This window comes from Neofelis nebulosa, chromosome 4 (genome assembly GCF_028018385.1).
Source record: "Neofelis nebulosa isolate mNeoNeb1 chromosome 4, mNeoNeb1.pri, whole genome shotgun sequence".
Lineage (NCBI taxonomy): Eukaryota > Metazoa > Chordata > Mammalia > Carnivora > Felidae > Neofelis > Neofelis nebulosa.
Window position 1 is genome coordinate 79,547,232 of NC_080785.1, and position 72,089 is coordinate 79,619,320.

General features: G+C 37.1%; 1 long non-coding RNA gene across 1 annotated transcript; it reads left to right on the forward strand.

Annotated features, from left to right (window-relative positions):
- The first annotated feature begins 10,440 nt into the window (after positions 1-10,440).
- LOC131509463 (uncharacterized) lies at positions 10,441-30,138 on the forward strand. Its single transcript, XR_009260514.1, has 3 exons — positions 10,441-10,604; positions 13,562-13,613; positions 29,929-30,138. It is a non-coding gene; the product is annotated as an uncharacterized LOC131509463 (long non-coding RNA).
- Positions 30,139-72,089: the final 41,951 nt, after the last annotated feature.

Here is a 72,089-nt window from a genome sequence, read left to right on the forward strand (position 1 = left end):
GTATTCTATTTCTAGGTGTATTTCTGTGATAAATGAAAACCTATGTCCACACAAATACATGTATATGAATGCATAACAGCAGTACTTTCAATAGCCTAATTGGAAGCAACCCAAATATTCATCACATATTAAAAAGAAAAATTAAATGCCATATCTATACAATATAATACCATTTGGCAACAAAAATAAATGAAGTAATGACACATGCCACAACATAGACGATCCTGAAAACCATTTTGCTAAGTGGAAGAAAATCCTCACAAAAGACCACATATTGTGTAATTCCATTTACAGAAATATCCAGAAGAGGCCAATCCATAGAAATATACAATAGATTGCTTAGAAATAGGACATGGGCAATAGGAGGGAGATTATCTACTAATGGGTCTAAAATTTATTTTAGGGAGGAAAAAAGCATCCCAAATTAGATTATGGTAATTGTTGCACAACTCTCTGAACATACCGAAAATACTGTATAATTTAAATGAGCAAATGAAAATGAAAACATGACAGTCCAAAACTTTTGGGATGCACAAAAGCAGTCATAAGAGGGAAGTATATTGCAATTCAGGCCAATCTCAAGAAGCAAAAAAGGTCCCACATACACAAGCTAACCTTATACCTAAAGGATCTAGAAAAGGAACAGCAAATGAAGCCTAAAGACAGCAGAAAAAGGGAAATAATAGATTAGAACAGAAATAAATGATATAGAAGCAAACAAACAAAAACAGTATAGCAGATCAATAAAACTAAGACCTTGTTCTTTGAAAGCATTGTCAAAATTGGTAAACCCCTAGCCAGACTTATCAAAAAGAAAAGAGCAAAGACCCAAAAGGATAAATTTACAAATGAAAGAGGAGAAATCACAACCAACACCACAGAAATACAAACAGTTATAAAACAATACTATGAAAAAGTTGAAGCCAACAAACAGGGCAATCTGGAAGAAGAGGACAAATTCCTAGAAACTCACAAACTACCAAAATTTAAGCAGGAAGAAGATTTGAACAAACCCATAACCAGTAAAGAAACTGATTCAGGGGCGCCTGGGTGGCGCAGTCGGTTAAGCGTCCGACTTCAGCCAGGTCACGATCTCGCGGTCCGTGAGTTCGAGCCCCGCGTCAGGCTCTGGGCTGATGGCTCGGAGCCTGGAGCCTGTTTCCGATTCTGTGTCTCCCTCTCTCTCTGCCCCTCCCCCGTTCATGCTCTGTCTCTCTCTGTCCCAAAAATAAATAAAAAATGTTGAAAAAAAAAAAAAAAAACAAAACTGATTCAGTAATCAAAAATCTCCCAGGAAAAAAGAGTCTAGGCCAGATGGCTTCCAAGGGGAATTCTACCAGACATTTAAAGAATTCATACCTATTCTTCACAAACTGTTCCAAAAAATAGAAACAGAAGGCAAACTTCCAAAGTCTTTCTATGAAGCTAGCCTTATCGTGATTCCAAAACCAGAAAAAGACCCAACTAAAAAGGAGAATTATGGGCCAATATCCCAGATGAACTTGGATGCAAAAATTCTCAAAAAGATGTTAGCAAGTAGAATTCAACAATTCACTGAAAGAATTATTCACCATAATCAAGTGGGATTTATTCCTGGGCTGCAGGTCTGGTTTAATATTTGCAAATCAATCAGCGTGGTACACATTAGTAAAAGAAAGGATAAGAACCATATGATCCTGTCAAGAGATGCAGAAAAAGCACTTGACAAAATACAGCATCCATTCTTCATTAAAAACAAAAACAAAAACAAAAAAACCTCAACAAGGTTGGGATAGATGGAACATACCTCACTGTCATAAAGGCCATATATGAAAGACCCACTGCTAAAATCACCCTCAATGGGGAAAAACTGAGTCTTTCCCCTATGGTCAGGAACAAGACAAAGATGTCTGCTTTCACCGTTACTATTTAACCTAGCACTGGAGGTCTTAAACTCAGCAATCAGACAACAAAAAGAAATAAAAGGCATCCAAACTGGCAAGGGAGTCAAACTTTCACTATTGGCAGATGACATGATATTCTATGTAGAAAACCAGAAAGACTCCACCAAAAAAATTGCTACACATAATATATGAATGCAGCAATGTTGAAGAATATAAAATCAATGTGCAGAAAGTTGTTGAATTTTGGTGTACTAATAACAAAGCAGCACAAAAAGAAATCAAAGAATCAATCCCATTTGCGACTGCACCAAAAACAGTAAGATACCTAGGAATAAACCTAACTAAAGAGGTAAAAGATCTACACTCTGAAAAATATAGAATACGTATGGAAAAAAACTTTAGAGGACACAAAGAAATGGACAGCATTACATCCTCATGGATTAGAAAAACAAACATTGTTAAAATGTGCATACTACCTCAAGTGATCTACACATTTAATGCAATCCCTATCAAAATACCACCAGAATTCTTCACAGAGCTAGAACAAACAATCCTAAAATGTGTATGGAACCACAAAAGACCCTGGATAGCAAAAGCAATCGTGAAAAAGAAAAACAAAACTGGAAGCGTCACAATTCCAGATTTCAAGCTATATTACAAAGCTGTAGTCATCAAAACGGTATGGTACTAGCACAAAAACAGACACGTAGATTAATGGAACAGAATAAAAAACCCAGAAATGGACCCCCAGTTATATGGTCAACTCATCTTTGACAAAGCAAAAAGAACATCCAATGGAAGAATCTATTCAACAAATGGTGCTGGGAAAACTGGACCACCTTCTTACACAATACACAAAAATAAATTCAAAACAAATGGAAGACCTAACTATGAGAAAGGAAACCATCAAAACCCTAGAGAAGAATACAGGAAGTAACCTCTTTGACCTTGGTTGGAGGAATTACTTATTAGACACATTGCCAAAGGCAAGGGAAACAAAAACAAACTTGAATTATTGGGACTTCATCGAGATAAAAATATTATGCACAGTGAACAAAACTAAAAGGCAAATGATGGAATGGGAGAAGATATTTGCAAATGACATATGGGATAAAGAGTTTGTATCCAGAATCTATAAAGAACTTATCAAACTCAAAACCCAAAAAAACAAATAATCCAGTGAAGAAATGGGCAGAAGACATTAATAGATACTTTTTCAAAGAATACATCCAGATGCAGGTACATCAAGAATCAGAGATAGGAGAATCCTCTTGCACTGCTGCTGGGAATGCAAACCGGTGCAATACGGAGGTTCCTCAAAAAAACTGAAAATGGAACTATCCAACGATCCAGCCATTGCAGTATTAGGCATTTACTCAAAGGACACAAAAATACTGATTTGAAGGGGTACATGTACCCCAATGTGTATAGCATTGTCAACAATAGCCAAACTATAGAGAGAGCCCAAATGTCCACCGACTGATGAATGAATAAAGAATAGGTAGTGTCTATACACAGTGGAATATTACTTAGCCATCAAATATAATGAAATCTTGCCATTTGCAATGATGCGGATGGAGGTAGCATGTCTTACGCTAAGCGAAATGTGTCAGTCAGAGAGAGACAAATACCACATTATTTCACTTATATGTGGGATTGAAGAATCAAAACACTCATATGTGGAATTTAAGAACATAGGAGAGGGGGAGAGAAGAGAGGGAAACAAACCATAAGAAGCTCTTAAGTATAGAGAACAAGCTATGGGTTTACAAGGGAAGTGGGTGGGAGCTGGGCTAGATGGGCGATGGACACTAAGGAGGGCACTTGTTGTGATGAACACTGGGTGTTGCCTGTAAGTGACGAATCACTGAATTCTACTCCTGAAACCAATATTGCACTGGATGTTAACTAAAATTTAAAATATTAAAAATGTGTAAAAACATTCAAATGCTGAAGCTGTACGGTATGGGAATTACATCTCAATCAAGCTAATGAATAAATCTAGCTTCTTTTGTTGGGACAATAAATACAGTTTAAAAAAATTCTAAGGTGGCTCAGTGGGTTGAGCGTCCGACTTTTGATTTCATCTGAGGTCATGATCCTGGGGTCATGTGATCCAGCCCTGCATTGGGCTCTGTGCTGAGCGAGGAGCCTGCTTGAGATCCTCTTTCTCTCTCTTTCTGTTTTTCTCTCCACCCCTCTCCCCTGCTCATGTGCTCACTCTCTCTCAAATACAAAAAAAAAAATAATAATAAAAAAATATTAAAGAAGAAAGGCTAAATTCAAAAGAGAGGCTGGGAGGATGGCAGAGTAAGGGGACCCTAAGCTCACCTCACCCTATGGATACATCTAGGTAACAGTCACAACTAGATAGCACACGTAGATATAGCTAGGTAAGTATCAACAACCCAGAGAAGAATTGGCAGACTCACAGCACAAACCCTACAAATGAAGGCAGAACCCAGGCCATATGGAAGACGGTAGGAAGGGCAGAGACATGGTGGGCAGCTAATGGAGCAGGGACTTATGCAGGGGTTGGAGATGGGGTGGGGAAGCAGCCATAGACAAGGAGAAGGGAGAGAAATAGAGTATCTTATCTCAAAGCCCACAGGGGGAAGCAAATCCCCAAAATATTTGGCTTTGAAAGCAAGAGGGGGAGAATTTCAGGGGTTCTTACAACCAGAGGGACTTGAAGTCTGGAATTTTAAATATCAGCAGGCTCCATTCTGGGGAATCTGGATGGCATAGGGAGCTGAGCCCCCACAACAAACAGCCCACAGAGATACAGTGTAGAAGCAGCAGTTTGAAAAAGCTCTGGGGCACACGGAAGGGAGTTATTTCTGCCTCCCGGAGCTCCTCCCAGAGGGGCAGCATTCACGGAAGAACTTCTCTAGGAACAAAGGAGTTGGCAGGCACCATCTCCCTTGTCTACCCCACAGCATAAATGCTCGCCCACCTACTGGAACCTGTGCAGCACAAGCACCCACAACCTAACTTGCTTACACCAAGCCTCTCCCCCCCACCCCACCCTGGCCCCGACCCAACACTGCACATCAGTGGATCTGGTCTTCCTTGTTGCATGTGCCTCAGTCCCAGAGCTACAGGTCCCCCTCCCCCGAAGCCCAGTGCAAACCTTGCCAACACTGCATCTTCCCACCTGTGCCCTTTCCGGAGTCTTGGTCCCGGCAGTGGCAGCAGGCCCTGTGGAAACTGGGTGCCCTGACCATTCATGCTCTGTGGATCCGACAATGCCGGCCCTGGTCCCAGCAGTGGTGGCAGCTCTCATTTCATCAACAGACTGGTGTACATCCTGTTAAAACTGCATGCTCCACCCAGGCTGGGGACCACCAAACACTACCTACAATAGGCAGAGAGAGTCTCTGCAGATGATTGAACTGAAGGAAAAAGTGCCCAGGGCACTACAGCAGGGTACATGGAACACACAGAGGAGACATCTCTGAAACTCCAGATTCTGATGAACAGGGGACATTGCACTGCAGGGCATTATAGGGACCTCTTCTTCATAAGGACATTACTTATAAGGTCAGGAGACATAGGTGACTTCCCTAACACAGAGAAACAGACGGAGAGAAAGAACAGGAAAAAATCACAGCAAGAGACCTAAGCAAAACAGACTGAAGTAATATGTCTGATAGAAAATTAAAGTAATGATCATAAAGATATTCACTGGATTTGAAGAAAGAATTGAAGACATGAGTGAGACCCTTAACAAAGGGATAAAAAAGAACCAATCAGAGATGAAGAGCACAATAAATGACATTAAAAATATACCTGACGGAATAAACAGCAGGCTAGAGGAAGCAGAACAAATTGGCAACCTGGAAGACAGACTAATGGACTAAACAAGCAGAGCAGGTGAGAAAAAAAAATTATGCAAAATGAGAACAGACTTAGAGAACTCAGTGACTACATCCAGCATGATAATATTCACATTATAGGGATTCCCAGAAGAAAAGGAGAAAAAGGAGCATACAATTCATTTGAAGAAATAATAGCTGGAAACTTCCCTCATCTGGGAAGGAAACAGATAGCCAGATCAAGGAGGCACAGAAATCCCCAAGGGGGATTAGTGATAAAAGAAAAAAAATAAAGCAGCAAAAGACGACAATGACACACAAAGAAACCCCATAATGCTATCACGATTTTTCAACCCAAACTTTGCAGGCCAGAAGAGAGCGGCATGATAGAATCAAAGTGCTAAAAGGGAAAAATCTGCAGCCAAGATTACTCTATCCAGCAAGTCTGTCATTCAGAGTAGAAGGAAAGATCCAGAGTTTCTCAAACAGAAGCTAAAGGGGTTCATGACCACTAAACCAGCCCTATAAGAAATGTTAAAGGGGACTCTCTGAGCACAAAGGAAAGGCCCTACATAAGAGTATGAAAAGTAGAAAACACAAAAGCATAAAACTAAGTATATCTGTAAAACTCAAGGGATTCACAAAATAAAAGAATGTAAAGTATGATACCATATACCCAAAACATGGGCAGCGGGGGTGTGTGTGGGAGGAGTAAAGAATGGGTTCAAACTTAGTCAACCATCAACTTCATACAGACTGCTATATGCAGAAGATATTATACACAAACCGAATGGTAGCCACAAGTCAAAAACCAGTAATATGCCAAGAATTTAGAGAAAGGAATCCAAGTGGATCAGTAAATGCCTGCAAACAAAGAAAAGAGATCAACAGGAGGAGTCAGAGAAGAACCACAAAAACAACTACCAAAAAAGTACCAAAATGGCAATAAATACATATCTATCAATAGTTACTTTATGGGGCACCTGGGTGGCTTAGTGTGTTAAGCATCCGACTCTTGATTTTGGCTCAGGTCATGATTCATGAGACTGAATCCTGTATCGGGCTCTGTGCTGACAGCTTAGAGTCTGCTTGGGACTTCTCTCTCCATCTCTCTCTCTGCTCCTCCCTGCTCACTCATACTCTCTCTCTCCAAATAAACATTTTTTTAAAAATAGTTACTTTGAATACAAATGGACTAAACGCTCCAATCAAAAGACAGTGAGAGAATGGATAAACAAAACAAAACTCCAAGACCCATCTATATGCCACCTATAAGGGACTCATTTCAGACCTCAAGCCACCTACAGATTGAAAGCAAAAAAATGGAGAAACATTTATCATGCAATGGATGTCGAAAGACAGCCAGAGTAGCAATACTTATATCAGACACACTAGACTTTAAACCAAAGACTGTAGTAAGAGACAAAAAAAGGACACTATATAATAAAGGGGACAATCCAACAAAAATGTGTAACAATCGTAAATATTTATGCACCCAATATGGAAGCACCTAAGGACATAAAACCGTTAATAACAAATATAAAAGAAACTAATGGATGGTAATACAATAAAACAACCAAGCAAAGGGTAAAAAAAAAAAAAAAAAAGAGAGAGAGAGAGCGCGGCAAACCAAGAAAAGACTCTCAACTAGAAAGAACAAACCGAAGGTTACCAGAGGGGAGGTGGATGAGGAGATGGGTGAAGTAAGTGATGGGGATGACAGAGAGCACTTGTGATCAGCACGAAGTGTTGTATAGAAGTGTTGAATCATTATACAGTACACCTGAAATTAATATAACATTGTATGTTATCGACACTGGAATTAAAAAAAAAAAGTTGCAAAAAATTCAAGGAGGAATAAAGGAATTTTTATACAAAGAAAATGTGAGGAAATGCATTGCAAGCAGTCCCTTCTGTGAAAGATTTTTTTTTCAGGCTAACAGAAAATTATATAGGTCAGAAACTTGGATCTCTCTAAAAAAGGATAGAAATACCATGCTAACACTAATCAAAAGAAAACTGGAGTAGCTTTATTAGCTTGACAGGAGGCTGACTTCAGGGCAAAGAAAATTAGCAAGAATAAGGTAGGTCACTATATCATGTACACATCTCTCAGAATTGTGGATTTTTTTCTTCTTTAGTAAAATTCCGTGATGAGATTTAGAATGTAGCAATTCCTTTATATTTAATTCCATTTCATATTGATAGTTTATCATTTGTTCCAAAATGTCTGCTTGTAGGTAGTTTGTTCAAATTATATACATTGCTATGTGTCTGAGGTCTCTGTTAATCTAGAAAGATTTCTTCTATCCAAATCTTCCTTCTTCTCGTTCCACACTACTGTCACGTTACAAAAAATATGTGTCAATTGTCCACTGGTATGAACCGCATTCTTGATTGGTCTATCTCCTTTCTTTGGTGTCATTTATATTTTTGGAAGAATTATTTTTCCTTAAAAATTGGAAGCATTGTTTACAAATTTGTATAAATTCAGGTTCAACTTGGGAATAATGCTTCTAAGAGGTATAAAATATCTGGCTGTCTCCCTGTTAATAATCGTAAGATTGATCATGGGTTCTAGTGGTAACAGCCTAATTCCTCCTTTATAAAGTTCCCCATTATTCTTTCATTTAATTGTTTACTTCTATGCCAGAAACAATGATTTCATTACAAATTGAAAAATGGCAATGTTCTAATTCTGATATTTCTTCCTCATTTATTATCTAAATTCTTCTCTAAAAAAACTTTTCATCATTCGCTAAGAGTATTTGATTATACTAAAATATAGTTAATATGAGATCGGCAGGGAAGATATTAAATTTTCCTTTAATTGCCAATTCCAGAGTAAGGAACTGGTGCTCTAGATACCACGGTGGTAATCAGTAGTTTTTTGTTTGTGTTATTTCTTGATATTATTGTTGGTTGACTATCTTCTCTGTATATATCCTTATTAACTCACTACTTTAAAATATATATTCCATTTACAGTAATGAATAGAATCTGATTTTACTTTTGTTGCAGAATTTTCCCATCTTTGTTCAGTGAAAATTCCTTTAAGTCCCAAATTCCTTTGGCTATAACACTACCAGATTTTTATTGCTTCTTTGCTTTCTCATACAAATATCAGACTCACCCCAAGCATTTCTTACACTATTCCTGGAATCAGTCAATAGTTTCAAATTACCACTTGTGACAGCATTTCAGAGTCCACAGTTTTAGGAACAGAGGTGCCTATCCCTATGGGGCTGACCTTATTTTTAGGGTTTTTTTTCCCTAGTCAACAGAACTAGGATGGATGGATGATGGATGGATGGATGGACAGATATATTACAGATTAACAGATAAATGTATAGCATGTTTTCAGACATATAGTCTTTAGGCTTAATGAATTAACATAACTAAGAAGTAACTTTGTTAGTTATAAAAAGTATACTTGGCAATCTCCAAAGGAAAAAAAAAAAAACAGGGAAGAGAAACACCAATGGAGAGGAGAACTTCAGAGGTGATCTTAAGTTTGTTGTTCCCAGGAAAGGAAGTCTTAGCTAATGGATTTCAAATTTGCCAGTGTTGATGACAAATCTAAATCCCAAGTGGAGATGGCTGTAGGCAATTTTAGGCAAGAGTCTGGAAGGATGCCAGAATTTGCAGCAAGTACCCTAACCTATCACCATTAACAGTTGGTTTATAGAAGTCTTTTTGTTGTGAGTCATTCTCCTTTTTAGTGACCTTTGGATTCCTATGTATTCAGATTATAGCACACCCTTGCTTCTGGCACTTATTTTATTTTTGTGAATATAATTTCTCACTTTAAATAAAAAAAAATGTTTCCTTTTAATGCATCTGGCTTCTTTATAGTTGACTAAGAGGAAGGATAAGCTGATCGTGCCAGTACAGTATTCACAATCCCTTTGACATTTATTTTTTTCTGTTTAAAGTCAATGATTTAGCATTCTAGTACCTTAATTTGAAGTATATTTTAGTATGCACTAGTCATTTTCTCAGCCATGGTCAGTCCCCGGCCTTTACAATACCAAGTCTTCAAAGAAAGGACTAGATAATAGCAAACACTAATAATAGCAAGTCTTCAAAGAAAGGGCTAGTTAATCGCAATGCCTTAAAGAAAAAAAAATAGCAAAAGGCATTCTTTACTCAGATCAGAGCTTGCTAAACCTTTCAAGGAAGTGTGAATACAGACAGACTGAAGCACAGTCAGAAAGGACCAGCTTCCAATGAAACATTTCTTGAACATCTCTTGTAACAGAAATTCAAGCTTATTTGATGTGCTATTTCACAAGAATGCTTTTATTTATTGAGTGCATGGTATGTGCCAGATGCTGTGTAAGTGCCTTACACTTTTCTCCCCATCTAATTGTCTTAATCCAGCAAGCTGAGGCTCCAAGAGATTGAATTAACAGACACCTCTAAAAGACAGGGTCAGGATCTGAACCCAGCCCATTGGATGGCCTATGCTCTTAAACATGACCCTTCAGAATCATTTGCCAAGTTTAATCCACAGTTTTCCATACTCTTTCCATATTCTTTCCATACCTCATTTTTAGAAGTTTGCCATAAATATTCTGCCCCATCCAGAGGAATCTCGAATAGTTGATCCAGTGTGGTCCCAAAGAATAAATACGTTTTGCAAAGAATCTGGAGGATTATCATACTGAGGGTTAAGGGTTCACTTTAAGAAACCATATGCCTTTACGTTTTTTCTTCCATCGACGCAGCTCCCTATGTTGACTTTTTTCTTGTGAAGAAAATATGAAGCTGCTACATCCTGAGACAAGTCCTACTTGACCCAGGAGGTGGCTGAAGTGGTAAGAAAGGAAGAGAATGATTGACACTGAGGCACAGCACCACATGTCTTCCTTGTTCCCCTGGCAAGACCAAGTGGATGATGGTAAATTTACTTTTTTTTATTTATTTATTTATTTATTTATTTATTTATTTATTTATGGTAAATTTACTTTAAAACATTGCCTGTCTTGGCATGCACAGATGCGTTCTGCTTACCATCAGGTTTGTTGAACAAAAAAGGCATTTACTCTCTGTGTTGGAAAGGTAGTACTGGAGGTTAGAGGAGAGCAGGGAAAGAGAAGATATGTGATGTACTGCACTAAATGAATTTTTCTCCAATTTTTTTTTTTTTTTTGCTAAGTAGTACTCATAAATTTTTTGTGAATGGATTTAAAAGGTATCTTTGTTTTTGGATATATGTGTAGGGATTTGGCATCAAAATTGACCCTAAAAGACCACCTAGTTTGCATGTTTTAATGAGACCTTTTTTATTTCTAAGTTTCTTTATTTGAGACAGAGAAGAAAGTGCACGTGAACAGGGAGAGAGGCAGAAAAAGAAGAGAGAGAATCCCATGCAGGCTCCTTGCTGTCAATGCAGAGGCGGCCGACAGGTGGCTCAATCCCATGGCCCCGGTATCATGACCTGAGCCAAAATCAAGAGTCATATAGATACTCAACCGACTACTGAGCCACTGAGACACCTCTTAACCAAACACTTTTAACCATAATATACTTAGGTTAAAACGAGTTTCCTTTGAGTAGACATGTTGGCAGTCAGCCAGGAATTTATGCATATTTTGGCAGTGTTTAAGATGTCAAAAAAAAAAAAAAAAAAGTCAGCCCCTATTCGGGAAATTTAAAAATATCTTCATAAGTTTAAAACCTCTAAGTGTGTTGACCAGTAAGCTGGAACAGCTTTTGTAGAGAAATAGGTGCCTCTGAGAGCTGAGAATTGGAATCAAGTGGTTATAATGAAATTTACTTTAAAAGTTTCTCACCAGCGACATTTATAGAATATTTAGATTTTGAAGAGTGCCAGGAAGGAAGTCTAATGTATGTATTAGGATGACCAACCAAAAAGGGTTGCCAGATTTCATGTTTGCTTCTCTGGCTTCCTGAGTGAATGAAAGGGATTATGGGAATTGGGGTCCATAAGGTGGAAGGTTGCTCTGGGGACAATTGTTCCCCAGGCTGTAGAAGAGTATTTGGATTGAGATATTGAGGCTTGAGGTCCCAAGCATGGAGAACCCCTGGCTCATCTGCTTGCTCTTGTACTAACAGTGCCTTCTGTATAAGAATGCAAAGCCACAGGACGTGGGTACAAAACAGTGTAAAACATCATCTGCCCCAGTGTTATGGACTGCTCTTCTGCAGTGACACAGGGTGATATCAAAAAGCAAATGTTGTGGAGTTTAGTAAGACAAGTTCTCTAGGGGTGAAGCTCGATTTCTTTCAGTAGATCATTTGGAAATGGGAGACATGGGGCATGTCTAGTAGGGCAAATGTGTTTCTTAATTTATCAAGTAATAACAGCACATTTATAATTCAACTAGAGTAAAACCTTGGTTTCTGAGCATAATTTGTTCCAGAAAATTGCTTGTAATCCAAAGTACTTGTATATCAAAGCAAATTTCCCCTTAAGAAATCATGAAAATTCAGACGATTTGTTCCACAACCCCAAAATATTCATATAAAAATGATTACAATAGTGTAATATAATACAAAACAATAAAGAAAATACAAAATATAAAGAAAAATAAACAAATTCACTTGCACTTACCTTTGAGATCCTTTTTGGCTGGTGTGAGGGAGATGAGAAAGAGGAGGGTTGTTGTGTAGGATGATTTTCACTGTCACAAATGAAATCACTGCTATCTGTTGACTCAATGGAATCTTTTTCTGCATGGGGGCCATTGTATACACTCACACAGGAGTTGACTACAATACAGTATTAATAAACTCTTGTCATATACAATAAAGACTTGGCAGTCTTTAATGTGACTGCCAATAAGGCAGCAGGAGAAAGGGTCTATATCTGCAGGCAGCCTGACCTAGAATGAAGCAAAGCATTCCTAAGCTTACGCTTATATGGCAAAGGACTGTCCATAGGTGCTTTGAAGTAACAAAACAATATACTAGGTGCCAGTTGTGGGCACCTTGCAATTTATGACAAGTCACTGATTTTTGACAAACACCGCAGCTTGAGACCAAGCATTCAAGCATAGGAAACAATCAGCCACCACCCGCAGTGAGAGAAGAACCACTGGCTTAGTTATGATCACGTGACATTCAGCGTCATGTACTACTCATATTTCAAGACATCACTCGTTTATCAAGTTAAAATGTATTAGAAATGTTTGCTTGTCTTATGGAACACTCGCAGAACAAGTTACTCACAATCTAAGGTTTTAGTGTATATGGAAGAGTTCATATTCTTTGCAGTTGTAGCCCTAGAAAGCTGGCTATGAAGATGTCAGTAGAAAAATAAAAGTCTGGTTCTCACTGGAGTAGCTTGTTAATCCTGCGCTGGAATACGCTAGAAGTGATACTATTAAAAAGATTACCTATAAGACATCTCTGGAGCCACACACTTTGGTCCAACACTGGCTGTATCCTTGATGGATATTTCACATTCAAGTTATTTAACATCTCTGTGCCCCAATTTTCTGATCTGTAAAATAGGAATAATAAAATTATTTGCTTCATAGGGTTTTTACAAGATTACATGAGTTACTGGATGAAAGAGTTTTGAATAATTCCTAATACTTAGAAAAATGTCATTCTTGATATGTACTGTTTATTAGTTTATTATCATTTCGATTATGAGTGTGCCTTTAGGACATGCCTATTACCATATTCGGAAAGATTAGTTGATTATATAGGTTAATAAGCTCTTGAGTAAAGTTGCCAGATTTATCAAATAAAATTACACAATACACAATTAAATTTTAATTTCAGATATTTTTTAGTATGAGTACATCCTAAGTATTTATGAATACTTATACAATATTCTAACAGCTTTTTACCCCTTTTGTAACTACTGATTTTATTCTCCTATAGTTGCAATCAAGGTCTCAAGATGGAGTCATGGTGTGGTCAGCCGTACCTGCAAGTAAGTCCTAGAGTAAGGTAGAAGGTTTTCTCCGAAATGAGGTCAGAAAGAAACAAGCACAGACCTTTACTGCAACTACTAATAACAGAAGGCATCTTTCCTCTGGTGGCTGAAAACTGTTAAAATATAACCCAGCAGCCTCTATGTAATAAAGGATAAACAAAACAATACAGAAGACAGCAGAGCAAAGAGAGGAGAAAGACGAGATGATCACAAACGCTCTCAGTCCCTGGAGTTAGCTGACCAGATTTGATATACCACTGGCCTTTTCATTTATAGGAACCATTACATTTTCCATTTAGCTGATATCAATTTGTATTAGATTCCTCACACTTATAGCTGAAAATCTTCTAGCTAATAAAACAAGTAAAGGTCATCTACAAGGCCAGATGGGAACAAGAGAACAGTCCAAACCAGGGGTTTGAGAATCTTACAATTAGTCCTAATACGCATCCTACCACATTATTAGTATTCAATAAATAATTGTCATTGTTAATAGCATATTCATTACTTACTAAGTGTCTAAAGAGTGAAATGTAACTAATTTGAGATGTGACATTGAGTTGCACCTATACAGATTTTCTGTAAAAAGGATGAAATGTAACTAATTTGAGATGTGACATCGAATTGCACATATACAGATTTTCTGTAAAAGGGCATTTAAACCAAATTGTGTCATTCTCGTTCTTCCTATAGTCAACACGCTTTTATTTTCCCAAAGAATCTTCATAAATATTCTACAATAGCACAGCGCCGTTAGAAACGTTTTGACAAGATGAATTAGACAAGTGGAGATTTTAGTTCCCTAGAAATACACATACTTGAAAGAATAAATGGATAAAAATTGCTGGGGCAACTTATGTTTGTGTTTTGTCAAATTTTCCATGTTTGCAAAATTGTTAAAGGCATCAGATGACCCAGAACGCAGATTTCCCCCCCTGTTGCTTGCTTGATGCCACGAGATTATTAGAATATGGTTGTAGCTCCATTCTGTAATCCTCTCTTAGACCTAATTTCTTTTAATAATGCAAAAATTTTGGCAGTTGCTATCATTTTGGTCAAAATCACAATGGCAAGGACCTTTTACAGTAAGAAAATAACAGATCTTCGTGATTTATATATTAATTTCTGCAATTCTGAAGCCAGATGAACATAGATCTGAACGTCAACTTTGCTACTTAATGTTTGAATGGCCTTAGTCATTTCCTCTTTCTACAACTCAGTTTTCTTCTCTGAAAACTGGACCTCGTAACAGCACCGGCCTCATACGGTTGTTGCAAAAATTAAATAAATTAACATGTATAGTGTACTCACAACAGTCTGTGGCACATGGGAAGCAGTATGTGAAGTGTTAGCTATTATTATTATGACTATTGATCCATTGGTCCTAACCTGGATCCTCTCAAGAAGTTAGCACATTCTATTACTTATTAATATGCCTTACTCCCATAACTGGGAAACTCATGTTCACAGGAGTCAAGGAAGCAGCCAAGAAGACACAACAAGAGTGGCAAATATGTGTCTCAGCCTCAGGTATAAATGGTGTGAAGAAACAGGAAATGTCTTTTGTGGAGATGCCAATTATTATTTTTTGGCATTCTCAGAATCCACGGGCAACATTTCCAAGAATTGATAAGATATGAAATCGTTGGTTTTATTTTTATTTATTTTCTAAACGTTTATTTTGAGAGAGAGAGAGAGCGAGCGAGACAGACAGACAGGCAGAGAGGGGAGAGACAGAATCTCCATCAGGCTCCCTGCTATCAGTGCAGAGCCTGACGTGGGGCTTGAATTCATGAACCGTGAGATCATGATCTGATCCAAACAAGAATTGGAAGCTTAACCAACTGAGCCACCCAGGCGCCCCGTGAAGTTCTTGGTTTTAAACTCAGGAAATCTATCTGCACAAATCATTTTTCTTTCATTCAATGTAGAATTAGTCAAACCAGTTGTTTTTTTTTTCAACGTTTTATTTTTTTTTATTTTTTTTTATTTATTTATTTTTGGGACAGAGAGAGACAGAGCATGAACGGGGGAGGGGCAGAGAGAGAGGGAGACACAGAATCGGAAACAGGCTCCAGGCTCCGAGCCATCAGCCCAGAGCCCGACGCGGGGCTCGAACTCACGGACCGCGAGATCGTGACCTGGCTGAAGTCGGACGCTTAACCGACTGCGCCACCCAGGCGCCCCAAACCAGTTGTTTTTAATAATGGACCATTTCTTGCTGTTTGCGAGTTAGGGAGGTTTTCTAAGGAAAAAAAAATATTTAAGCTTGAATTTTAAGATGTGAGCTATTTTTGCTATTTCTACTTTTTACTTTTTGATTTCTTTTTGGTTTTTATTTTGTGTTGCTGGTTTTGCATTACAGTTTTATCTTGTACTACTAATAACTCACAGTGACCTAGATAAAAGTTTTCTCTGTAGGTAGGCAGACTGTCAGTAATTAGAGACCTGACTGTATTAAGAGCTACTTATATCAAAATATGATTCACGGTGCTTTTCAGATAAGGATTTCTCTTTGGTCTCTGGCGAGGTAGCAAATACCACATAATCTCAAAACTTCAACAGTTTATATATGGAATTTGCAAGCATGTGGATATGGCAAGCACAAATTTGATGCCTATGTTTAGAATCCTTACGACCAGGTTGCAGACTGTAAGGCAGCATTTATGCAGTAGAAGGTGAAAATACAACACAATGACAATGCACAAAGAAACTGCAGAAGTGATTTTTACCCTAATGTTTTTTGATCAATAAGGAAAACAAGTATCTTTGGCATTACAAAACCAACTCTAATTAAAAAGAGCAATGTTAATGTACCTCATCTGATTATTTTCTACAATACCAGGGATTGATAATGTATCAAGTGTGTGCCATTGAAAGCATAAACTGCACCAAAAATCATCCATGCTCATGTAAGAAAGCAGTCCAGTTTTGGGGCACCTGGGTGGCTTGTCGGTTAAGCGTCCGACTTCAGCTCAGGTCATGATCTCACAGTCTGTGGGTTCGAGCCCCGCATCGGGCTCGGTGCTGACAGCTCAGAGCCTGGAGCCTGCTTCCGATTCTGTGTCTCCATCTCGCTCTGGCCCTCCACTGCCCATGTTCTGTCTCTCTCTGTCGCAAAAATAAATAAAAACATTTAAAAAAAATTAAAAAAAAAAAAAGAAAGCAGTCCAGTTTTGGTGAAGAGACTGTCTTTTTTCCATCGAATACTCTTTACTGCTTTGTGAAAGATGAGTTGGCCACACGTTTGTGGGTCCACTTCTGGGTTCTCTATTCTGTTCCAATGAACTATGTTTATGTTTTTGTGCCAGGGCTATACTGTATGGATGATTACAGCTTTGCAACACAGTTTCAAGTCCGAAATGGTGATGCCTCCAGCTTTGGTTTTCTTTTTCAACACTACTTTGGCTATTCACGGTCTTTTCTGGTTCCATCCAAATTTTAGGGTTGTTTGTTCTAGATTTGTGAAGAATGCTGGTGTTATTTTGATTGGGATTGCATTTAATATGTAGATTTCTTTGGGTAGCAGAGATATTTTAAGAATACTCGTTTTTCTGATCCATGAGCATTGGAATGTTTCTCCATTTCTCTGTGTCTTCTATTTCTTTCCTAAGTCTTCCATAGTTTTCGGCATACAGATCTTTTACCTCGTTAGATAGGCTTATTCCTCGGTATCTTAAGGTTTTTGGTACATTTGTAAGTGGGAATGATTCCTTGATTTCTCTTTCTGCTCCTTCATTATTGGGATATACAAATGCAAGTCATTTCTTTTGCATTTTATATCCTGTGACTTCGCTGAATCCATGCATCAATTCTAGCAGTTTTTTGATGGAGTCTTTTGGGTTTTCCACATACAGTATCATGACATCTGTAAGAATGAAAGTTTGACTTCTTCTCTGCTGATTTGGATGACTTTTATTTCTTTTGTCGTTTGATTGATGAGGCTAGGGCTACAAATACTATACTGAACAGCAGTGGTGAGAGTGGACATCCCTGTCATGTTCCTGACCTTAGGGGGAAAGCTCTCAGTTTTTCCCCAGTGAGGATGATACAGCTCTGGGCCTTTTCTATATGACTTTTATGATGTTGAAGTATTTTCCTTCTCTCCCTACTTTCTTGAGGGTTTTTATCAGGAAAAGATGCTGTATTTTGTCAAATGCTTTTTCTGCATCTATTGACAGGATCATAAGGTTCCTATCCTTTCTTCTATTAATGTGGTGTATCACACTAACTGATTTGTGAATATTAAACCAACCCTGCAGCCCAGGAACAAATCCTATTTGACCATGATGAATAATTCTTTAAAAGTACTGTTGAATTTGATTTACTAACATCTTAGTGAGAATTTTTACATCCAAGTGCATCAGAGATATCGTCCTATAATTCTCCTTTTTAGTGAGGTCTTCGCCTGGTTTGGGAATTAAGGTAATGCTGGCTTCACAGAAAGAGTTTGTAAGGTTTCCATCCATTTCTGTTTTTTGGAATGGTTTGAGAAGAATGGGTATTAACTCTTCTTTAAATTTCCCTTGGAGGCCATCTGGCCCAGGACTCTTGTTTGTTGGAAGATTTTTGATTACCGATTACTGATTCAATTTCTTTGCTCGTTATGGGCCTATTCAAATTTTGTTTCTTCTTGTTTCATTTTTGGTAGTGTGTATGTATTCGAGGGATTTCTCTGTTTCTTCCAGGTTGCCCCGTTTGTTGGCATATCATTTCTCATAGTATTCTCTTCTAATTGTTTTGTATTTCTCTGGTGTTAATTGTGATCTCTCCTCTTTCATTCGTGATTTTATGTTTTGGGGTCCTTTCTCTTTTCTTTTTGTTAAGTCTGGCTAGGGGTTGATCAATTTTGTTTATTCTTTCAAAACACCAGCTTTTAGTTTCAATGATTTGTTCAGCTGTGTTTTTGTTTCTATATAATTTATTTCTGCTCTGATCATTATTATTTCCCTACTTCTGCTGGTTTTGGGCTTTATTTTCTGCTCCTTTTCTAGCTCCTTTAGGTATATAGTTAGGTTATATATTTGGGACCTTTCTTACTTCTTGAGATAGGCCTGAATTGCAATGTACTTTGCTCTTAGGACCACCTTTGCTGCATCCCAAAGGGTTTGGACTGACATGTTTTCATTTTCACTTGCCTCCATGTATTTTTTAAATTTGGACTTCAATTTCCTGTGAACCCATCTATTCTTTAGTAGGATGCTCTTTAACCTCCATGTATTTCAGGGCTTTCCAAATTTTTTCTTACAGTTTATTTCAAGTTTCATAGCATGATCTGAAAATATGCATGGTATGATCTTGATCTTTTTGTACCTGTTGAAGGCTAATTTGTGACACAGTATGTGATTTATTCTGGAGAAAATTTCATGTGTATTTAAGAAGAATGTGTATTCTGCTGCTTTAGGGTGAAATGTTCTGAATCTTTCTCCTAAGTCCATGTGATCCAGTGTGTCATTCAAAGCTATTGTTTTCTTTTTGATTTTGTGCTTAGAGGATCTGTCCATTGTTGTAAGTGTGGTATGAATGTCTCTTAGTACTATGGTATTATGATTAATGAGTGTAATAACGTTTCTTATTAATTAATTTATATATTTGAATGCTGTCAAGTTGGGGGCATAAATGTTTATAGTTAGATCTTCTTGATGGATAGACCCTTAACTATGATATAAAGCCCTTCTTCATCTCTTGTTACAGTCTTTGCTTTAAAATCTAGTTTGTCTGCTGTCTCTCTCTCTCTCTCAAAAAGAAATAAAAAAAAAGGCTGTCTGGGTGGCTGAGTCTGTTGAGCATCCGATTGTGGCTCAGGTAATGATCTCATGGTTCATAAGTTCAAGCCCCATGTTGGGCTCTGTGCTGGCACCGTAGATCCTGGAGCCTGCTTCAGATTCTGTGTCTCCTTCTCTCTCTGACCTTCCCGTACTCGTGTTCTGTCTCTCTCTCAAAAATAAACATCAAAAAAAAATCTAGTTTGTCTAAGTATGGCTACTCTTTCTTTTGTCCTCCATTATCATGACAGACAGTTCTCTGTCCCCTCACTTTCAATCTGCAGTCGTCTTTAGACCTGAAATGAGACTCCTGTAGGCAGCGTATAGATGGGTCTTTTTAAAAATCTATTCTGCTACCTTATGTCTTTTGATTGGATCATTTAGTCCATTTACATTCAGAGTGATTATTGAAAGATATGAATTTAGTGCCATTGTGTTACCTTATAGGTAATGTTTCTGGTGATGTTCTCTGGTGCATGCATCTGGGATTCAAAACTCAATGTCTTAAAGGACCCAGCAATGTGTGGATCTGCTCCCCTCCTTCAGAGTCAAGTCCCTCCATCCTGTTAATGAAAGGCTTTTGGCTGGCACCTGCATGGACTTTTGTCCTTGGGGAGACAACAAACCCCCTTTGAAAAGTATTCTGGGAAGGGGACTGTTCTCTCTCAGTGCCCCCTCAGAGATGTCTACACCACATTATATACTCTGGGACCAGCTCCCTCTTCCCCCAGGAGTGTGTGACACAGCTCCACTCCAGAAAAAGTCACACACATCCAAAACTTCAGAGTTTGAGCTCCAAAGGCCTTTGCAAAAAGGAACTGAGACATTCAGTACTTCTTGCTTCCCAGTCCATGGCCCAGAGAGGTTTTCTTCTTGTGCTAACTCAGTGCCACACTATCAACACCTCTCCCTTTTGTCTTCCCCTGAAAGGGTTCCCTCCTCTCTGTAACACCATGGTTTTTCTCTCCCCCAAGTCACATCCACACACCTTGCACTTGCCAAGGTGTCTCCCTCCAACAGTGCAGATCCTTCTGCCAGTCTTCAGACGGATTTCCTGGATGCTCCAAGTAATCTGACCTCAATACAAATGAGGGATGAGGAAAGCCCAGTGTCCCCCTACTTCTCCACCATCTTAATTCCTCTCCTGTAATAGTTTTTTAAAATACATTTTAGATATTAGCCCCTTAGTATATCTATGGTTTGCACATAGATTTTCCCTTTCGGTGGGTTGTCTTTTCCCTTCACTGATGTTTTCTGTTGCTGTGCAGAAGCTTTGTGACTTGATGTAGCTTCACTTGCTTATTTGCAATTTTGTCGCTTGTGTTTTTGTTGTCATATTTAAAAAATCATTGGGGCGCCTGGGTGGCTCAGTCGGTTAAGCGTCCAACTTCAGCTCAGGTCACGATCTCGCGGTCTGTGGGTTCGAGCCCCGCGTCGGGCTCTGGGCTGATGGCTCAGAGCCTGGAGCCTGCTTCCGATTCTGTGTCTCCCTCTCTCTCTGACCCTCCCCCGTTCATGCTCTGTCTCTCTCTGTCTCAAAAATAAATAAACTTAAAAAAAATTAAAAAAATAAAAAATCATTACCAAGAACCATGTAGAGGAGCTTATTTCTAGGTTTTCCTTTAGGAATTTTGTATTTTCAGGTCTTACATTTAAGTGTTTAGTCCATGTTAATTTTTGTGAGTAGTGTAAAATATGGGTCCAGTCTCATTATTTAACATGTGATTATTCAATTTTCCAGTACCAGGATTAGAGGCCTTGTCTCCACTCAATATTCTTGGTTCCCCTGTCAAATATGCTTGGGTTTATTTATGGGCTTTTGATAACGTCCCATTGATCTATTTGTCTGTTTTCAGGTCAGTGCCATACTGTTTTTGATGACAATAGCTTTGTAGTGTAGCTTGAAATCAGGAAGTGTGATTCCTACTACTTCGTACTTCTTTTTCAGAATTTCTTTGGCTATTAGGAGTCTTCTGTAGTTCCATATACATTTTAGGAATGTTTCTTCTACTTGAGTAAAAATGTCATTTATCCTCATAGGGTTTGTATTGAATCTATAGGGGGCTTTTGGGAGTGTTGACATTTTAACACTAATTCTGATTTATGAATATGGGCTAACTTTCCATTTATTTGTGTCTTCTTCAATTTTTTAAAAATATCTTTGTCTTGTAGTTTTCTGAGGAGAGATCTTTTGTGTCCTTAATTAAATTTACTCCTAAGTACGTTATCACTTTTGATGCTATTGTAAATGGGATTAATTTTTTATTTATTTTTGAGAAAATCCACTTTTAGTGTACAGAAAACCTAAAGATTTTTGTGTGTTAATTTTGCATACTGAAGCTACATTTATTGACTAGGTCTAATGGGTTTTTGGTTGAATTTTCAGAGTTTTCTGTATACAAAATCATGATGTGCAAACAGACAATGTACTTCTTTCTTTCCACTTCTAATACCTTTTATTTCTTTTTCTTGCCTGATTGTTCTAGCTAGGACTTCCCATAGTATATTAAATATTAGTTCTGAGAGTGGGCACCCTTGTTTTATTCCATATTATAGAAATTTTATCCAGCACTCCTGCGCTCGAAACACAACTACTTTGTTCCATAAAATATGGATTCTTGATACTGTACTTAGCCTATATATACACCTTATGTGGGGAAACAATGTTTTCAACAAGTTTTAAAACTTATTAAGTATTAAGATCAAGCTTTAACTCTTTATTACTATAATACAATGTCCTAGACAATGTTGAGCACAATAAGCTCTTAATAAAGATTTATTATCTCTCTTGACTGGCAGTATTAATTTTCCCTTTCTTCTTCTTCTTCTTCTTTTTTTTTTTTTTTTTTTTTTTTTGAGGGTTAGCAAGAGAGAGCATGAGAGTGGTGAAGAGGGGCAGAGGGAGAAAGAGAATCTTCCTGCATGAGAGGATCAATGCAGCACTCAATCCCACAATTCTGGGATCATGACCTTAGCAGAAACCAAAAGTTGGGCACTTAACTGACTGAACTACCGAGGCGCCCCTCCCTTTATTCTTAAACGAAACAAAGACAATCAAAATTTTGTCAGGTGCAACACATATTAAGTTTTCTCTTTAAATATAATTGATTCTTAGGAACGTGTAAATTTCTTATTTATCTTTACATTTGTAGGATGGGGACCAGTGCCTACCATCTACTAGGAACACAGTAACTTATTTCTGAATAAGTAAAATAGTCAAAGTCGTGTTACTCTTAATCTCAGATACACATTTATAGTCAGCAGGATTCAGTTGTGAATAGAAACATACGAGTGCTTTTTCTGAGACAGGACCTTGATTATATCCGTTGTAACTTCTTTATCTCCTTAGACAATCATTTGTGATTTCCACTAACCATTTGCCAACCAGATCATTTGGTCTCTGCCATATCCATCAGTCCGTAATGAGAGTGAGGTGTATCATTTTCACTTTTAATGACAGGGCAAAGTAGTTTCCTTTTCCTTCTTAACCAAATCCTTGGTTTTCATAATCTTTACCTTTGATCATCACTGTCTTTGCCAGGAGCTATTTGATTTTAATACTCAATTTTTAATAAAAGTGCCAATTGGGAGACTCTTAATTTTCTTTTGAGCTAAAAATCAGTTGCAATTTTAATTTACTTTCTTTTCCTTGAGGCAAAAAAAAAAGGCTTTAAAAGACACTGCATTTTACAAACACTGCATATGGAAAAGTTAAGTCATAGAGAAAGAGAACATTTTTATTGTGGTGGTGATTTTTCTTTCAGAATTCTAAGAAAATAGAGGCCTGGGCTATAGTTCTAAGCAGTGACATGTAAAGTAAGGTATTTTTGTTGTTGTTGTTCAAGAAGGATCAATGGCAAGATGTCACTTTTGACGGTCTTGATTTGGTCTTTCACTGGGCTGAGCATATGATTTCGTGGCCATTAGGTAGCCCCCAAGGTGCTCTTTCTTTACATTGACGGATGTTGTTTCCATTGACACAAGGTTTCAGTATGTCATGCCTAAGTCATTTGCCCTGGAAATCCACGTTATTCCTGCATAATGGTATTACATTTGGTGTTCTCATTTTAGATGTTGACCAAGTCTCATGACCTATTCATTTAATTCTTTCAACTTTTTCAACCTTTTTTTTTTTTTTTTTAGGTTTATTTATTATTTCAGAGAGACACAGAGCTCAAGTGGAGGAGGGGCAGAGAGAGAGGGAGACACGGAATCCAAGTCAGGCTCCGGGCTCTGAGCTGTCAGCACAGAGCCCCACGTGGGGCCTGAACCCACCAACTGTGAGATCATGACCTGAGCTGAAGTCGGACACTCAACCGACCGAGCCACCCAGGAGCCAACCCCTTGCTGTATTTTTCCTATACAAATCTATTTCTCTTGCAGGCTTGGATTTTAGCTTGATACGTGACTGTTAAAATGTAATTTGTGCCCTTAAAATATGGTGAAACTGGGCCACCTACCTCTCAGTATCTCTCTCTAAGCATAGAGTGAACAGAGGTAGACGCAAGTTTCCAAAGATAAAAGACATTTTTAAAGATGGCACAAAAGGCATCAGCAGATTTTTGTTAGTATTTGTAATATTAGAAAACAAAGAATACTGGGGTGCCTGGATGGCTCAATCAGTTAAGCATTCCACTCTTGATTTTGGCTTGGGTCATGAGCCTAAGGTTGTGACATTGAGCCTGGCATCAGGCTCCATGCTGAGCGTGGGAGCCCACTTGAGATTCATTCTCTCCCTCTGTCCCTCTCCCCCACTCATACTCTTATCCTCTCTAAAATCATAATTTTTAAGAAAAGTTTGGACAAGTGAGAGTGAACAGAGTGAGAAATTTTAGCAGTTGTTTCTGTCTATTACAGTCTAAGGCAGTCTGGATCATAGTGGGTGAGCTATTTATCCAGCATCTCCACTTATGGTTTTGTTGTTGTTTTAATACATGAGTTTATGAAAAAGTTACTGGGAAAGCCCACATACAATTTTTCTCTCTTTGAGTTTGTAAAGGAAGAAATGACTTGTGTCTTTAAACTACCATATATGCTCATCTGTGGGGTTTTTTTCCATATTAAAAACAGTATTTTCTCCAGAAGAGTGCTTTTTTATTTTATCATTTAACAGTGCGAGTAATTCATGATTTAAAAACTTTGTAACGGGAAAAATAAGAATGCTTCCTCAAACTCTAGTGCCTGTTTTATGCAGCTAAAAACTGCTAAAAGCCTATTTTTCTATCTATCCATTAACATATGTTAAGAGTCTCAGAATACCCCTTCCATACATATATAGGCACACCCAGTCAAAATCTTTTGGCCCTTGAAAAATCAACAGAAATTTTGAAGTATTTTCAAAGACTGCTATCAGCAATATAACTGTTTGGCACAGGGAAGAAAGCAAATCCATTAGTGGGTATTTGATATAATTTCTTTCACTACAGACTAGTTTATTCTGCTTATCAGAATTCACAGCAAAAACATTAATATGTTTAACATACCCGAAGGGTTTCCCTAAGTTTAGTAAGGGCTAATGAGCAGATAAATCCATCTATTAATGTACCACAAGTGGGCTATAATTTTTCTGCAAAATTTGACTACCTTTTATATAAAAGTAATTATAGCTTCACAGACTGAGTTGAAAGCCAAGAATGAAAAGAAAGCAGAAAGATAAAACCTTTGGTGAGGGTAAATATCACTCAATAAAAAATGACCCATAATTGATGGAAAATTGGAGGACAAAGAGGACATTAAGTCAATTGTTGTAACTTTAGGACATGTGGTAAAAACACAACACAAAACAAAACAAAACAAAACAAAACAAAACAAACAAACCCCAAGCACTTTACCTAACATTCTATGAATCATGAAGCTTTCCAGGATCACTGAGGGTAACAGGCACTATTCCTAGCTCCGTGTAAGCATCAATCACTGGCCTTGATTAGTTTCCTCACATGCATGCCTTGGTAAGTATTCAGCTGAATATTCAAGGGAACCTTCTACTGATCTATGAAATTCTTGCTCTCTGGAACTCTTTCCTCGCTAGATTCTGTGCTGTGAATTCCTGCTGCTTTGATTTTCCACTCTCAGCTTCCTGTTACTAATGCAAAGATCTGTAAGACTATACTTGGATATGTCCTCATTACGCCCCAGACTGAAAACTACCTTAATGCAGGAAGCTTGGGTCTTCCTAGGGCTCGTGTTCCTCTCCATCCCATTTGTAAGGGACCTTTTTTCTTCATTTCGTGATGCCCTGTGTTTTTTCACAGTTGTGTCATTTTTTCTTTTTTATAGTTTCATTTGGGAGCATATACCTGGTTTCTGTTATTCCATTTTGGCCAGAAGCAAAAGTCCTGTATTTACTATGTTTTTCACCTCTTACTGATACCTCATTTATTCCTTATTGAAGACATTCTCACTCTGTTAATGTCACATTATAAATACTATTGGATCTTATTCCTGAAAAATGTTTTCATTTTGCTCTCAGACTGAACACATTCCTAAGCTAAATACAGAAAACTACATGATTTTTTTATATTGTTTGAAATTCAAAGACATATTTACATTGACTCAACCTTTTATTTATTGCTCTATTGCATCTAAGTGTTATTCCTTTTGGCTTTCACTATTATATTTCTGCATGTTTTATCTGCTTAGTTTGTGATTCCTCAACTATGCATTCAAATCTTTAGTTTTTCAAACCCATATATTTCTAGTCCATTCTCTTCTGTCATCTGTCCCATATTCTGTGTATTCTTCCATCTGGAAACTACCATTATAAATGTGCTAGAACTCTCTCGTCTTCCTTTTTTTCTTCATATGTTTATCTTTCTGTGTCTTATGAGTGTGTACTTCCTCATGTCTAATAGTTGTCTAATTTTCTTCTTTTAAAAATTTTATTTTATGCTATTATATTAAAAATCACTGCCTGTATTTTTCATTTCTATATATTCATTTTGTCCTATTATGTAACATTTTAAAGTTGTATTCTCTTATGGAATTCTGATCTCTTCTCAGGTTTGGTCCAGGACTGGAGATTCCAGTTTTCATAGGTCTTTTTATTTTTCCCATCCATAGCATGAAGAAAAGAGAAATTTCATTCTGTAGCTTGTGTCCTCCATTTTCAGAAATTATATAGTACTTAAAGTGCCCTGGCTTTTTCAATGGTCTTATTTATAGCTTTCGGTTTGCCTGCACTTAAGGCTACGTCACTTTCCGCCACAGTCCAGACAAAACCCAAGTGCTCAGTTTCATTATGTCTTATTTCTGGTGCCAAGGATCACCAATGTCAACTTGATTTCTTCACTCTGAGATGATTGTCCTTCTCCTTGTCCTTCTCCTTCTTCATTTAAAACAGGGCTCCCTTTTTGCCATTTTTTAAAAATTGATATATAATGAAGTTTGGGTCATGGTTCATTAACAGTTTTTATGAATTTTTGCCTGGATAGTGATCCACACTAGTTCTATATGCTAAGACTGTCAGCAAACTTAATGTAACATTTTACATACATTATTTAATTTATTCCTCATAATGATCCAATGAATACATGTTGATAGAGGGGGGAAAAACAACAGCTTAGGCATTTTAAGTGACTTGACCAGAATCACATGATCAGTAAATATTTTGACTGTGGTTCAAAATCAGGTCATGGCATCTCTTGGTTATGCAGTTAGCCATTAACCTCTATAACTGCATCTTTAAGAGAGAGGACATTTTGACACCTTATGGATATCTTTTTTTGTTGTTGTTTTGTCTTGTTTTCTAAAAGGAGAAAAGACCTCAATTATTTGACTTGCACTTGACAGTTGAATCGGAGTAGATCCAAACTATGTTCTTCGCAATTTAAGTATCTTGTGAAACCTGTTCAAATTACTGGGAATGGAGTAGCGTTTGTTATAAAGAAAAGAAAGCAGAATAATGTTATAATATTAGATATTGGCAGGTAGATCAAGCTTATGTCTTTTCCCTTGCTGAAAAATTATAATATTTTAAGTTCCATGGATGGGTAATGGAAAGCTTTCTCTCATAAAAATTCTGTAAGTTTATTTTGTGATGTGCTAAAATCAGACTATTTGAAGTCACCCATGATCAGTCTTTGATACTGATCATGCTTTATCTATTCATCTTGAACTAAAAAGCTTACTTAGGCATGTATTGTCCTCTTAATTTAGTTTGCTTTCTCAGCACTACTTCTGTCATTTGCATTATAAAAAATGAATCCTTAAAGCTGTGATGAATTTCTTCTTTCAGCAGCAAAACAATCAGTTACTCAATTCATGAGGTTAAGTAGATACATGTCATTGGTTTATCACCACCATCATCATCACATCCCCATACCAAAAATCAAAGTTCAAATTACCTTCTTTACATATTGATATTGTCTCTATGTTTCTTTTCTATCTTGTAGAATTTTCCAGAGATTTTCTCATAATTACATAAACTTCAGAAACTCCCACTAAAGTTATACAGACCTAACAATTCATGTCTCTGATAGACACAGATTATTGCTTACCTGAACTGAAGTGCTAAGTCAGATTGAATCTTACTCTTTCTCATGAATTCCCAATTAATTTAGAAAATAGCACTATTTACTTTATAAATGTAATGCCCTAATAAGATGCACATTTCTATCCTTAAAAGTTCTTCAGTATTTTCCAGTTCTCTTACTGTTGCTAAGTTACATAGTATACCATTAGTATCATTATCAGCAAAGATAATTCTATCACTAACATCAAGAAACTGAAGGATACAGGGGACGGGACTTTTCATTGTGACAAAAATTACAGAAGCTTATGAGGATGACTAAACAAAATTGGAATTTGTCCAGAGGTCAACTTCTAAGCCCACAAAGTATCTCACTTCAGGTATGTGAGGTGTTAAGTCATCCGTTCCATTTATACATGAGAGAAGAATTTGGCCAGATTTTATGTTTCCTTTACTGTTTTCTACTTCTCTACTCTGCCATCCATCCCCAGTAGCCCCCACCTGACTCTGTCTTAGCCACTCTGGAGACCTGAATATGTTTCTGTCTATTTGACCAGGTGCTAGTCACAAACCAATTATTGTATTCTCTTTTGAGATTCAATAAAGTTCAAGTTAATCACCCAAAAATATTGTTCAGTGGGTTCTGGCTTTCGACCTTTCTGAGGTGATTCCCGTACAGTCATAAGAAGTTCCAAAAATTTAATGGTCAATTCCAATGGCAGGCCTGACCACCATGCTAACTGCCAACATAATCTGGAAAGCTTTTTCAAAAACTAGTCTAAATCTTATTAAGTCCAATCAATTACTGTAACAGCATAATTCTTGCCAGTTTATCTGTAGTCATAGGCCAATATGAGATTTAAGTCTAAATTATTTTTTTTTTAATGTTTACTTATTTGAGAAAGAGAAAGAGAGACACCAAGCAGGGAGGGAGCAGAGAGAGAGGGAGAGAATCCCAAGCAGGCTCCATGCTGTCAGTGCCGAGCCTGACATGGGGCTCAATCTCACTAACCATGAGATCATGACCTGAACCCAAATCAAGAGTCATATGCTTAACCGACTGAACAACCCAGGTGCCCCAGAATCTTAAGTAGGCTACAAACTAAGCACAAAGCCTGACATGGGGCTCAATCCCATGACCCTGGGACAAGACCTGAGCTAAAATCAAGAGATGGATGTTCACCCAACACCCCTTAAATCCTTTAATTATATTTATGAACCCATGAATTAAATGATGCTGAATCTACCTATTTTTAATATATTTAATTTTAAATAAGTCAGTCTATTAATTCAGGAACTTTTCAGGAACTGGTTACTTGCACCTAATTATAACTTAAGTGATATATTCTCTCAACAGTAGACATTACTTATACTATTCTTTGAATACATTTTTGATGGTGTTCTTAATAATTTCTTAATTATAAACTTTTAGAGGTAGACTTTATGAGTGGTTAGATACTATCATATTTTTAAAGCTTTGGTGTTTACTAAACAAATGCACACTGGGAAGGTTGCATTAATTTATGTACCCAACAGCATAATGAGGAAGAGGAGGAAGAGGAGAACTTAATACTACTTTTTAACTTTGGTCATGGGTAAGGTTCCATGTGTGCTGAAAAAAAGTTTTGCCACTAAAATTCAACAATTCAAAGATCTATGTAGGTTTTTTTTCAATGCATGAGATCATGTTTTAAACGTGATTGACAAAATTATTTTAAAAATTAAAATCATACATAAGGCTTAAAGAGTTAACTAAGTATTGCAGAATATGGACATAAAAGAGAAAATGACAACAAAAATGAAAAGGTTCAATGGAGAATCTAATACATTATGTAGCGAGGGACTTACACACAGAAACATCATCATGAAATTCCAGAGGGTTGAAACAAAAAATGTAAAAGACGCAATAAGAGACAGAGTCATTTACATATAAACAGTATTCAAAGAGTAATACCAATTAGTTAGAAATCAACCAAAAATGATTCAACATACACTTTCATGAGCTACCAGATTACTAACCATATAGCTAGAGAATACAGAAAAACTGAGTAAATTTACCTCTTTTATACCCTTTTCTTAGGGAAGTTGCTTGAAGTTGTGCTCCAGCAAATTGAAAAGTTAAACCAAGAAGTCATAAGTAAACAGTGGATCCAACCTAAGAAATGTAAGAAGAGACATTCCAATTGAAAAAATCAAGAATTCTAAGTGTATTATTTTAGATATCATGATATCTGTCAAGAAAAAATATTGAAGTAATTGAAAAGATTTACAAGTTGACTTTTAGACACTATCTGTATTTACTAGGCACATATGTTACTTTTCTTTTTTTTTTTTTTTTAATGTTTATTTATTTTTGAGACAGAGAGAGACAGAGCATGAACAGGGGAGGGGCAGAGAGAGAGGGAGACACAGAATCTGAAACAGGCTCCAGGCTCTGAGCTGTCAGAGCCCAACGCGGGGCTCGAACTCACAGATCGTGAGATCATGACCTGAGCCAAAGTCGGATGCTTAACCGACCAAGCCACCCAGGCGCCCCACTTTTCTATGGATTATAAAATAAATTTTAAAAATAAAAATTCTATTATAAGGGATATTAATGTGTTCATAATAGAATAAAACTGCAAATCACTGACAATTTCTGTGTCTTAAATCATAAGCAAATGTATGGGTGCACATAACAACACTTAGTTACTGTCTTATTCATCAATAAACATAGTGGGAACTCAAAAGTTTTGTGAAATGAATAAATCTGATTCAGTGATGAATATGGATTTTTAGCTTGATGAATCCAAAGATGCCTGAACCTTTCTTAGAGAATAATTCATTAGTCAAAAATTCATGAGAATGAGTAAGCATTTTCATTTTCTTTGGGTAAATACCTAGTAGTGGAAGATACCATTTGCAAATATATGTTCCCACTTACGAGGTTGCCTTTTTATTTGGTTGATGAGCAACCCAAGTGTCCACTGCTAGACGAATAAAGAAGATTTTGTACATATATATAAAACACACACATATATAAACAATACATATACACATATACAGTATACAGACATACATATACGTGGATATTAGCCATAAAAAAGAATGAAATCTTTCCATTTGCAACAACATGGGTGGACCCAGAGGGAATAATGCTAGGTGAAATAAGTGAGTCAAAGAAAGACAAATATATGATTTCACTTATATGTGGAATTTAAGAAACAAAGAAAAAAGGCACAAAAAAAAGGCTTCTTAAATACAGAGAAGAAAATGGTGGTTGCCAGAGGGAAGGTGGTAAGAGAACTGTGAAATAGATAAAGGAGAGCATGAGTACACTTATCTTAATGAGCACTGAGTAATTGTTGAATCATTGTATTGTATACCTGAAACTAATACCAAGCTGTATGTTAATTATAATTCAAAAAACATCATGAGAACACATCCTGATTTCAGAATAGTACACAGCACTGCTTCAATGGTGGATCGTTACTATGGCCTCAAGAAAGCTAAGAATCTGTTTTAATAAGGCACAGGTCACCACTCTCTACTTCTTCCTGAACCCTCTTCCACTCTCGTTAACTTGTCTTTTTATTAGCCTTTTGAAGAGCAGGCAAAAATATTCCCACTTCATAATGAGGCAGAAATGATGGCTGCATCTACATTGTGATCTAAATTATGGCACAAAGTCTGCATGCTTTTAAATATCTGGCTCCAACTAGTTCTATCCAAGTTTACATTTTAAGAGAAGAATGGTATTAAGATGAACACCCATTTTAGTCAGGCACAGAGAGGTACCTTAGTACTTCACATTATCCCAAATGCAAACATTGCTTTCTGAGTTTAGAGAAAGCAAAACACCATCTAATTTGATCAGGAATACATAGAAGGGGGGGTGGGGGTGGGGTGTTGATCTCTAGTTTTTCTGCTGCTCATAAAGGAGGTTGTGGAGGGTGTCCAATCAAGACTGCTTGTACTGGGGCACAGGTAGGGCAGGGGTGCGTTGAGAAATCTTCATACATATCAGTCTTAAAAAAAAAAAAGTGACAAGAAAAGAGGAGAGGGATGTAAAAAGTAGTAATTGTTAATTTCAAGCTTCCCTGGGGCTCTAGCATTTGCCCAGGGACCTGAAGTGGAAAATTAAAAAAAAAAAAAAAAAAAAAAAAAAAAAGTACGTGAAAGGAACAACGACAACTGGAATTCCCTAGAAACATTTGGAGAAAAGTAGTCCAGAGTTCCATTTTTTTCAAGGGATGCATTAGTTTGAGTTAAACTCAGGATTCTCATTTTATTGGTGTAGAGTTTCCATGAAAGGGAGATAAATAAAAGTAAATAAAACATGAAATTGTGAGCCCTTCCCAAATAGCATATATAGCTTAAAGATTCACAGTGATTCGATTAAATAAGCTCTGCGGGAGATCAGATTGCAGGGCATTAGGTGCTGAAATGGGAACGTCTAGGGAGCTCTTCATCATTTAACCAGAAAATGAAACTAGATAGAAATTTTAAAAATAAACTTGTTAGTGGGAGAAAAGCACTCAATGTCATTTTGTTTATTAAAAGAACATGCTCAACAAAACAAGCATTTCCTACCAAAACAAACAAACAAACAAACCAAAACTAATATTTAATCAGCAGAATAAGCTGCTTTAGCATTTTGCAAAAATTCCATGCGGTGCTTTCTATTTGCACGCTTCTGTGCTTCATGTGAAACATTCTACCATTTTTGCCAAAGGTATTATTTTTGCTTTTCCATTTAGTCACAGTGGATTAGCGTTCTGAAGAGTCAGGGACAAGAATATTTTTGTTTTCCATATGATCATTCTCTCTTGCTGCCCAATGATACTACATGGTATGTTCTTACAAAGCAAACCTCACAGACACAGTGTATGTTCCCAGCAATCTGATAAATTAAGAGTCTTAGTGATTTTTTTATAGAACAGTTTAGCAAACTTTCACCAGATGAGTACACGGTAACAAAAAAAAATGTTCTTTTTGCCATCCTGAATGGGATAGTTCATCATTTGTAATGAATTAGCAACATACAATATGATGGGTCATATAGAGAAAATTGGCTGGAGTAAAATAAGTCAATAAACATTTACTATTAGGACCATGTTAAAATTATGAAATGAGTGATTCCATCCCATAAAAGCCATAATGGAGATGTTTATCATCCTGAGAGACCTACAAAAAGTTGCTGTTACTTCTTTTTTTTAAATATAACTTCCTATATGCCAAAGGAAAATGGGAGTGATATGAAATTATTTGGAATTATTGGCAAGCATATTCAGAGAAGGAGTATGTAACACTTCTTTATAGCTCATTTCTAAAATATTTTAAAAGGAATGTATGGTTTTTTGACTAAACATTGTTAAAATCCTCAAGAATGAAATTAGTAGCTTCCGGGAGAAACTGCTCTGTCCAATTTAAGAGGTTGGAATCATCCTTATATATAGCAGGCAGCAGAAGAAAATCATACAATTTTACAAACAGAAAGTAACCCAGAGATCATGAAATTCAATTTTGTACTCTGACACCATGTTGCCTCACTTACTCAGCAAGGGACATGTGATATTCTACTCAGGGCAACACCACGGTGATACACTTTTTTTCCCCAATGTAACCTCTCCACTCCCATAGCATCAATGGCTATACACTGATGTAAAAGGTCATTACTTACAATTTAACAAATATTTGGAGGTTATAAAAGGAAGTTAAGAAGGTACTAAATACCAACTTTTTTGCTAAAATTAACACACGTATACTCATAAAATTATATGCTAAGTATATCAGTGTTACAACATTTTTGTTTAAGGTTTTTCTTATTTAGTGTAAATATACCTTTCAATCATTTTTTTTTTACATTTATTTATTTTTGGAAACAGAGTGAGACAAAGCTGAGTGGGGGAGGGGCAGAGAGAGAAGGAGACACAGAATCTGAAGCAGGCTCCAGGTTCTGAGCAAGCAGTCAGCACAGAGCCTGATGCGGGGCTCGATCCCACGAACTGTGAAATCATGACTTGAGCTGAAGTCGGACGCTCAACCAACTGAGCCACCCAGGCGCCCCTACTTTTCAATCACTTTTGACCACTGGTAGTTTTTATGGCATCACCATAACTGACTGATATTTATGACCTGTGTGAGTGATCAACAATAATTTACTACCTTTTGTAATAAGAGTAAAATGTTGAGGCTTATTGAACAAAACCCCAAGGTTCCATTTTTGTTTCATATTTAACTATAATTTCATTTTTTTCTCCATGTTGATCCCATTTCCCTTAAGTAAATTATATGTCATTCTATCACTATACCTTGAAAGCATTTTATAAAATACAACCAGAAGCTGGGGTGCCTGGGTGGCACAGTCGGTTAAGTGCCTGACTTTGGCTTAGATTATGATCTCACGGTCAGAGAGTTCGAGCCCTGCATCCAGCTCTGTGCTGACAGCTCAGAGCCTGGAGCCTGCTTCAGATTCTGTGTCTTAGTCTCTCTCTGCCTCTGCCCTACTCATGTTCTCTCTCTCTCTCTCTCTCTCTCTCTCTCTCAAAAGTAAACATTAAAAAATTAAAATAGAATAGAATAAAGTACAGTCAGAAGCAAATTTCAGGTTTATCAACTTACATAGCAAAAATACATTCAGTACCTACTATGTGCAAGGTGCTTTTCTTGTTTTGGGGATTCAGTGGAAAACAAGACCCACAGACTTCTCTTGGAACCTACATTATCGTTCTTTCAGTCTGCATATTCAGTTTCCTCTTGAGCTTGGGGAAACTTTCTTCTCCGATTGATGACAGCCTGTCCTTTATCCAGTGCTTTTCTCTCTCTCAACATCACAACATCATCCTGTTTGATTTTCAGAATTCTCCCCCTAAGTCTCCTAGTTTCCTTCATGTCTTTTATCATTTTTTGATATTTTGAAATATTATTTCTACTCGATTTTATGAGACAAGAAGTTTTGCCTCATCACTTATGGACTTGTATCTGCCAGTATGGAAAACATGTTTGCAGTCCCATAACGTGTGCTGGCAGGATGTGACCTACTTCACTTTCCACAAGGAAGACAAAGACTGCCCCTGAGGGCTGGCTGGGCAGCAGGAGCATCTGGAAGAAGCTTTCCATTCAACCAGTTTCTAGAACTCTTTCAGAACCAGCAACAGCGGGAGCCAGCCTAGGCAACAGGTAATTCCTTATTTTCCCAAGGGCCAGGAAAAACAGACACACTGACACTGAGTCCAGTCAACCTTTTGGAACAGCCCTCTCCAGGCTCTCAGCAGAAGGGAAGCCCGGTACCATCTCTCTCCTGGAACCTGCCCGGACCTCCTGAACTGCATGGCTCCAGAGAGGTGATAAAGGAACGTGTGTGCAGCTGGTTGAGTTTATGTTCAACACCGTGTCTTACCAGAACTTCTGTGGCTGACTCCAGAGTACCATTTTGTTTTTGTTTTTAAAGAGAATCTCATCACACAACGTCGCTTTTTAGAATTTATCAAAAGTATCTCACTGCACTGAAAACTATGAAAAATGACCGTCATATCCTTGCCTCCTCAGATTGCAAATTTAGAAATAAATCTTCTCTGCCATTTTCCTCTCAGCCAGTCTTACTGGTGGACAGACTGCTTGCAGGTCTGTGCACCACATTCCTTCTCACCTCAGAGCCTACTCTTCTGTTTCCCCCTCTGCCTACAACTCTCCTCTCCTTCCTTTCGCGTGGCTGTTTACTCAGAATTTCCTTTCTTCCCTCTTTCCTTCAACGTTTACTTATTGAGTGCCTGTATGTGATAAGGGCTAGTTCTACACTGGTAATCCAAATTAATAGGGTCCATTTGAGTTTTCTGTTCACTAGGAGAAGCAGACTGAAAAAAAAGTATATAAATACATAAAAAAGTATATAAATACATAAATTCACTGAAAAATGATACATTTGTCTCAGGGCACACAGTTGAGTGAGTGAAGGGGTGGAGATATGAAGTCTTATTTGTCTGGTTTTCAAGAACTCTGTCTCCATCACCATATTCTTTTGTATCTAATAATTAGAATTGTATTAGTTTACCTCTCATACTATCATTTTTCTCTTTAACATTCACTACTTAGGATATGTCCTGAAACATACATTGCTCAGTCAGAAAAACTCTGCAAAGCAATTGCAGGGTAAGAAATGGAATGCATTATTTTTCACACCTTCCTATGTTGTCTGCCAAGCGACTTTGCGGTCGTGCCTACGAATAGTGTGATTTCTCCACATCACGGACACCGAGTACGTATGGTGATAAGTGGTTTGTTATGTAGCAGTGTTTGTGACAACAGCTGACAAGTACATTAGATGCTCCTGAGTCCTTTCCATATTTCAGAAAACCTATTGGTGTATTTTAATTTTCAATTTTGAGTCTCTAATTGAAGGAGGCACTACATCAAAGACATTTCTTTTGTGGCGTAATAAAAAAGAGAAGCATAAATTACTTACTTAAAATACTTATGGATGCAGAATTTTACTCACAGCAACCTCAATGGCAACACTCCCACTACGTCCCCAAAAGGTAAGACTTTCCGGTAATGAGGAAGCAAAACTATCGATTAAAAGAGAGACACACATCCTGTCTTGTGCTACCTGCCTTTTTTTTTGAGATGTAGAAAAAAGGGAGTTTATAACTCTGTATTTCCTATTTAGGAAGACATGTGTATTTATATTAAGACTCAACCATACACCAATGGAGGTAGGTTTAGAGCCTGAAATTTTATTAATGGTTTGGCAGTATGAGTAAAAAATAAATAAGTAATAACTCAGTAAGGTCCCTCATTGCAAAAGATTTTAACAGAGCTGTTGGTGACAAAGGCTAGTGGGTGATTAAAATAAAGCGCAAAAGTGAAGCAGGTCAGAGCTGGATTAAGTTGATTTTGATATGGTACCATTCCCACAGAATGCAACCTACTTGTGATTTCTTCTCGCTTGAAACACACACACAAACACACTGGCCTCATTTCTCCCTGAGAATCACTGTTTCTCTGCTCTATTTAACAGAAAATCTTCTCAGAGTAATTGCTTATACTTACTCCCCGCAGCCTGTTCTCCTTGAGAATATTCCAATGAGACTTGCATGCCACAGCTACTCCTATCAAAATCACCTACAACCTTCACATTGCTAAATCCAGCAGAAATCCTCAGTTTCACCACCCTTTACTTAGCAGCAGCATTTACATATTAATCGGTTCCCACTTTTTGAAATTGTGATCATTGCCGTATAACATTATAGTAGTTTCAGGTGTAGCCACTTTCTAAAAATACTTCTTCGGAAGCCTTCCAGGGCATTTCACCCTCCCAGTGTTTTTTCCCTTCTTTATCAGCGGTTACTCCATTTAGCTTCCCATTATCTTAACATCATACAATCTCTGAACAAAATCTTGGGCTTTTTTTCTTTTATTTAAATCCACTTCTGAAAAATCGTAGCTTTAAATATTATCTAAATATGAACGAACTCTACAAGTAATCTCCAACCTGCACTTCTCCCCTAAATCCCTGAATTTCAGACCCATACAATACCACCTACTCAGTATCTTTACCTAAGTACTCCAAGGCACCTTGAACTCAACATTTCTAAAGCAGATTTGTTCTATCTCCCAAATCCTGCTTCCCTTGACATCTTCTCCAACATGAATACAGCCACGCCGTTCTTGAGCTGCTGCAGCTCGTAATCTTGTTGTCATACTTAATCATGCTTCTTTTATAACCAACATTCGATTTGGTAGCAAATCCTATCAGCTCTGCTTTGAAAATATATTTGAAATTCAACAGTTTACGACCTCCAGCACAGCGACGTGATCCAAGCCACCATTCCTTCTAGTCTAGATAACTATGATGGCCTCCTAATTTGTTCCCCAATTCTGAGGTTGACCCAAATGTCTATTCTCCACAAAGTATCTCGGGGAAATTATCCATAGCTATACATCTATCTCCATCTATCTGTTTATCTATATATAGATATATATATATAATGTCAATCATACAATGTCACTCTTAGGCTTCAAAGCCCATTAATGGTTTTCCATACTACTCCGACAGAAAACAACAATCATTAGAGTAGCCTACAATGTCTTAGATCTATACCATTCTCCTCTAACCACATCACCTCTCTGACTGCATGTCCTATTATCATCCTCCATATTCATTGTGTTTTTAGCCCGACTGGATCTTTGCTCTTGAAACATACCACGCAAGACACACCTAAGAGCTCTTATATCTACAGTTGTTCCATTTTTGGTTTTTGTTTTGCTGAGAAGGCTCTTCTATCCATAACGCTCACACTCACTTCTTGAGGCTTCTATCCCAGACACATCCTCAGTGAGGTATTTCGTAATCATCGTATTTGAAATTGAGCCCCATCATTCTCTTTCGCAATTCATTTCCCTATTTCTTACTTTGTTTTCATGGATGGCACTTCAAGACATCTGACGTCACATCTTTTTGCTTAATTATTTTTGTTTTTGTGTTTTGACTTTATTTTCCCACCAGAATGTAAAATTCACGAGAGCTGGGATTTTCGCTGCGTCTCTCCTGCATCTTCAGAGCACAGCATGAAATAAATATTCAGAGAACAAATGAATAAATGAATGAATGTCATGAATCCTGTTTGGCTGAAATAACTGATGAACAAATTAGCTAATTAGCTGAAACTGGCAGCGCAGATGCCAGCATAAAACAGGAGCAAGGTTTATAGGTTTCCTAATCTTTAGATGTCCCTTATACCTTAGTGTCTTATGGCGCTCTGGAGACTGTGCACGTGTTGGGTAAGAAAAAAAAAATTACATTAGTCATGGTGATAGCATAGGAAATACAGTTGACACTGCAGAATAAGAGTTCTGCCTCACCACAGCACAGTACAATGGCCCAGAGACAACCTGACACACGAAAGAATTGAGTATGTCTTCCTAAATGTTGAGGGATAATCAACACTGCCTTTAAAAAACCATGACGGCCAACTGATCATCACTCTGATTAATTTCATATATTCAATGTAAATATGGTGATAGGATGGTTTGGCCTTGCGGATAATATTTGTGAAGACAATACCTCCTATCACTGAGCGACGTTGATGAAATTCTGTTCCTGTCAAGAACTAAGCCCCCATACGTTTCACTAAACACTTTGGGGATTTACGATGTTAGGATTCTCAACAGTTTTCATCTGCTGTGCATGGAGAAGGATTTGAAACAGCAGGAGCATATAGTCCACGGGCACTGAGGAATAAAAGCAGTGGACGACAGAGAGAGAGAGAGAGAAATAAAGGCAAGGGAACTAGAAAGGGGAAGTACAAAATATACTTGACTTCTTAATCATTTGCAGTCAAAAAAGTGTGTGTGAAAAACTGATGTGACTATCTATGTAGAGATCTCACATTTCCAGATTCTCAAATTCCCTTAACTTTTCCAAATACCGCTACTACATTATGGCTTTATTAGAAGACTGAAGAAAAATATAGCCGATTCCTTGCTGAGTCATAAAAGGTAAGTGAGTGGGTAAAAACTTTCAGCGGAATAGATGAATTCGACAAAAATGGAAGTTCACAGACATGAACAGTGAATATTTTCACGTTTGTGCAATGCCATGTAACCATTATGAAGGGAACCTAGCTGGTGCAGACGGCCAGACTTACAGTAGGTGTGAAACCTAATTCCTGCCTTGATACCAATAGTGAACTGCACTGCACTTAAAAATTTAGTATAAGATAACTATTCGATATCCATGGAAAGACGTTGATTTAGATTTTAACGGTTAGGAACTAAGCAAAGGTATGGTAATTCCTGCGCCCTGCTTTTTTTTTTTTTTTTTTTCCATGAAAAACACCAGGTCTCTGAACAGAAATGTGGAATTTGGGACCCCAGCGTGATAGGTAGGGAACAGCATAAGATGTCCACATGGTGAAATACTTGGCACAAGGCAAAAAACAAAACAAAACAAAACAAAAAAACGACGACGACAACTAAAACCTAGGCCAGGAGACTTTGTATTCCAAACAGACTCCAGGGAATAGAGCAGCAAGGGGTTGTATACATAGGATAATTTAGAGGACAGCAGAAAAGAGCGCCATGAAGACGCGATTAAAAATGACTATGCTTGGCAGGAAGAACACCACTGTGACTCAGAAAATAGGAAAGGTGATAAGGTGGTTATGAAGATCAGTATGTCCCATATATGGCATTATTGTCACCTCCAACTGAACCCAGGCTAGAGGGATGCTAGTATTTCCTGGAGGAAAAGAAACTGTGTAGTTTTATCCCGGAATACTCTCATGTTTGATATCTGAAATTAGAGAACTAAGTTCTCTCGGAGAAACTTTATTCACTGATGTGGTAACTATTTTCCACTCAACAAAACAACTGTGGCAAGAATATAGAAGCTCATGAAATGTATCTTGAAAATGCTCCCAGAATATGTGGACTGCCTTACAGGGAAGGCACTGAATGCCTTATGCACAGATCACATCAGAAAACAGAGTCCTGAATGTGGCTTGTGAGACCAAGAAAGAAATTTGATAACTTTATTCAGTCACACTGTGTAGAATATTCTATTTGTGACAGACTCAAAACTCCTTTCTTGGTCAGTCCTTTTATGCTGAGGTGCATGTAAGAGCAAATCTCTAAGTGCAGTATACTTTGTATATAAATTATTCCTCAAAAAGCTATTAAATAGTAATAAACAAATTAATAAAGTAATAGATAAGTCACCCCAATGAAGGAGTGAATCTCTAGTTTTCAGAATATAAGCTGTGGGGAAAATTAAAGGAGCCTCATCTTGTAAGCTCAAATTTATTTGGCTACCACTGGAAAGTGATAAAGAAAACTCTATGGACTCATGTTCTGTTACAGACATTGGTGCATTTGTAGGGAGCTTTACTATGTGATGGGGCTGGGGGAAACAATGACGAATAAGATTGATAACTTCCCAGCTCTGAGAACTTCCCGTCTATTGAAAAACACAGAAAATAAATACATAATTACGTGACACAGTTTTAAGTGTTCTGGATGGAAAACTATAGAAGAGACCCAAGTACAGAGGAATGGGCACTGGGCTAAGATGGGCTAGGGGAAGGGAGACACAAAGGGAGACTTCCCACAAAGGAATTTATGGATGGTGACATGTCGTAGGACACTGAATGGGAACATTTCTTGGATACAGATCATGATTTGTCAGATAGCCCAGAGGCAGGTGGAGAATTTAAAGATTTGAAGTCAGTTTGGGAGTTTCTGGCCTTTTGTTGTTGTTGTTTTTTCACAGAATAGTGAGAGATAAAACAGAAGAAAATAGAGCAGAGATGTGATTTTATTAATATGTTGCATTTCTAAAGTGCTCTGTATTTTTCAAAGACCTGTCAAGGAGGTCCTGTCCTCTGACCCCCTTTAACAGTACTAAGGTAAGTGGCTGTGTTCCAATCATACTCTTTCATTGTTGTGGAAACTGAGGCTGATATGGTATCTCATGGTCATAAGGAAGCCAGGGCAGAATGAAAATTAACATCATCTTTAACCCTTCACTCTCAGGGTACAGAGCCATGTTGCCTTCCTTCCTTCCATTTGTCTTCTAGAGAAAGATAAGCAATAGATCCTGATGTATTTAAATTCTCTCCTTGTCAATGAAGTGCATAAAATCCATTAGGATTTAATGGAACTAAAAACATGGAGGAAAAAAAAAAAAAAAAAGGGGCGCCTGGGTGGCGCAGTCGGTTAAGCGTCCGACTTCAGCCAGGTCACGATCTCGCGGTCCGTGAGTTCGAGCCCCGCGTCAGGCTCTGGGCTGATGGCTCGGAGCCTGGAGCCTGTTTCCGATTCTGCGATTCTGTGTCTCCCTCTCTCTCTGCCCCTCCCCCGTTCATGCTCTGTCTCTCTCTGTCCCAAAAATAAATAAAAAAACGTTGAAAAAATTAAAAAATAAAATAAAATAAAAAAAAATAAAAATAAAAACATGGAGGAAATAGAGCGATGTCGCTCTTGAGGAACGGTCTTGTATTCTGCTGTATGGTGGAGTAAGCATGGTAAGTGATGTTATTTTCCTGCATTGTAACTGTAAGGGAAGGCAAACTCATGGCATGTCCTTGCACTGGGAGAAATCTTCAGTTTAGGAGCACAACCTGTAATTTGCATTTGATCTTATAATTCTAGGATGAAGTAATTACAGCATGTTGTATACAATTAAGGCTGAGGAATAATTCCATTTTACACGCTAACAATGTTCAGATAGGAAAAGATGTCAATGGAAGCCATACTGAGAAAATCAGTGAAAAGTTGGCATGAAAAAAAAAGAAAACATTTTAAACCCAAGGTAGAGAGTGTTTTCAGTCTGAAGAGGATTCCAGATTTTATATATGGGAGTGAGGAAAGAGAAGTAACAAGTTTATATGTAATATCATAACTTAGAAAGCTTACTTTCTTATTTTGGCTCCATTAACTTATATGAACCAACCATGTAAAGTCATCATACAATATTTTGTTTTTACCTCTACCAAGGGAGGAACGTGACATTCTTACTTTGCTCCCAGTGAAATTGTAGGATTCAAAAAGAAATCTCTTAGAACATTTTGAAACAGAAAATATTATATAAGTAATAAATTTCAAGGGGATTAGGAGAACATGAAAGAAAAACAGGGCAGAGGAGAACTGCCCCATCTGAACCAAAATGAAAGAGATGGAAAATAAGGGCTTCCTGTAAAACCATACAAATAATCTTGTAAGTTACATGGGGTTTCTGTTTAGAACGATTGGAAACCAAAATTTCATCTTGGTGCCTCAAAGTCTAGAAAAAGATTTCAGTCATGGATCTTACCAGATTTTCTTTTGTATATATTGTGTACTTTGTATTTTGTGTACTTTTATGGTATTGTGTATTGCCAGTTTACCAATTTTTAAGTGTTTACAGGTTGTAAGGACCAACCTGTTGTTCCGTTTATATATATATATATATATATATATATATATATATATATACACACACACACACACAAACATGTATATACATGTATGTGTATACTCACATATATATATTAATCTTGAAGTTGCTTGTACTTATTGAATAAAGACTTATTTTCATGGTTTAATCAATGGACAGTATTTAAAAGTATTGTACTGGCATAGATTCTGTGTCTGAGAAAATAAAATGTATAGTTTAAGAAAAATTGATAGCTGCATGCATTTAATTCATGAGCCCCTCATTGACAAAAACAAATTAATAAGTGTGGCAGTACTAATCACAAAACAGATGCTTGGGATTATTCCTGGAACAAGGCTTATATAATATATGACGATTTTCCTGACTTATTTGAGACACCTTACCACAAGTTATGAGCAACACAAAAACTGAGATCTTCATAATTTCAGCTTGGTCACCCCTCCAAAGTTCTCATGAACACAATTTCTGTTTAGCACGCACTTTCCTTTCCATGCCGTTATCAATTGCACACCATTAATTTGTTCCTGTACATTTGCTTCCTTCATCTCATTTACCATAGGAAAATGCCACCTCCCTAACACCATATTAAGTTTTGTATCACCATTTCACTAAACTGTGCGCCTCCTATGCCCATCTTCATAGCTATACCTGGGCTTTTCCGATGAGCCTCAAGGTAACAGTAAGCTATTAAGATACCTTTTCTTGAAGCATCAAATATTTCTGTAAACAATAGTTAAATTCGTGGCACTAACTGGCATTTCTTCACTGGAGAGTGTTGTTTTCTAACTTTCCTAATTCATTAGAAGACTGAGTATACGTTCAGACTAATTGTAGTCCATGCTTTTCCCACCACCAGATAGCAATCACTTTTTGGAAATCTTTACCAAACCTTGACCCTAGCCTCTTCGCATGTGGTGTCGTCAACTGATACTCAAAATACGGTCCCTCTCCTTGCTGACTTCCTCAGCAAGCTCACAGCTTCTTTCACTATCTCCTGCCATGCCAAAATTCCTTATAATTTCACTATCAGCAGTGGGGTGCCTGGGTGGCTCAGTTGGTTAAGCATCCAACTCCTGGTTTCAGCCTACGTCATGATCTCACGGTTTCTGACTTTGAGCCCTGTGTCAGGCTCTGTAACAGCATGGAGCTGGCTTGGCAGAAAAAAATGTGTGAAATAAGACTTAGGGATGATATAAGCATCAAACATAAAAAATCTAGGTTGGCGGCACCTGGGTGGCTCGGTCAGTTAAGGACCCAACTCTTGATTTCAGGTCAGGTCATGATCTCATGGTTTTTGGGTTTGAGCCCTGCATCGGGCTCCATGCTGACAGTGCAAGCCTGCTTTGGATTTGCTCTCTCCCTCTCTATCTGCCCTTCCCAGACTCGTTCTCTCTCAAAATAAAGAAATAAAGTTAAAAACAAAAGGATTTCACTATCAGCAGCAATGACCCTTATGCCACATGAGATAACAATAACTTCTACATAGTTCAGGGCCATTTTTTTTAAATCACTCAACCCTTGAAGAGATGGGGTATACTTTTCATGTTTGGAAATGATCCATCTTAAGGAGCTCCAACTTTGTGCACATCAGAATCATATGTATCGCATTTTTTTTTACCTTTTTGCAATTTCCTGTCATATGCCTTTTCCCCTTTATCTATTAATTAGCTTGGTCACCATATTAACTGATTGACTACTTGTTTGGTGAGGTTAATTATTATCAATTATTGCTGATAGATACTGTACTAGAGTATCAGAATTTGAAGAATGTCAGGCAAAAACAAAGGTTGATAAACATAGTACCTTACCCCAGGAAATTTAATTCAGTAAGTGCTAGAAAGTACGGCTGCATTAGTCGGGCATCCAGCATGCTGCAAAACAAAAACGCAGCAATGCTGGTTGAGGTGGCTCAAAATATGAGACTACAGCCTCTGGCCAGAATCCCAGGACAAGTATGTGTGATGACAGAGCAAGGTATTCAGAAATTTCAGCATGGGAATGAAGAGGTTCCAAGGTTTACAGACAGACTGAAAGACACTGAAAGAAGAGCTTCATGACTGCGGACAGATAGGTTGCACCATGACATCCAGAAGTAGAAGCCTGAATACTGCCCCACACAAAGACCAACCAGCAAGTCACATCTCAATGATCACAAGCAGAGAATCTAGACTATACCAGTGACACTGTAAAGCACAGGTGAGAGGGGTGCTAACATTCAGGAGGTTCAAGGCCTTCTTATCCTCTATTACCATGAGAACGTTGAAGGACTTGCTATATCATAAGTTCATGTTAAAGAAAATCAGAATGAAATGAGGGCATTTGCAAGAATTTCCCCCTTCCCAAGTTTTATTAAGAAATAACTGACATTGGGGCGCCTGGGTGGCTCAGTCAGTTCAGCATCCGACTTCGGCCCAGGTCATGATCTCACGGTTCACGGGTTCGAGCCCCGCGTCGGGCTCTGTGCTGACGGCTCGGAGCCTGGGGCCTGCTTTGGATTCTGTGTCTCCCTCTCTCTCTGCCCCTCCCCTGCTCATGCTCTGTCTCAGGCTCTCAAAAATAAATAAATGTAAAGAAATAACTGACATACATGACTAAGCTTAAGGTGTACACAGCATGATGGTGTGATTTACACGTTTTGTGAAATGATTACCACGATAGGATCACCTAACAACCATTATAGATACAAGAAAAAGCAAAGAAAGAAGAAAAAAGAAAAAAAATTCTCCTTGTAATGAAAACTCTTAAGATTTGGTCTCTTAACAACTTTCCTATATACATCCTACAGCAATGTTGTCTATAATCACCACCTTCCTCTAATTGACCACCTTCCTCCCCCAAATTTCTCCTACCCCCAAACTTCTGCCTCTGGTAGCCATATCTCCTTCTGGCCTATTTCACTTAGTACACAGATTTGAAGGTCCATCTATGTTACTGCAAATGGTAGGATTTCCTTGTGCTTTTTTGTGACCGAATGATATTGTATTGTACATGTGTATACCACGATTTCTTTATCCACTGATCCATCGATGGACACATAGGTTGTTCCAAGTCTTGGCTATTGTACATAATGCAGCTATAAACATGGCAGGGGGAAGGGGTGTAGCTATCTTTTCAAGTTGGTGCTTTCACTTCCTTTGTGTATATTCCCAGGAGTGCAATCGTTGGATCATGTGGCAGTGCTATTTTTAATCTTTTGGTTCCTCCATACTGTTTTTCATGGTGGTTGCACCAGTTTATAATTCTACCAACAGTGTGGTACAGTTCTCCTCTCTTCACATTCATGCTGGCATTTCTTACCTTGTCCTTCTGATAATGGCCATTCTAGTAAGTTGAAGTGATATAACACTGTAGTTTGAATTTTGAATTTCCCTAATGACTACTGATGTTGAGCATCTTTACATGTACCTATTGGCCTGAAAGTATTTGTCCAAAGTGACTAAATCAGTGAAAATAGATTTTTTTTTTTTTTTTTGCGGGTGGGTGCGGGAGTGCCTGCGTGGCTCAGTTGGTTGAGCGTCTAACTTTGGCTCAGGTCACGATCTCACGGTGTGGAGTCTATGACATCATATTTTGGCAGGCTACACTATACAAATGAACCTTGAACAATGTCAAGGTTAAGATCACTAACACCTGGACAATGGAAAATCCTAGTATAACTTTTGATTACTCAAAAAAATTATAAAAGCCGGGACGCCTGGGTGGCTCAGTCGGTTGGGTGTACGACTCCAGCTCAGGTCATGATCTCACAGTTCGTGAGTTCAAGCCCCATGTCGGGCTTTGTGCTAACAGCTCAGAGCCTAGAGCCTGCTTTGGATTCTGTGTCTCCTCCTCTCTCTGCCCCTCCCATGCTCATGTTCTGTCTCTTTCTGTCTCTCAATAATAAATAAACATTAAAAAAAATTACTAAAAGCCTACTGTTGACTGGAAGCCTTATGGATAACTTCAAAAGGCTATTAACACATATTTTGTAGGTTATATGTATTATATATACAGCATTTCTATAATAAAAAAGGGTCAAAAATCTTATTAAGAAAACCACAAGGAAGAGAAAATACATTTAGAGTACTGTACTGAATTGAAAATATCTGCCTATAAGAGGACCTATGCCATTCAAACTTGGATTGTTCAAGGGTCAACTGTATTTTTTCTTCCTTTAAAACACAGCAAGGTAGAAAACTGTTAGCAAATTTGGATCTTTTATAGAAAGCACAAATGCTAGATTTCCTTTGCATGTATAAGGAGTATCAGGAGTAAAATTTTAATTCTACTATTACTATATATTTTCTCTTCAATACATAGCTCTGTCATATGTCATGAGTAAAACAGGAGTACAAAGTAAACACTAAGACATACCAGAACTTATGTAATCAAATGTGAAATGACTTCCTAAGTCATCAGTTACCTGACACTTATTCTCAACGGCTGACATATCTTCAGAGCAGCAGCTCATGTGGAATTAGCTATGAAGGCATTTCACAAGTGCCATAAGGAATGCAGTTATATTACTCTGTGACCAAACCCTGAATTTCTCATAATGTCATCTCTTTTAGCATAACTATCTATCTACTGGTGACATTTCTGCAGCCATGCATATTTTTAGCTTGAAGGGAGAATTAGTGATATCCCATCTGTCAACTAACACTCAGGAAAAATAAAAAGTTCCGTTGAAAAGATGGGGTTGTGCAATGATGATAAAAAATTTTATCAGAACCATCAGCAACAACCACACTATAGTCCTGCCATGAACTACAGACTTGATCTGTGCCGGGAATAGTGGAAAACCATTGACATCTAACTTCACAACATACATAAAAGACAGAAATGTGTAACATTGGTTCTCACAAGGAAACCAGAAATGGACAGAATAAGAACGTTTGGAAGATACATAGGTTGTCAGCGGACCTCGAAGCTAATTCAGACTGATTTGTCTCTGATTTTGAGAGCTTTATTTTTAAATTTGCTGTCGGAATATCAGCAGATGCGTGAGTTTGATTAATATATTCTAGGATGATGCTAGAAAGTTTGTGAGGGCGATGCAAATGAAATATCACTGCTTTTCCTGGATTATGTTCTGAAAAATTTTTTCAACAAGCAATTGCCTTCATTTTTCAAGGATATTTTGAATGTTCCAGAAGGAAATGCTATGGCTCTGTACCTTGAGGACTGCCTTCTAGCTTGAAGATACAACGACATAAAATGTTTTATAATGGGCTTTTTAAAAAAATCAAAACATCACAACAGCTGGCATGTATATCCTAAAGAACCAGGCAAGAAAAGGAGATTGTAAATATAGCAAACAAAGTCATTTGGGTTTTGAAAAGAATATAGGAAGATGTGATTTAGGGAGCCATTCTGTGTTTTATTTATTGATATTTCAATTATATATGACATTTGCCATTTCCTTTGACACTAAGTAGGAATGTCAACAAATTATATTAGCGATTGATGTATAAAATAATGGTTTGAAGAATTGTCAAAATAATGTTTACAAATGCTTAAAAAAGCAGGACTTTTAATGAAACAAAGAAACAAAAATTCCTTGATCCATTCCCCCTTAACCTTTATCTAGAAATATATGTTACTGATTTTGCTTCATTGTTTTCCTCTACTATGGTAAAGGTTTATTTCTCAAATATCCTCAACTCTTACCCATTTTCCAAATTTAATTGTTACTATTTTTAAATAAATCAGGACACAATGTGTTACTTTCATGTAAATATAAATGTGTACTTTGCTAATTCATAAAGTGTTCTAGAACTCATTTATTTCTTGTAGAGCTTTTTCTCCCTGTGATTCTCCCCAGACTCTCAAGTTCACTGCCCATCTTACATTGTTCTAAAAACTCAAAAAAAAGATGAATCTCTTGAATATTCCTTTTTATTCACCAAACATCTCCCTTTCTCCTGAAAACCACAGCCCCCCACCCCCGCCACCCCTGCAGTCTGGATTGTCATGTTTAGATCTGCTGCTTGAGGGGACTGGAACTCTGAAGTCATTTCCTTTATCACCTTTTATTTATGGTTTATTTCCTCCTACTGCTTAAGCATATAAGTAACCTCCGAAGATCAGATGTGTGAAAAGACGTTCTCTGCCTCCTCACATGACTGAAAATACTGTTTATTCTAACTCAAACTTAATTGAAAATACTCAGCAGTGAACATCTGGTTTAAAATCATCGCTCAAAATTAAAACACCACCGCTCCTTTTGCCATCTATTATCTCGTGTTCCTGATGAGAATACCAATGCTGTAAATTATCACTCCTTTGTAGGTAACTCTTTCCTCAGCCTTTTATACTTCCTCACTCCCCTTCCTCCAAAGGAAAAAAAAAAAACAACTTGTAAATGTTTTTGGTTTCCTGCAATTTCACAACTATTTATCCTAGTATCAGGATTTATACTTTCTTTGGCGTTGGGATGCTTCTGCAATATGAAGACATGTTTCTTCATTTCACCATTTGGAGAATCCCCATCAGATCGATGTTTAACAGGCTGGACTGATATTCTCTGTTGTCATCTTACTCTTGGATTTTATGTCTTATCCATTTCTCTTTTCTTGGAAGACTGTCAATTTGTCCTTTTCACTAATTGCTATTCAGCGAAGATACTTTCAATTATTTTCACCTTCCCATACTCTTCTGTCTCTCACTCCTTATCTTTAATTTTTTTTTTAATGTTTATTTTTGAGAGAGAGAGTGTGTAAGCAGGCAAGTGCAGAGAGAGAGGAAGACACAGAATCCGAAGCAGGCTCCAGGCTCTAAGCTGTCATTACGGTTTGAGCGGGGCTGGAACCCACGAGCTGAGCCATGAGATCATGGCCTGAGGCAAAGTCGGTCACCAAAGTGTCTTAATAAGGCACTAATATCCAAAATATACTCATATAAAAACTCATACAACTCAATAATAATAATAATCTGATTTAAAAATGGGCAGAGGCAGAGCGCCTAGGTGGGTCAGTCGGTTAGGTGTCTGACCTCAGCTCGAGCCATGATCTCATGGCTCTTGAGTTCTAGCCCCACATCAGGCTCTGTGCCGCCAGCTCGGAGCCTGGCGCCTATTTCAGATTCTGTCTCCCTCTCTCTCTGCCCCTCTCCTGTTTGTGCTCCGTTTCTGTCAAAATAAATAAACATTAAAAAAAAATTTAGGGGCGCCTGGGTGGCGCAGTCGGTTAAGCATCCGACTTCAGCCAGGTCACGATCTCGCGGTCCGTGAGTTCGAGCCCCGCATCAGGCTCTGGGCTGATGGCTCGGAGCCTGGAGCCTGTTTCCGATTCTGTGTCTCCTTCTCTCTCTGCCCCTCCCCCGTTCATGCTCTGTCTCTCTCTGTCCCAAAAATAAAAATAAAAATAAATAAATAAATAAATAAATAATTTAAATGGGCAAAGGATATGAATAGACAACTTCCCAAAAAAGAGATATAAATAGCCAACATGAAATGATGCCAACATCACTAATCATCATGGAAATGCAAATCAATGCCACTATGACATATCTCATACCTGCTAGAATGGTTATCAAAGAGACAGAAATAACAAGTGTTGGCATAGAGAAAAGGAAACTTTTGTGCAATATTACTAGGAATATAAATTGGTACTACTACCAGGGAAAACATTATGGAGGTTTCTCTAAAAACAGAACTACCATACTTATAAGGAAAACAAAAGTAAGAGAAATGTAGCTTAAATTAATTCTCCTCACAGCTTGCAGCCCACTAATAGACACCTGAAACACACAGAGCATGACATTTCCCAAGCAACTCATGGCTGCTTTAATGCCTTAATGTTTATATTTTATTAAAAAAACTAAAGATAATCTTAACAGCAACTAGCCCCTCAAGGTCGTGAAAGCCTGGTTTCCAAATTCCTTAGAAATTTACTTTATCTCTATGCCCCTCCCTCCACAAACTTAAAAATATATAATCATTCACTGCTTACAACCCCAGCACAGATCTTTCTGACCACGGGTCCTGACCTGTGCTTCAATAAAATCACTTTTTTTTTTTTTTTTTGCACCGAAGATGTTTTCAAGAGTCCTTTCTTATCCGTTTGCTCACAAACCTCATCTATATGTTCCAGCAATTCCATTTGTAGGTATTTATCTGAAGTAAATATGAACAGCAATTCAAAAAAAATATATGTAGCCCTATGTTTATCTATAATGACTAAGTTATAAAACAACCTAAGTGTCTGTATGTCAAGGGATGAATGCATAAAGATGCTGTAGAGGGGTGTGGGTATATATATGTATGTGTATATGTGTATATATTTCAATATATATAATATACATAATGAAATACTATACTAAATATATATATACATATATATTCAAGTACATATATATTTGCATATATATATATATATATATATATATATATATATATTTGGGTACAGTATTATATATATATATATAGTATATATAGTATAATATATATAGTATCATATGTATATATATTTATATATATATATACACATACATATTTGAGAGTGTGCACACACACACATACATATCTGGGAGTGTATATATATATTTAAACACATATAAACACACACATTTAAACACATATAAACACACATAATGGAGTACTATTCTGCCATAAAAATAATGAAATCTTGCCACCTCAACAACATAGATTAACCCTGAGGGTATTATGCCATGTGAAACAGATGAGAAAAAGAAAAATGCGTATAATATTACTTACATATGGAATCTAAAAAAACAAATGAACAAATAAAACAAAATGAAACAAAACTCACAGGTACAGAGAACAGAAAGGTGCTTGCCAGACGAGAGGGGATTGGAGGGCTAAATTAAATGAAAGAGGCCACATGGTATGAAATTCCAGTTATGAAATAAATCAGTAAGTAAGTCATAGGAATATAATTTATATCATGGTGACTAGAATCAATAACATCGTATCACACTGCATATTTGAAAGTTGCTAAAGGTAAATCTTAAATGATCTCATGGTAAGAAAAAAAATGTTTTGTAAAGTTGTATGAAGACTGATACTACTTCTTGTGGTGATCATTCTGCAGTATATATAATACTGAATCATTATGCTGCACAGTGAAACTAATAAAACGTTATATGTAAATTACATTTCAATAAAAATATTTTATAAGTGATGGTGAAAATAAAATGTTTTTTTTCTATAGCAAAATACTATTTAGGATAATAAACAAAGGTAGAAAAGTTCTTACTATTTTTGTCTTTATACCTAGAAACAAAACACCTGTGTGGAAGGACCGTATTGTGCTCTGTATTTATTCTGTCCTGTCTGTAATTTGTGTCAGAAAATGTTTCAACTGTTAAAAAAAAAAAAAAAAGGGAGGGGGATCGAGGGGGTGGTCAGCGGCAGCGAGGGGTGATCCTGACCTTACAATATACAACAGCTCTCCTCATACAGAGATGCTGGAGTCAACAACTCTTGAAGATAATGTGAAAAAAAATCTGGATAATACTAGAGAGTGGCTGACTTTACTCCCCAAGGACCAGCTCACTTGACGTGTTTAAAAATGGTGTGAAAACGTGGACAAAGAGAACAGAAACCCTTTGCTAAGTAAAGAAATCTAATGATGTGGCAGAGGAAGTCTTGACAGCAGGATGCTTTAGCCAGAAGGTGAACTGCAGGAAGACTTTCAAGAAAATGGGACATATTTTGCTTGGTGCTTTGAAGATAAAGATTCAGTGCAAAACCTGTAAGTAGAAAGAGTTAGGAGTCCCCAAAAAACAAAGACGCGACATAACTTCCGTGACATAAAGTCCTTTTAGGCTCCCAACTATTTCCTGTGATCTATGCCCTATTTGCCCACGCATATTTCTTGCAGAACTTCCTAGAAAATGTCAGAATTACCAAAACACACACACACACACACACACACACACACACACACACACACACACCACAAAAAACAAAAAAGAAAACAAAGAGGATGCCAAGTCTCTGTCAGGTGGGGAAGTGGCCTAGTCCTATCAGAGACACTAAATGAACAGCAAAACTCCCAATGGTGTCTTAAGAGTAAGCAAGTCCCTGGATACCTTACTCAAGATAATGAGTCAACACCCTCTATCGAGTTTAATTATTTATTTTAGGGCCAAATTTTTATGCAAATTCCAATTAGTTACCAGAAAGTGTCAACTATTAGTTTCAGGTGTAGATTTCAGGGATTCATCACTTACAACACGCAGTACTCATCACAACCAGTGCCCCTTTATACTGTCTCTCCGAACATGCCCAAAGCCCTCTTCTTGAAGCAATCATCTCTGCTTCATTATAATGTTAAGATCTCCACGCAAGGAAGAACACAAACCTCGTGAACATAACGTATAATGCACATATGGCACTTTTCCTGAGCACTCATGCATGACTTCTTATCCACCTGTACATGAGATGGCAAAACTGCCCTTTCTGAATAGGCATCCTAACCCTAGATAAACGAAACCCACTCTGCCCGCACCCAGAGAGTCCAAGCTTTCTAAGCTATTCCCCATGATCTCCTTTTTTGGAAATAATGTCCTTTGTGTGACAACTCTACCTGGATTAGTCTCTCCTTTTAAGTCACGAAGGAGCAAACTCAGGTTAATTCTGTTAATTTACTCACTACCAGTGTGAAGCCTGATACAGGGCTCAAACCCTTGAACCGTGAGATCATGACCTGAGCTGAAATCAAGAGTCCATCACTAAACTGACTGAGCCACCCAGGCACCCCACAAAACTAATCTTCTGAGACAGTCTTTCATCCATAAACCAATTAAACAAGTCTATGCAAGACCTTGGAGAAAATATTTTGACTTCAGAGGACAAGATCTTTGGAATCAAATGGAAATGGAATCTTATGGAAAATCATGTTGCCAAAAACAGACAAAAAAACTTGAAAACTTTTTTCTTCTGATGAGGCTTGAGAGTGAGGAAAGAAATCAACAAGTCTTACTGAAAGATGGGAAATGTTACAGGAACAAATTAGTATTTCCCTTCGTTTCTAGACTGAGCAAGTGTATCCCTTTTTCTGAACTTTCTGCTCTGCCAGAGTACTAGACTTTGACAGAAGAAAATGTCAGTGAGCTACTTAGTACGTAGTATGATGACAGGCAAATTGAGGTTACTGCTCTGTCCCAAGCAAGCAGTGAATTTCTTTCCAATTTCTGTGAAGAAAGACCATGCCATTTATAAGAAAGCAATGAAGAACTTGCTACTGTTTTCAGCTTCTTACATGTGTTAGCAAGCTGCTATGTTTAACAAGCATCTTGAGCAACAGAATTTATTTCATTTCAAGTGAAAATAAATCCTTTTGGGTCATAGGGTAGTTCTATTTTTAAGTTTTTGAGGAACCTCCAAACTGTTGTCCACACTGGCCTCCCCAGTTTGCATTCCCACCAACAGTGCAAAAGGGCTCCCCTTTCTCTGTATCCTTGTCAACATCTGTTGTTTCCTGAGTTTTTAATTTTAGGTATTCTGACAGTCATGAGGTGGTATCTCATTGGAGCTGTGATTTCTATTTCCCTGATGACAAGTGACGTTGAACATTTTTCCTGTGTCTGTTTGCCATCTGGATGTCTTCTCTGGGAAAGTGTCTGTTCATGTCTTCTACCCATTTCATCACTGGATTATTTGGTTTTTGGGTGTAGAGTTTGTTAAGTTCCTGATAGATTTCGGTACTAACCCTTTATCCCATATGCGATTTATAAATATCTTTTCCCATTCAGTTGCTTTTGAGTGCTGTGGATTGTTTTCTTTGCTCTGCAGAAATTTTTTATCTTGGGAAGTTCCCAATAGTTCATTTTCTCTTTTGTGTCCCTTGCCTCCAGAGACATGTCTTGTAAGAACTTCTAAAGATTCTTATTCGAGCAGGCACATGCACCCCATTACAGCCAAATTATGGAAAGACCCCAAATGTCCATCAACTGATGAATGGATAAAGGATATACATGCACACACAGAGGCATACACATAAGAAATCAGTCAGAGAAAGACAAGTATCATACGATTCTACTCATATGTAGAATTTAAGAAAACAAAAGATTCCCCCCACCCAGAACAGAACTGTAAGAAAGATAAAAACAGAGAGGGAGGCAAACCATAAGACGCTCTTAAATACAGAAAACAAAATGAAGGTTGATGGAGGGAGGCTGGGGGGTGTTGGGCTAAATGGGTGATGGGTATTAAGGAGAGTACTTGTTGGTTTGAGCACTGGGTGTAATATGTAAGTGATCAATCACTAAATTCTACTCCTGAAACCAATACTACACTCTATGTTCACTAACTTGAATTTAAATAAATAAAAAAAAGAAATCCTCTTGAATTTAACTTAATTTTCAGTGATAATTAAGTATTTTGTGCAGCAAAAACTAAGCACAGCTTTCATATTAAAGAAATTTTAATTATTTCCTTTTGGCTTAAAAATAATACTTTTTATGCATACATTGTCTGGTAAAAGGAGTTCAAGGAAGTAAAAAAGGCCTTTATATGATAATTCTGTAATTGCTACGCCTACATACTCGCTTCTGTAATACCACTCAGTAAAATAATGTGTTTTTTTCAAAGTCATAAAAATATGTGTCTTAGACTTATTTGTATTCATATTGTTTCAAATTATGGCTGAGTAAAAATCTGCTACTGAAGGCCATCAATAACATTAATGGAAATCAACTTACAACTTTCATTTAAATTAAGTTAAATTCAATTTTACCTACTTCAGTAATTTAACAAAAACTTGTTTTCCTTATGAATTTTAAAAACTTCTACAAAGAAACAGAATTAAATTTAAGAAAGGTAAACTATGCCTGCCTTTTTGAGTTCTTCCCAAGAAGGTTGCCTCTAGTTTTAAGAATGAGGAGGCATGAAACTGCTATTAAATATATCATGTGCAATTTACCTATTTTATTAGCAACTTGAAGAGAAGAAATCTGTGACAAGAATTTAAGATCTAAGTGAGTATTTTTTTTTTACACGGAATAACTAAAATTTCCTTTACCTGCCTCCTTGACTTACAGTGGATATAATTTATGGGGATATTAAACCACCCAGAATAGACTAATGAATTGTCCAAAATAAGCGTATCTACTGGAAAATGTCATTCTCTACTTAAAATAGCAGTGAAAATTATTACTGTAATATTATAGCTACAAATTAATGACCTCATTAAGTTACTAAAAGCTGGGGATATAACTTTTTGTGTAGCTAAACCTAAAAAATTATTCCAAATATTTCCCCAGAGTAAAATGATTAAGAAATATTGTTCCGTCTCACAGATTACATAGATATATTACATACATACATATATACATATAGCCAAAGAAAGAAAGAAAGAAAGAAAGAAAGAAAGAAAGAAAGAAAGAAAGAAAGAGCCAACCTTCAAAAAAGCACACTCTTCTACATTACCACCACGTAACCCTAGCATTTACGAAATCAATATTCATACAATGCTATGTTGCTATTCACACACTTCATTGTAATTTTGCCAACCATCACATGAATGTATCTTTTTCATTTCAGTCCAGCTACTTGCCCAGGAAAGAAAATTTCTTCTGATTTTCACGTTTCATAAATCTTCAATCTGAAAGAGTTGCTCAATCTGTCATGTCTCTTATATCCTTAATAGCCTTCAAATTTTGCAGGCTTTTCATGATATAAGATGTTCCCTTACCTGGATCTAGAAGATTTTTCCTTATAATCAGACTCATATTTCTCCATGGTAAAGTCATCATCATGCAGAAATATATTTCAGTGTTATACCAGCATATTGTTTCTTAGCAAAACTTCAGCCACCATCATTATTTTCCAAATTATGACTGTTTATCATTCCTTATTTTATAAAAGAAGAATTTTCTTTGCTTGCTTATTTATTTATTTATTTATTTATTTATTTATTTATTTATTTATTTATTTATTTTTGTCTGTATGGACTCATGAGTTCCTGTTTCATGAAATGGGGTATAATCTGATAGTATTAATTATTTTGATCCTCAATTGTCCTAGATTTACTCAGTGAGACAACCATCAAGTAGGCTCTTGTATACTTTTGACATGTGTTTATCATTCTTGGACCATGTCTTCATTTTCTGGTATAAGGTATTCTTGGACAAGAAGTCTTGTTAGTGAAGATGTTATTAAGAAGTCAAGAATATCGTTAAGTGGCTATAAGTAAGCCTATACTCATTAGTAAACACACACACACATACACACACACACACACACACACACACACACACACGGTCAATTCTCATTATTTATAGCAGTTATATTCTATAAATTTCACACTAGGAAATACAGAATAATTGCTGATATGGATGCAGGGTTAATTTCCTAGGAGCCTCTGGTCACATTTCTATCAATTGATCAAACATGATCATGTTTTATGTGTATTTCTGTTGAAGACCTATTACTTAATATATATTATTCATTCATTTACATAGAACTCATGGCTAATAACACTGTAAGTCATACCTGAACAAAGCTTGACTAACACATGTATTTTTTCCATAATGCACATTATAGTTATCTCGTACTTAGGAATACCATATGGACTTCAGTGCTATGCTCAGGGGACATTTAAAATATATATTTTAAATATTTTAATAATATATTTTATATTTTTATGTTTTTTTATTATTTAAATAAAATATATTTTATTCATTTCTAAGAGACCAAGAGAGACAGAGTGTGAGGAGGGGAGAGGCAGATAGATAGGGAGACACAGAACCCAGAGCAGGCTCCTGGCTCTGAGCTATCAGAACAGAGCCCAACACGGGCCTTGAACTCCTAGACTATGAAATCATGACCTGAACCAAAGTGGGATGCTTAACCAACTGAGCCACGCAGGTGGCTCAGGAGCCATTTTAAACAACCAAATCCCCCCCAACAAAAAGTATAAAAATGTGAAAACCAGGGCATGGAGTAGACTGAGAAAACAAAATTTGTTCATAATATGGGAAGTGAAAAAGAAATCAAGGCATTGCTTTGTTTGCCCTCAGCTGGCAACATGCAAGTTGGTCTGATTTTTCATGACCCTGTCCATGTCTGCAAATAACCATGTAAGACTAGGTTGATTTGGGGTTATAAACACATTGTAGCAAGTAAATGAATCCTCAACTATAGAATCCATGACAAATTGGGATATGTATTGCATATATAAGTTGTATATTTAAAGTTGTAGATTTAAAAAGAATGAACAAGGGTTTATACCATCCTTTCAATTTCAACCCCAAACCTCAAGATTCTAAATAGGCTCTGTCCTGTCATGTTTGTGAATTATGTCAGTGTGTAACATCAGTGTAAATCCAACTGTCTCCAGTGTATTCACTTATTTGCCCCATCTACAAACTTATTTACTCAATGTAACCAAACTCCCAGTCACCCTACATTCTCCGCCTAACCTGTCACTACCCCCACTTATTTGTGATCCCTGTCACTACCATATGCTGTGGATACCTTCCATCGGCCCCACTCCCTATCACTGCCCTACTCTCGGGAGCATGGACTGCTCACCTGTGTCCAGCTTCCTTGGGTGCCTGAGCTGTCTCTTCCCACACTCCTAAGAAGCACTCTTTCTTTCCCTCTTACTGCCTGTACCCCCGAACACAGGTGATTCAGGCTGAGAAAAAAATTCAGACTGGGAAAAAAAAATACTGGGTGTTAGAGTACATTTATGTTAAACCTTGCATAAAATTACTTTTCAATAACCAGTTACCATTTTCTTCATATTGTAACCAGCATTTGATGCTGTCAGTCTTTTTAAATTTAGCCATTCAGTCTGAGTGAGGTCATAACTGATGTTTAACGTAATTTCCCCTAGTGACCAATAATGATGAGTTCTTTCTACAAAGTTTCTGTTCAAGCGTTTAGCATATTTATTTTAATTGCTTTACTAAGGAAGAACTTACCTACAGTGAAATGCTCAGATCTCAAAATTAGTTCAACATTAGAGTTTGAAACTCTATCGGCTCCTAGATCCTACATGAGTATCAAGGCATACATCATTTCCAGCACTCCAGAGTATGAATATATTCATGTGTCTCTTCTCAATTGACACCCAACACAATTCTTCCACCACAAAATATCCAGAAAAGTTATTTCTATCACCACAGTTTAGTTTTACCCATTCTGCAACTTCTTATACATATTTTCTTTTGTGTGTAAAACTTCTTCAACTGAGTGTAATTGTTTTTGAGATTTATCCACGTTGTTCCATGCATCAGTAGCTCATTCTCTTTTATGACTAAGAAGTATTTAGTTTTATGATTATACTGCAGTTTGTTTATCCATTTTCCCATCGATGGACATCTGGGTTATTTCCACTTTTGGGCTACTCTGCATAAACATGCTATAAACGTTATGTACAAGACTTTTAATGGACTCACTTTTTCTGTTCTCTGGTATACATAACTAGGAGTGTGGAATCGCAAGGTCAGAGAGTAGATGCATGCTTAACTTCTAAAGCAACTGGCAAAGGGTTTTCCAAACATTTCCTACCTTTTGTCCACTAGGGTTATCTGCTTTTTTATTATTTAATTGTAGGAGGGGTTTGTTTCCCTGTGATTTAATCAATGAGAAAAGTCTTGCCAAAACGCCTCTTCCTTTTCTGTAATGGAAAGTGGGCAGCAGTCATGAAACCTACACAGCACTCAAATAAAAGCAATATAGCTTCATGAGCAAAACATGATCATCCCAAAACTGAAGTCCAGCAAAAATGGTCTTTTCTTACATGAAGGCTTGGGGGAAAAAAAAAAAAAAAAACAGATAAACCTAACAACTAAGCTATGTTCTTCCAGAGAACAAAGATGGAAACTTAAGGTCTTACTTTGTCAGGATTTGCATGTTGCCACGTACTGATAAAACACCAAAAGGTAAAACTGTATTTATTACATTTTTTGCCTCATATGCATACGCTATGAAAGCATAAAAGATGACCGTGACTTTCACTACAACGGATGATTTATAACTCACAGCTCTGTAATTCTATTGTAAAGGAGAAAAATCTTTGCCTCTAACCCTCTTAGGTTCGACAGCTGAGTCTATAAAATAAACTGAGACAAATTAACAGGAAAAAGAGGCATATAAATTTCTTAATTTGGGGGGGGGGGCGCCTGGGTGGCTCAGTCGGTTAAGCGTCCAACTTCAGCTCAGGTCATGATCTCACGGTTCGTGAGTTGGAGCCAAGTGCCTGGCTCTGTGCTGACAGCTTGGAGCCTGGAGCCTGCTTCAGATTCTGTCTCCCCCTGTCTCTCTGCCCCTCCCCTGCTTGTGCTCTCTCTCAAGAATAAGTAAAACACTAAATTTTTTTTTAATTTCTTAATTTTTAATACTCCATGCATTAGATCATCACAGGCGGCAAGAAGTGAATATTCAAAAGGTGCTGAGTTGTGAAAGTGTATGTATCATCTTAATAAGGGGAAGGGCACAGGGATGAAGGGACCTCAGAGGAGAATAAATGATTTTGAGGAATTAAGAACAGGTTCTTAGAAGAATGGATGAGACATATGATATTGTGTGCCAAAGGCTGGGAGTTGTGTCAACTTCTAGTTTTCTTTCTGCGACAACAGTCGATCTTCTCTGGTTGATGAAGGTCCCAAGTAGGGGATTTAGCAGATGGGGGATTTTTGGAGCATCTCTCTTTAGACAAATGAAGGGAATTCAGAGACACTTCAGCTCAAAATAAGGTACATGCCCAAATGTCATACTTTGGGATGGTGTGCCCTGAACTACTTCCCTATCAACATAAATATTTAATTTAGATTAATGTTCCTACCAACAATCTCAGAAAAACCCACTTAAAGGTAAGGTAAAGTAAAAGTAAACTAATACTAACAAAGAGTCTCCAATTGAAAGAAGAAACCACACTTATGACAATAACAAATGTGTGAATCTTTGTTCAGTTACAATCTCCAATCCATGTGCTTCCTGGGAAGCCCTGCTGGCTTGGTATGTCAGAGCAGGGTTAAGCGCTGAGTAGAAATCTAGAGAGTTACATGAAAAACATGGCAAGAAGGAAATCAAGTGAGGTCAATGCCCAAATCTGCCTGTAAAATTTATTCAAATAGTCCATTTATCCAAATACTAAGTGCTCAATTCTACAACCAGAGAGGAGGGCCAGAAGGGGGTCTGACCAAGAAAACGAAGCTTCTAGAAAGTAAAAAGCCTCGGCAGAGATTTCAGTTACCAGTGTCTGCAGCGAAATTCAGTCTGGAGCTTGACTCCATTCAAATTAACTGCATGCTGGAAGAAAATCACTCTTCAGAGACATCAGAGACCCAGAACTTCTAAATACATTGTTCAAAATGTACCGTATACATTGTAAAATATATTGTTCAAAATTTCAAATTAAAAAAATCCAATCAAAATGTGAATAAACAGGATAACGTGACCAATGCTCATAAGAAAGAATCAATACGTAAAATAATTAAGATGTTGTACATAGTGGAGAAGGAATTTAAATAAGCTATCATAAATACATGCAAATATGTGAAGAAATACATACATACAACCTCATAAGAAATAAAGGAACAAAAGCAAGACAATGGAGCAAAAAAAAAAAAAAACTTCAACCAATAGTGCTGAAGCTGGACATCCACATGCAAAAAAGTGAATCAACACACAGATATTACACCTTTCAGGACAATTAACTCAAAATGGATCACAGACCAAAATATATAACAAACTATACAACTCATAGAGAACAAAAATGTATATAATCTTGGGTTTGGTGACAAATTTTGTTACAACATGAAATGAGTGATCCATGAAACAATTAGTATTTTGGGTTTAATTAAATTTAAAAATGTCTATGGGGCTCCTGGGTTGCTCAGTTGGTTAAGCATCTGAATTTGGCTCAGGTCATGATCTCACAGTTTGTGGGTTTAAGCCCCGCATCAGGCTCTGGGGTGCTAGCTCAGAGCGTGGAACCTGCTTCGGATTCTGCGTCTCCCTCTCTCTCTGTCCTTCCCCCATTTGCGCTCTGTCTCTTTCTCTCAAAACTGAATAAGTGTTAAAAATAATTTTTTTTAAATGTCTGCCCTGTGAAAGACGATGCCATATGAATGAAAAAAGAAGCCAAAGACCAGTAGAAAATATGTGTGAAACACATACGATAAATGAATAGTATCCTATATATACACATATGTGTGTGTGTGTATGTGTATATATATATATATATATATATATATATATATATATATATATATGATGTGAATAGACTCCTGACTAAAGAAGATAGGCAGATACAGCAACTAAGCACCTGAAAAGACGCTCAGCCTCTTATGTTATCAGGGAATTGCAAATTAAAACAGTGAGATGTCACTACACACCTTTTAGAACAGCCCAATTCCAAAACACAACACCAAATGCTCGTGAGGATACAGATCAATAGGAACTCATATTGATTGTAGATGGAATCCAAAATGATATAGCCCCCTTGAACGACAGTTTGACAGCTTCTTACAAAACTAAGCATGCCATCCAATACTTGCCCTTCGTGGCACTCACCCAAATACGGTGAAAACTTGCACACAGAACCAATTTGGAAGACTGATACCCACATGAAATCTTCCAAATAAACATATACAAAAATTCTTGCATATGAATGTTTACAGCAGCCTCGTTCATAAATGCCAAAACTTGGAAGCAACCGAGATGTCCTTCAAAAGGTAAGTAAGTCAATTGTGACACATCCAGATAATGGAATATTATTTACTGTTAAAAATAAATAACAAACCATGAAAGGAGGTGGAAAAACCTTAAAAACATATTGTTAAAAGAAAGAAGCCAATCTGAAAAGTGTACATACTGTGTGAGTCCAACTATATGACATTCTGGAAAAGACAAACCAACGCAGATGGCAAAAAGCCTAATTCGTGCTAGGCGGTTGAGAGTAGAGATGGAAGAAAAAATACGCAGAAAATGGCATTTTAGGATAAAGTATTCTGTATGTTACTGTAACAGTGGATGCAGGTAGTTATACATTTGTCAAAAGCCATAGAATTAACAACACAAAGAAGGAGCCCTAATGTAAATGAAGAATTGTGGTTAATAATAATGAAATGGCATTGGTCCATCATTGTAACCAATGTATCTCACTAATACAAGATACTAAAAACAGAGGAAACTACATGTGTGTGGTGGTGAGGGGTATATGGACACTCTCTGTCCTTTGAGTTTGTTTTTCCGTGAACTTAAAACTGCTCTAAAAATATGGTCTTTAAGAAAAATTACAAAATAAATAAAAATTCAACCATTTAAATAACTACAGTCCAAGTAAGTAGGCTAAACACTCACAAGGCTGAGATTTTTAGGTTAGGTAAAAAAAAAAAAATCTAAATTCAAGTATATGCTTTTACTGGAGGTTTATGTCCAATAGAAAAGCACAAAGGCACTGAAACCGAAGGGAAGCAAAATTATGTACTCTGTGTATTGAATCGCAATATAGCTGACATGACCAGAGTCATTGTCTAAATATAGGAACAAATAGAGAGCAAGGCAAGAAATACCACCAGAGGGCAAAAGTGGCATTTCACAATGGTTACAGGCTCAATATATCAGGAGAACTTAACATTATAAATATGCATTCCCCAAATAATGGTAATAATGGAACTGCAAAACAGGTGAAGTAGGATTTTGCAAAATTACCAGGTCCATCCATAATCATAATTGCCATCTTCAACACCACTCTGAGTAACTGACAGACAAACCTGACAAAATATCAAGAGATATGGAAGATATGAACATCACTATCGGTTACTTAATCCCAAATGGTATTTATAGAAAACTATATCCGAAACCTAGAGAATACAAATTCTTCTCGTGCACACATGAAATGTTTACCAAAACAGACATTAAGCCATACCATAAAACAAATGTCTCTCAATTTCAAAGGAGAGAACTCTTTCAGACTATGTTCTCTGACCCAGAGTCAAGTTAGAATCAGTAAAATTAGGTACCTAACAAAGGCCTAAATATTTTTATGTTTATTTATTTATTTTGAGAGACAGAAAAAGGAGGGGAGGGGCAAAGAGACAGAGAGGAAGAGAGAATCCCAAGTAAGCTCCTTGCTGTCAGTGCAGAGCCCAAAGTGGGGCTTGAACTCACAAACCACAGGATCATGACCTGAGCCAAAACCAACAGTCAGACACTGAACCAAGTGAGCCACCCAGGAACCCCCTTAGGTATTTAAAAATAATAATGATGGCAATTTGTTTTTTGATAATGTGGGAGGGTACCCTCCCTAAGTAAAAAAAAACCTCAAGGCAACCTGACTATATGCGTACATGACAACATCCCTCACGACCTTGTAACATGAGGCCACTTAATCCGACTACATGTTTGTGTGTTACCATATTTAGGAGACAAAAAAGTAAAAAAAAAAAATACATAAAAAACTACGCCACATGGCGTTCGGGGCTCAGTTCTTTGGGCACAAACCCAACTGAGCAGTCCTGGCAGGAATAAAGCTGCTTCCTGGAAAGACAAGCCTCAGCGTCCTGAGTCTCTGTGCGAGAATCCTGCTACATTAACACACAGGTCAGAAAAAGAAGACTTCACATGTCAACTTACAAAATTACAGGTGGTTTTAAATAAATTATGATGGACATACTGCGTATCAGTATTTGCCAAAGGCATAAAATTATGCTTAGAGAGCAATGTATAGCTTTAAATTCTTATGATAGAAAGGAAGAAAGGCCTAAAATCAATTATCTCAACGTTCATTTTATAAAGCTAGAAAAGAGCAAACAAATTAAATGCCAAGGATGTAGAAGGGAAATAATTCAGGAAAGAATCAATGACCAGACAAATAAACAGTCAACTGACCAAACCGAAAGTTCAAAAGTTTGTCCTTCTAAACAATCAAGAAAAATGTAACAACGACCTGTAACAAGACTGATGAAGGAAGTGAGAGAGAGGAACACCGACAGAGACAGAAAGAAAAGGAAAGGCCAAGAAGACAAACTGCTATAATGCAAATGTAAAAAGGTCCTACCACTAAAATTCTATAAATATCGAAAATAAGAAAAAAAATTATAAACGTCTTTAATCCATTGCTTGTTAAGTTACAAAAATTATCCCTATGTCTGTCTCATTCTTTTTTTTTTTTCAATTTTGTTAATGTTTATTTATTTTCAAGAGAGAGGGAGAGCGAGGGGCAGAGCGTGAATGGGGGAGGGGCAGAGAGAGAGAAAGACAAAGAATCTGAAGCAGGCTCCAGGCTCTGAGCTGTCAGCACAGAGGCCGAACTGAGGCTCAACCACGTGAACCGCAAGATCATGACCTGAGCCAAAGTCGGATGCTTACCCAACTGAGCCACCCAGGCGCCCCCTGTCTTTCTCATTCTTAATGTTTCAGGACATTTCATATAAAATATATTTTATGTGAAATATAACATGGAAAAATTTTCACATAATTTCATACAAAAATGAACAACTCAAAATGGAGGTCAAACACCCTCGTTACTATAGAGACCAAAAGAAAGAGATTAATAACCTTACACACAATTAAAGTCTGACTTAGATTCACACCCATAAAACAGATAAAATTATTTAATATTTTAAAATGAAAAATTTCAGAGAAGTGGGTGAGAGTCATCAGGAAAGAGTTAACAAAGGCATAACACACTTCAGAAATGAAAAATAAGTTGTAACAAATACAAGAGTGACTAGATCCGCTTATGATTCCTGAAGGCAAGTAGAAGTTTAACAATTTTCTGTGTCCTCATTTTAAAAGGCAGTGTATTTTTTAATAAAAACATGAATTAAATAAAAACCAAATGTATAGTAAGAAATTTCAACAAAAGCCCAGCTTCTTTTTTAAATAGACAATATACTGGAGAAGCCCCTTGATCACTTGTTCAAGAAAAGTAAAGGAAGTAAAGGAAAAATAAAACTGTAACTATCAGGATTAAATAGGGAATATGATGACAAGTCTGAAGAGAAGAGCGTAAGTAGTTATCAACATCCATATTTGCTAATAAATCTATAGGGCGAACTCCTTCAAGAGAACACTTGCTACAGCAGACAGAAGAAACATGAAATTTTACTCTCTGTAGTTCCTGAATTGTCTGCCAAGGCATATTAAGACAACATAGTGAACCCCAAGAGCTAACACCACAGATTTTAAATGTATGTCACATATACGTGAAATACAACTTTCAAAGACCAACTGAAGTGAACATCTTGCGACTCTAGAGAAAATCAAGATTTCTGTATGGGAGGCAAGTGTTAACCATCATAGGATTATAGTAAAAATAAGAACTTTTTTTATACAGAAAACTATTAACAGAGTAAAAAGTCAATGGGTAGAGTGGAGAAGTGTATTCCCAAGAGTTATAAGAAAACACTTATGAAAACAAGGTACAAGAAGCTACGTAGAAACATGCACACAATAAAAAGTGACAATTTTTTGGATCATTTGGTAAATGTCAGTTAAAACCACCATGATATTCCAACCACACATCCACCGGAATGGTGAAAATAAATAGTAACAATGGCAGAAATACTAAGTGTTGAAGACAATATGGAGAATGATAGCTCTCATATTGCTGAAAAAGTATAAATTGGTACTTTTTTGAAAATATGTTTTTCAATCCCTACTAAAACTAAATGCATGTCTTGTGCTTCCAGAATTCTGCTCCTATGGCTATAGCTAAAAGAAATGCAAACAAAGTTTCATCCAAAATATGTACTATAATGTTCATAGCAAGAGTACTATTGGAAGGAGTCAAAACCCTGGAAACTAATCAAAAACTTTCAACAAAAGAATGGATAAATAATGCGATGGTCACACCAATTACACAGCAGTGAGATGAGATACTAAATCATGCAAAAGTATATCCTAATCCCATCGATTTAAAGAAATTGAATGAGGGGCGCCTGGGTGGCTCAGTCGGTTAAGCGGCCAACTTCAGCTCAGGTCATGATCTCGCAGTCCGTGAGTTTGAGCCCCACGTCGGGCTCTGTGCTGACAGCTCAGAGCCTGGAGCCTGTTTCAGATTCTGTGTCTCTCTCTCTCTGACCCTCCCCCGTTCATGCTCTGTCTCTGTCTCAAAAATAAATAAACGTTAAAAAAAAAAAAAGAAAGAAAGAAATTGAATGAAAAATGACCAAAACTTTTTGGTCTCTCCATCACAACTGCAATGTTTCTGTGTTGTTGGTGACTCACTGCAAATCCTACGTGTGAACGTGATTTCTGAATTTTAAATTTTAGCCAAGTGCTTAATGATGTTTCTTCAAGTTCACTTATATGACAGTAATAATTTGTACCAACATGGAGAAACTTTAGCAAGGTTAGCTCCAATTCCTCAGGGAGGAGGAAGCGTCAATGACATATTGACAGATACGACAGAAAGTGACAGATCTGCACTGTGGAAGGCAGTTTCTACCTAAGTATTGAACCCAGTTTATGGCTTACCTGTTTCCTCTGTTATTAACTAGTTCAGCAAACGCCTACTGGTTGGCTACTCCCTTATACACAATGTTAATTTCTGGGAATACAATATTGTGTAAAAAATTATGGTTTTTGCCTTAATGGAGATGGCAGTCTAATCATTTAACAAACAAAAGAAATCAAATGGGGGTGATTGTTAAGAGGCAAAATAAATAATGGCCTGAGGACATTTAATGAAGAGCTTTACCTTATGAAATCAATGTTGACGAGAAGGTAGCCAACTTTCTTTCCCCCATTTGTGCCCATCACTTTCTTCAAACTCCTGGTTTAAGAAATGATTTCTCTAAAAAGGCTTATTTGAGTAATTTGTATCACTTTCAATACTCCTTTAACCTGGGTATGCTCAGACACTTGTAACATAAAAGAATGTTGTTGCTTCCATAGAACTTTTTAATGGTGGTTTAGCATATAAATTTTATGACTTCTATTGGATTACCAACCTTTCTGGAGTACTCTGTTCATTTTACTTCTCATAATACTTTGTGAGCTCCCATATTTGCTAATATGACTTCTTAAGACTTTCCTAAGTACTCATTTTTAGTGTTTAATGAATATGCATTGAGTTAGGGAGATTAAAGTGGGGTCATGAAGGAACGCTTTATATGTGAAAGGTCTTCAATTCCAGAAATATGGCAGTACATTATTAGAGAGCTTATCCCGGGGAATCGTCACACACAGTCACTATTTCATTGGTTCCGTTCAAAATTCACGCATGTGTTCCTGGCTGCAACAGACATCTTAGGGCTAGGCTGAATTTTCTGAACCGGCATAAGGAATTTTAGGCCATCGGAGTTATTCAGATTTTATGCTCATATGGAACACAATCTGCAGATGTTAAATTAGCCAACAGGGAGCCCATTTGCTGGCCTATAAATGTCAGAGAAGCATATTGAAACAGATAAAAGAAAAGTAAGAAGAAGTTACGTAGGCAATACGAAGCTGAAACCTCATTCCACAGATTAGACCCACCTCCGTCTACAGAGGAATTAAAAAAAAGGTGTTTTATTTCCTTCAAGCTTTTCAAAGAATAAAATAATAAATGAAGAAAGGTGGTTTCTCTCTTAAGTTGCTCCATATAATTCTCAGGTAAGAAAAGAGTGATACATGCATTTAACTACACTTTCAAAGGCCATAAATTAGGACCCACAGGCCTTACTATCTCCATCTCCTGTGTAATCACCTGCTGGGTGACTGTCACCTTAAGCCTGGGGTTCTTGTTCAGTGACTCATCTTCAGCTGATGCCTTAGACCCATGGTGCTATCATACAGTTTAATTGCTGACTTTTGTTTGCTGATATTTCTACTGACTTGTTTTAAAGGTTATTCCCATTAGGAATTCCCATCTTTAGATGCAGAATGAAATTTGAAATTTTAGAATGTGAGTTCAGTGATGTGCTTCAAAATAACTAATACTGAAATCGGAATAAGAAGAAAAAAAGGAAAAGAAGGAAACTTACTTTAGAATAAATACATCTTTCTATCTTTATAATGCATTTGAAACACTGGTGAGTGGTTTTTATACTGTTTGAACTTTAGGAGCAGGAAAAATAAAGTTTAGAAAAATACTTATATGAGGAGTGGCAAAACTTTTTTCAGGGCACTATCAAGTGGAGAAAAGTAAATTATGTGATTATAGTCCTTTTTGGATTTTTTTTACATTTTCTGATGATTCTTATGAGATTGTGATGGAACTATCAGATGGAATAGATAGGATATAGAAGCTTGTACCTGTCACAGGAACATGGATTTGTACAAAGAGGATCATTCCAGTTGCCAACAACAATTTGGTTATCAAAACAAAAGGTCCTGTGCTCTCAAAGACTGAAACATCAGGGGTGCCTGGGTGACTCACTAGGTGAAGCATCCGACATCAGCTCAGGTCATGAACTTGTGGTCCGTGAATTCAAGTCCCCTGTCAGGCTCTGTGCTGACAGCTCAGAGCCTGGAGCCTGTTTCAAATTCTGTGTCTCCCTCTTTCTCTGTTCCTCCCCCCACCCAGCGCTCTGTCTCTCTCTCTCAAAAATAAATCAAGATTAAAAAAAAAAAAATCAAAGACTGAAACACCATATTCATGACAGTATCTGTGTATTTCGACTAAATAGATTATTGCAGATTTGGAAATATGGCAACTGTCTTATTTTCTTCTTCCTCCACAATTGGAGAAATGAACAAAATCTGTGTACTCTTCAATCAGAAATACCAAGTATCCACCAGTCCCCTTGTCTGTGTCAGATTATTTTCACTATATTATGCCAAAAGACAGAAAACTGTGACCACCATATAGAAAGAAGTTGTCAAGTGCTAGGTTAAAATAAAATTATAGTTAGGTTTCACATTGTCTACTTGACCTTTCAATACCTTTCCAGGGGTGCTGGACAAAGTACTGCTTTAAACTAGGTGAGAAAGCAGGATTGGGAGAGTGGAAATAGTAACATAGTAAAGATTCTTTCAATCTACATCTGTAGCCTGCCAAGAATGCTGACCAAACTTTTTGTAGTACAGAACAGCTTGTGCCACTCAAATGCATAAAGAAAACATAAATAATAAAAAGCAAAGCCAGCTTTTAAAAATCCAAACAAAAATAGTTTTCAATGCAATGCAAGATTTTTATGATCTTGGAAACTCTCTGCCAGCATTTGTTCGCAGCTCACTGCTGGTATTCATGAAAACTGAATACAAATTCTTACGTTTTGCTAGCTTTGGGATGCACCTAAACAAGTAACTATCTATTCATCTTCCCCTTCTAAGGAAGATCTTTCCTCTTGTTATTAAATTTTAATTAGCTCAGGTGTTCCAACTTTAAAAGTCATCTTTTATTTTTGTTTTTTAATTTATTTTGAGAGAGAGACCGAGAGAGAACACACAAGCAGGGGAGGGGCAGAGAGAGAGGAGAGAGAGAGAATCCCAAGCATTGGGGCACTGTCAGCGCAGAGCCCAACACGGGGCTCAAACCCATGGACCATGAGATAATGACATGAACCAAAACGAAGAGTTGGACGGTTAACCAACTGAACCACCAGGCGACCCACACCTTTTATCTTTCAATGAACCTGCCAACTCGGGATTGTTAAGAACCAGTGAAAAGCCATGACGGTCATGTGACAAACTGAAAGCATAGGAAAGCAAAGTAAGTCATTTGCCATTATCAGAAAGCAATTGTGCCACCAAAAAGTGTAAATTTTTATTCCCAAGTGAATTACTGTCTATACTGATTCTATTTAATTATAAAAATTTTTAGTAAATTTGGGAATTGCTACTAACATACAGAATACCCCAATGGAATTGTCAAACTGTGTTCTACAGCATGGGAAGTAAGCTGAAGATCTGCCAACTGTCCATGTTCTCCAAAATGAACCCCAGAACCGCCTTATTTTTAATCCATTTATATAAAAGACTTCCAGTTAAGTGTTATTTCCTTCAAGCAACCACTTTCAATCTAAAATGGGTTTGAAACTAAATAGAACTAGGTATTAACAAATAGTCGTTAAGCAGTCAAATCTCAGCTAATTGTTTTGGATTCAATAATGTAACAGTAACGTGGATTAAAACATTAAGACTTAAAACAGTCCCAATTAATCATCAGATCCATCATTTCATTTGTGTCCAGAGACAGAGATAGATTGGACAGTATTTTTCTTTTAAAATTACACCTAACAAAGATTACATAGTGTTTCCTGGTAACATATTTTAACTCATATTTTCAGGACTCTTTTGAAATGAGTTTTTTGGGAAAGGAACAAGAGAGCGTGGACATTTATGAAGTGAAAAATGATACTAGTTAGGCAAAACTACAAATATCATGTTTGATGTTGATGATCAGCTTTCCAGTTCTTCCTTAGGTTGTTAACAGGTAACATTAATAATCCAGATTGTAGAGTTTTCTGAATACTGCTAAAGATGAACTAGGGTTACGTTTGGAGCTGGAAACTCAAATTTAAACATACCAAAATTAATACACTACACGTATTTTGGGAAAATTATTCAGAAATACCATCTCATAACCTGTAGTTCATGGAGACTATTCCCTCTTCCTTTTCTGTCTTCTCTTTTAACCCATTATGTGTTGGATGTAACAAAATGCAGAAACACAGAATTCTACAGCATAATGATATATCACAAAGTGAACATATGGTTAACCGAGGCACTCAGGTCAAGAGAGTGCCACTATAGCCCCTCTTGAACTCCTTCAATTATGACATTCCTATTTAATGTTACCAGTATCTTGACATTTTAAATTATTTCTTTGCACTTATTTATAGCTTTAAAATTCCTCAACACCACTGTTTAGTTTTGCTGTTTGTTTTATATAAATGAAATGCTATGAGATGTATGCTTTTGGGTCTGGCTTCTTGCATTCAAATTCATCTCTGTGAGATCCATTTGTGGTGTTCCAGGTAGCTGCAGTTTGTTGATTTTTGATGATGCATTGTATTCCATTCTATAAATAACACACGGTTGATTTACCCATCCTACTGCTAAGGGGATTTGGGTTGTTTCTAATTTTTGATTAACACACAGAATGCAATTATAAATGGTTTGGAATATATCTCTTGCATGTAGATCAATTTTCAATTTTTATCTACATGTTTAGTGGTTATTTTTAATGTCCTGTTGATTAAATCTTTGCCTGCTGCAAGACCATAAGATAATCTCCTATATTAACTTCTGGAATTTCATTATTTTGCATTTTACATATTGATTTATATCTGTAATTTAACTTTGTGTGTGATGTAAGGTAAACACCGAGCTTTAGTTTCTTCCACAAGGTTATGCAACTTATCTAGCCCCATTTACTGAAAAGGACTATTCTTTCCCAGTGTTTTATAATGCTATTTTATTTTTCTTTAAATCAGGTCCTGGGCTTATCTCCGAAGTCTCGTTTGAGGTCTACCAGTCTATTTCACTT